Genomic DNA, 69,816 nt, shown 5'->3' with positions numbered 1-69,816 from the left:
TTAATTATAAGTTGAAATTGTTGACCATATTAATATTTAATATGGCATTTTCTTTAGACTGTATGTTTACGATTAAGTTTATAAAATTTATTTTATTTCACTTATTATTACAAATTAAAGGACGACTTAACAATTAATGTTTATTTAATTAAGCTTGGGTTCAAGTCGTGTCAACTGCATTTTTTAATATAGGAGTTGTGCTACATATCTTTGTGTATTGACACGTATCGGCCTGTATCGGTTGATATGATGCGATACGCACTGATATAGCACCATATCATATCGATACGCATGACTGACACAGTACAATGCTAGTTGTAGAATATCCAGTATCGTCCACTACCGATATCAATACAGTACGCCTTGTATCAGACGTATCGTATCGATATTTTAATCCTTGGCTATCCATTCGTATTTTCCTCAAAAAAATTCATTCATATCATAGAACTAATAATCAATCGATCGATATTCATGAATCAAAATTCACAGGGATTGTGATTGGCAAGGCCTAAAAAATGGCATTAACCTGAATGATTGAACCATTCAACTTAGAAACCAATCATGTTTCCTAGTTCCAGTTATGCCTTGTGCCCGCTTTTTTGAAAAAGAAAAAAAGGCAAATTATTGATTCCCCCACCTCACAAATTTGTCACTATTTATATAAGTGACAAGTGGAGGAATCTAACACAAGTTAAGAGTAGGTGAGTGATAAGTGAGGGTTTTGCAAAATAAAAAATAAATAAATAATTGTGAGGTGGGGTAAAATATAATTTTCACAAAAAAAAAAACATCCAACTGGTCAAAGAATGCTACTATGGATTTTTTAACTGTTTGATCCTAGTAGTGGTAGTGGTTAGCATGTCACGTTTAAGATTAATAAAAATTAATTTAAAACAAAAATAAAAGACTCACAATACCAATCCATTTCGATGGTTTTCGATCTTTCTTTTCCTTACTGAGTCTTTTTTTCTTGAGGGAGAAGAGTTATTCATTGACTTAGGACTCAAACAACAACCCAAGGGCTAGGGCTTGCAATGGCGGCTTAGGGCTTGTAGCGGTGACCACCAACTCCCCCATTTCCTCCATTTCTTATGCCAATAACCACCATTTGTAACAACAACTAGGGGTGCGACTTAGGCGGGCCCAAACCGACCTAGCCTGCAATTTTACACGGGATAGGCTTGGTTTTTGGTTCTTAGGCTGGGTTTGGGCCCAAAAGTTCAGGCCTTTTAATTTTTCAAGTTGGGCTCGGGCTTATCTAGCCCTCAAGTAACTCGGAATCTAGCCTAACCTTATCCTAACCTAAGTCCAACCCGATTATATACATGTATATATGCATATATAGACACATATTTGCACAACTTTTTGTAATAAACCATGTTTGTATATATATACATGTCTATATGCATATAGACATACATGTATATCAATTTTTAGTGTGGGCTAATTGGCCAACTCGAGCCTGACCTAAGCTCAAGCTCAACCTGAGTAAATCAAATTTTAGTATGCAGGCTAGGCTTGGGTTGGATAATTTAGGCTTGACCTCGAGTTCAGTCAGGCTCGAGCTTTAGGTCCAATTCTTAGGGTTGGGCTTGGGTTGAGCTAAAACCCATTCCAATTCTATGCCTTGCATCCCTACCAGCAACTCAAGGCTTGCAATGACAACTACCAACTCTCTCAATACCTCTCATGCTTAACAACTACCATTTGCAGCGTCACCTAGGGCTTGCAACAACACCCAACCATCAACTACCTTAGTCCCCCTACCTCTTGCTTAGCAATTGCATTTGCAATGGCAACCTAGGCCTTGCAACAGAGTTGGGATCTCCCACCAACAAAACATGTTCCAATACCCTACCAAGTACCAACTTGATCTGACACTACACATCTTAGATGTGCATGTGTAGTGTCAGGTGTCAAATGATGTTGATAGGGTGTTGGAACAACTATAATATGTGCAAATGGTTCATCTATTTTATCATCATCATCATCACCATTTCATCCAGACAATTGAACCACTAACCCAAAAACCAAAGGTTAAAGCAGATCCGTTTTTGGATCAATTTATAATGTTCTTTCAACATCATAGATATTGCCACAATTTTAAGTGCCTCTTTTTTTGGGCCAACACGATGAACAAGAATAACTTATAGTTGTTTATTAAAAGTGCAAATTAGGTATCCAACTGAAGAATTCACACAGCATTGGTCCCCCGTCGTGGGGCCAAACCCACTCAAATTTGGCATATGGTCAACCCAAGCCTACCCAAGTTGCAACTTACTCAAAATGACCACTCGCACCCTTTAAACCAATCACTTTGTGAGCTGATGGTTGAACCGACAATTAGTACAGATGATCCAATCCCTAGAATCAAACCTGATTGAGCCAATGAATCAAGATAGTCAGGGGTTGCTTGGAAAAAAAAAGGAGGCATGGGATCAAATCCATGAAACAACAGATTCTCCATGGTATGGGCCTCAAATGCATCCACCCTAGACTCCCTGTAAAGTATGTTGGTTTCTCTGTTGAGTAAAATACAAGGACTCTAAGGGGTTGGTAAGCCTTCTTTTTCTATGATTTAAGGCCTCTTTGGCATTCACTGTGCATGGGCCTTCTTCAAAAAAGTGCATGCAACTGAGCATGAGAAAGAAGTTGCTAACATGTTGTATCTTTTGGAGCACATTGTATTAGATTAGATGATTTTTGTGGTTTTGTTAAATCCCTTTCAGTGTGACATAATGTAATGCCACCACTGCCCCACAAATTCTTAGGCTTCCAATAAAACAGGGATATGATCCTTGATAGTGTATTCTACCTAATTGAGTCAGCCTGTCAAAAGGGGAATGCACCTTTACTCATTTTGGGAATTGGGGTAGTGCATAATTTTCACTTAAGTATTGTTATATTGGGCCATCCTTTGTATGTTTTTGATAATTGAGTAGATTTTCTAAGGAGTCGGGGTTCTTCCAGCAAACAATCATCAATTAGAATCAAATCTTCTTCCATTTATAGTTGTATGAATCTTTTGATCCTTGGTGTTTTATGACTTCCCAACCATACAACAATTTAAATGATTTTTACTAAGAGGATGGATGAGTGATCCATCTAATCATTTCAACCTCTGTTGCCCTTTGGTTTTCCTGTAGTTAGGGGTGGATATGAATCAAGTTTTTTTATGAATTATCTAAGCTCAACTTGTGAAAAGCTTGACTCACTTTGGTCTAAATTTAGCTCAAGCCCAATGAAATTTGGCTTGTGAAGCTTGCAAGCCTATCAAACTTGAACTAAGCTGACCTTGAACATATGAACTTTTAAATTGAACCAAATTTGAGCTCAGGTTTCAAACTCAAATTGAACCTTGACTCAAATACACCCCTACCTATAGTGTATGCCAAGGCTGTATTCTATAACTACAATCAAGGTTCAAAGTATTGATATGTATTATATATGATATCATATATATATACCACATGAAAACATGAAAAACAATGAATATCGATGTTTTTTCCTTCTTTTTTTGCCTCAATACATGAAAAAACAGTATCAACCGAATTGATACTTTGAATTGAACCATGACTACAATAGGGGCCTTTTTCTTAGGGTGGGTTTTCATGCCACCACTGTTGGTTTTAAGGTGTCAGAAGCTATTGGTTAACTATTAGAGGGATTCATTGCCGGATCCCCAAATAAGAATCCACGTTTGAGTGTGTACATACAAACTACATAATCAAACGACAGTTTATGCTTACACCCTCAAGGATAACTTCCAAACAAGGGATCTCGCTCATAGTCATAGGTAACCTGCACCAGTCCCAAGTGGGCTTTAGTCTTTTAGAAGGTAAGGCTCTCCTTAAAAAGCCTATAAGCAATTCTTGGTAAAAGATCTTGAGATCCACATTTAGTCATGGTACAACCACTTAAGCAATTCTTCAAACAAGCAAACCTCCTCTTGTAGCTTCTTTAGTCATGGATCCCATGTAGGCCAGTAAGGGTACAAGTTGGATACCCGATTTTAGGATTTTACACTACATCATGCTCGGTTTTTCAATTCAAATTTGACAATATTCTAACTTGAACCCACCCAAATTGCACACCTAACTCCATGTATGTTCAAAGTGAAATGTTTCATTTGCTCTCGTGGCTGTAGGGTTGTTGGTGTACAAAAATGAGATTGCATGGGCTAAAGACAAAATCATGCACAGCAAGCTGGGCAATCTAATTGTTCTGAGTGGACATGCCAGTGCTCTATATGCATGGGGCGCACACCTTATGCATACTAAATACTGACGTGTTTATTCATGATAAATTGCCTAACTTGCTTATGATTTTGAGGGTGTTTGGTTTTGTTTACGTCATTTATTGAGTAAATGTTGTATTTGTGTGATTGTAAAACCAAGAAAAGCAATTAATGAAGGCATTTATGACCCATAGGCGTCATTAGTAACTACATCAGCAAAGTGCCAATAAACGTTTATCCACTTCAGGAAGCTCCAAAATGAAGCTTCCTGAAACGAGAGAGGCGCACAAAAATCAAGCAAACATCGATACGTACGGATGTGCATAATGAGGATTTTGTTGATAGGGCACCTATGTGGTAGCGTTTACTCAATAAGCATAAACGACACCAAATACATACTTTGTCTCTAACCATTACGGATTCCACAAAAACTATTACTTTGTGAGACAAGTTTCTTCGTGTTCATGCGCCTCCCTACGATCCATTGTCCATATAAATGCACACATGAACAAGGCAAAGAGGTGAAAAGAGGAAGAGACCCGGGCTTGAGGGTTGTAGCTGGGGTTACTATAATTATTAAGTCTGTAACAGTTCTCTAATCGATCTACGAAGGGGAGGTGCATTAATTTTGTAAAATAGATGTGTGCAGAGTTTTGGAAATGTGGAAATGAGGCTGATTATTTCAGGCAGAAAGAGTAGTATTAGTTAGTGATTAAGCTTTAAAAGCCTAATTAAGATGGTGTTTGGTTTCGTGGCTATTTATTTGAAAAACAATGCTATGTCATCATCATGTAGGGGAAACACCATTTTTAATGTTTCTCCTAACATCCAACTGTTTATTTACTGTTGAACTTATATGATGCCTAATGTCCCCTATCTATCAAACAACACTAAATGAAAAAGTATAAAACATTTATCACCCACTCTCTTGTTTTTCAAAATAAAAATGTACTAACATTTATTAAAGGGATTTTTACTGTTCAGTCCACCCCAACAAATTTTAGCTCCACCATATAGTTAGGGTAGGTGTGAGATCGAAATTGGTACCAATACACAGGCGGGTTTAGTGTTATAGATGAAATTGTTTGGAATATTAAATTATTATAGATTTGCAATGAAATTCAGAATTCTGAAATGGAGCACCATACTAAAGAACCCGTAAATATGAAATTAATAACAATGAACAAATTATCCAGCTTAGCAAGTAAAAGTCTAAAAGAGGGTCAGGTTCAGCTAAGTAGCCAAACCTATTACAAAAGAAAAGGCAAAGGCCCAAGAAAGGAAAATCAAAATTAAAGTGGCATATATTCAAATAGAATGTTCATAACAAAATTTCATTTATTTAATTCAACTGAGCCAATTTAAAATGCGAAGAACCTCCGTGGTTTGCATCGTTACATTCGAGAAGGGTCAGAGGACACAAGTAATTAATGAAACAAAAATTTTCAGACAAATATGGTCACAGATAAAGGGACTGACAGAAAGAAGAATCATGTAATTAACCTTTTGAACATGGTCTTTATCTTTTGAATTTTTGACCTATTACAAAATACAGATTTGCACTGTATATATTTATATTTGTACTCTTTCCCAACTGGTTTTTAAAAAAAGTTATATAATATATATATAATTATGGATCGAATAAACATTTTTTAATAAGATTGATACCCAAGGCAAGTATTCACTATAGATAGATAGAGTTATATTAGAACAAATAAACAGTCTCACTTTGACTACCTTTGGATCACTTTCAATTCTTATTTTAATCCGTGAGTGAGAGATTGGTTTGAGAAAATTCTAAGTAGACCTATAAGAGAAGTGCTTAAAGGTTTTCTTTGATCTCTTGCACTTGGTTATTAGGTATGCTCAGACTACCACCTTTTCTTTTCTTTTTTTTTATTAATACCCGTTTGGGTGGGTTCAAACTCAATGGATTCTTGCTTTTCAAGGTGGGTCTCACACGGACAACCTATAAGTTATGTTGGGTGAAAAATATAGAGAACCCAAATCAGCTGTCAGTCAATTATTTGAAGGGATGTCGGCTTCGACCTTTTTGAGTCAGGAGCACTTCAAAGAATCTGAACCAATTTCTGAAGTGGATCCTACATGAACAATCCATAAATTATGTTTTGTGAAAAATCTGAAGAGCCCAAATCAGGCTAATCAGTTGTCAGTCAGTCAATTGATGGATTATCCGCTTTTAACTTCTTTGAATAATTTAAAGTTTATCTAGAACGCTTCAAAGCAATTGAACCAGCTTAACTGAATTTTCAGTCCGGTCCTCTCAAACAGGCTCTTAAGGATAAATAGCTTGATAGGGATCTGGGGCCACATGACCAAAAAAAAAAGCATTCTAGGCCCTAAATTTTGCCTTGTGCCTCATCCGAACCCACCCTTCTTTTTGGTATCTCATAACAGTCGGTGGTCAAAAGGTCATAGAGGTTGACAAGGGCTCAGGGATGGAGACAGAGCAGAATGCACAAGAGGCCCACAGTGAGAGCGAGTTGAGTGACTATTTCAACCATCAGGTTAGATCAGGCCCCACCATTTAAATGAATCTCACTATATAGATAATAGATTTACTAGGCAGAAGTCAGTTCTGAAAATAGGTTGCAGCCTGTGAAGTCAGAAGAATAAATTTGTAAACGGGTAGAGGTTAGCTAATCCATCATTGGCCAGCAAGTTTCAGGTTCAAGACAAAGACATAGGAACGACTTCATAAGTTGTGCCAAAACAGGGGTTGTTCCTACTTCCTTCGTCGCAACTCGGCAGCGCCTATGTGCTCAGCCTGGCCTGGTCCAGTTGGTATAGGATCTGCTGCAAATACAAATGTGCAAACCTATGTGACCAATCATGAATGAACATGCCAGTGTTAAGCACCAACCGGGCTATGCAATCCATTTTTTCTTGAAGGGTTATACAACTGGGGGAGGGGGGCATCCCCCAATCCATAACCCCATCAACCCAGGTAGAGGCGGGATTAGATTCCAAATCTCCACTACGATCAGTAGGAGAAGTGCTATGAATTACCAACCAGCTGATTGGCACCTTGCAATCCATTTATTAATCAGAACACTCACTCCCCTTCTTATGTGCAATGAATTATCCCATTTGAAGAGGAACTTAGGAAAGGAGTCTTCTCTCTATCAGAAAGCAAGTGACATCCCATTTAAAGAAGTGGGAAACCATCTCTTTACTGCCCATTTAAATTGGGTTCAACAATAAGCCCATTAAATGTTTAATGAGTTGCTGGGGATTCGGGGACAATTAATATATATATATCAAGGTTCAAAGTATCAGAAAGGTAATTTTAAGAGATGTATTGAGATACGTTTTGAAAATGTATAAATATAGACGAAAAATCAAGATACGCATGTATACACTAGAAAATCCAAAAAAAATCCTTAAAAATATGAACAATAGTAAAAGTGAGTTTTATGTGAATATAACTAATTTATTTAAACATAAAAACCATTCTTTAATGATTTATATAAAGTATCAGGATATAATTAGTAACCACTGGAAAATAATAGAAGAACAAAAATGTTTGTATATATACTAATATTTATTAGTTAATATTTTTTTTGAAATCATTTATTAGTTAATATTTATTATGTATACAAGTTAATATATACCTTAATTTTTAATAAATCAATATAACTTGTATTCATCTTATTATTATAATAAATATTAATAATCAAATTTATAGCATTTGTTGGGAAACATCCACCAAGGCAAGAAATATTACTTTAAGTATAAAAAGACATGTCATTGTAATAAGTAATTAATGTTGGCATAACGGTTAATTAATTATTGTTATAAACAAATGACTTGGGTTTGAAACTTGTTACATTTGGTTTGTGATTTTTAACAAGTTATTTCACTTAAATAACATTTAATGACATTATTAAATGTTGTAATCAAAGGTAACTTAAATGAGCATTTAATTAAATTATATTAGCATTTAGTGACGTCCATTGGTCGTATATCAGAATTCTTTCGAAGCGATACGTATCGGCTGTGTCTCTCTTACCTTCTCCTTCATTTGCTGAAGTCTAACATTTGAAAATTATCAAATATCCATTTTAACTCTATATATTAGAGTTTTTGTTTGTTTTCTTGGAGGTATTATTAGAAAACAAAAAGTTGTATGATTGCACTTTTAAGAGATAAAAAATAAGAGGAAACGAACAAATATTTTTTTCTTAAAGTTAAAAGATTCCTTTTAAGAAATAAGAGTTAAGAGAAAATGAACAGGCCCTTAATTGCGAAAAAGAAGAATATAAACTATGCCTCTCTTCGAAATTAGGTTAAATGAAAACTTTAGGGCAGTGTGAATAGTGCCTTGCCAGCGTGCCTTTATATTTAATTTTGGAAGAATGACTGATCAGTTCAAGGTCAGAATTTTGTAACCCCACCATACAAGAAGAATAAATCCTGACCGTGAATTGATGCCAAATTGACAAATAGCATGCGATTCACAGTGAGCTACTAGTAGACTATGGGGATGTCATTCAGAATTCTGCATTGGGGGGCTGTCATTCAGAATTCTGCATTGGGGGGCTGTCATTCAGAATTCTGCATTGGGGGGCTGATTACTTAATTCTTTAGTTTTTTACAATTTTGCCATTGAATAAGACAGACGAAATGATAACCTATTCCCCCTCTTTCATATTTCTCCGTAATCATCTACATAATTACAACAACGCCATTGTTAAATTCCTGCCTCTGTCGTTCTTTTTCTATTCGTTCTATCGTTTACACCAATATTTTAAATCTCTTTTTGTCCTTTTACATCTCTTTTCATATTTCTCAATAATCATCTACTTAATTACAACGCCACTATTAAATTTCTGCCCCTCTCATTTTATCCACTCAGTCGTTTTATGGTTCTTTTCCTAATTCACATCTGAGTCTCACAAAGGGGGCGCCCCACAACATTTTATAACACATCCCAACTGTGTATTGAGAACATCTTCCAATGATAGTATTAGAAATGGTGATGTTATCATCAGAAAATGTTCCCAATATACGACATTGATTCCAAACCCACACAGTCCCAATGCTCCAATTACACGTGTGCTTGATCCCAAACCCGCACGAACTCAACACTTGTTTCATTTACACGTGTACTCGTTGACTAGACTTCCCCACATTGGTTCCAGTGAATTTATGACCCACCATCAATGCAGTGACTGTTCCAATCGGACTAAATCCGGGGATCTGATTTTACTATTCCATTTTGTCGCCAATATTTGCATTTGTTATTCTTCTCCTCTTGCTATTGCTTTTTTCTTTTCTTACTTATTACTCTCTTAATGTGTGCTGATGTGCATTATGGTGAGTACTTCTTGTAATTGCACATCTAATGTTTACTGGTTCAGCCGTGCCAAATTACTTCAAGCTAATAACCTTCTCATTTAATAAAAAAAAGCGGCAATTGGCTTCAAATAGTTTTAAATACAAAATACTGCCAACTCCATTAGAATACTTATCAGTTTACTAAAACCCCACTTTTTAAACCACACATTATTTATTTAAGTTACATTAAGTCGTTTATTTACTGTACTAGATTTATTTGTTTATTAAATTAAATTCAATAGGTTATTATTTGACTATTTACGGTTATAGTACTTTATAAAATAAAAATATGTTGCCAGAAGTCATTTCCCCTCTTTCACTCTCTTTAAATAAATAAATATTTATTTATTTAATTATTTATTTGCTGTTTTATTTTATTAGATTAAATATATTATTACCCATAAATTTCTATTTATTTTAAGTAATTTTTTTTTTCAAAATACTTTCACTCAAAAAATTACCTTTTCAACTTCTTTTTTTCTATACAATAATTTAGCTTCTCCAAGCCCTACAACGCAGGGGCGATCTGCTAGTATTCTTTTAAACTAATTTAGGGGCCTACTACCCAATTAAGTGGGTAGAGATGCATATGCATAGAAGATCCAAGATACTTGTTCTCATAAATAAATAAATAAATAAATATATATATATATATATATATATATATATATATATATATATAATTAACACTTGGTAAAATCTTTGACACCGGAAAGACATGATAAAATAAGAGTTTTGACTAATTAAAGCACCCGTAAATTTTGATGAATAGCACCTAGTTGGTCACCTCTTTTATGATAGCAGTTGATTGGCTGCGACCTTTTCTGGTATCATAGTTGAAAAGAAACGGTAATAATGCAACTCACCAATTGACAAAACAAGTTCATATTCAAAACCGGAGTCGGCAATGGGATATTGAGGCCCTTGAATGCATTGCCTCAGTTATCTTGGATGCATAGGTGTTGTAATTTGTTGATTGAAATAAATGCTTTATCTTTTTATCTTCAAAAGAAAAAAATGAAAAGGCCATTATACCCAACCTTCAGCATTTTTCTTTGCACAATGTGGCTGCTCTTTGACTTGAACCAGTATTCTCACACTTATGCAATGCTCCCTATTTGAATAGTTGATTTTTTTAATGTTTTGACCATTGTTCATGCGTATTGGGTGTTTCAAAGGACATTCTCCACTTTTTACAGTTTTCTTCCCCATAAATCAATTTTCTTTTTTTTTCAGGTTTCAAAGACACGCTCCCCTTATTTTATGTGGCTGCTCGTTGTGATTTGAAGCCATGAAATCACACTGCGGAGACTTGGGGTCAAATCCCGTCTGCACCTGGCTTGGGGGATGAGCTATGCAATATGATATGATACTTCTGAACCTTGCTATGCAGTTATCCTGTGTAAACCTTCTTTAGTGCTTAAGCTGAAGGTCATGCTTCATGCTTGTCAAAGGTGCTTGACTGCTTGGTGCTATACCTAAATCAAGTGTAGCAGATTATGTGCTTGTAATTTGTAGGGTTTTATGTGGTGTGTGGAAGTTGTACAACTCAATCTAACAAGTTAATGCCTCCCTTCTGGGCTCTGGCTTGCCATTAGACCATAGGTACTAGTCTATTGTGCCTTGGTCAGTAATGAGGTATCCTCAGCAACCATTTAGTGTTGCAATGGCTTCCCAATACCTCCTGAACCTTGTAATTTTCTTCTTAATAGATTTTGCCAATAGGCCCATGGTCCATCCTTAGATGCTGGCTATTCTCGATAGGAGCAAAATTGTAACTAGCATTGCACCTGCATTAGTGTGCATTATGACCATGTGTTGATTCAGATTCCAAAGATGAAGACGCTATATATGGCATTGGTATGGAATCTTGGGCACGAACCCATTCAAACAACCAGCTTTGATACCTAACCTGCTCATGAAGTTATTTTTAAAGAAAGTGAATGATGCTTAGCACATTTGTAACAACATCCCAGAAGCATGCTATGTTGCTGTATCCCATTTTTGTTCTTTAATCAGGACAAAGCAACTCTTCCCTTCAAAGAAATCTGCCAAATTTCAAACCATATAGGTCATGCATATTGTCCATAAGTTTGGAGATTAGTAGTCGTGTACAGTAGTAATATATTAGTAGTAGTTTTCGACACCACAATACTAGTGCCATTGTTATAAGGTACAACCTACGTTCTTTCCAATGCAGCATAAAGATGATGCATCCGAGGCCTAATCTACCATGATACAGCTGAAAACCAGATCCCAATCAAGGAAACTGACATTACAGTCATCCAAAGAACTAGGTGTAGGCAATTGAAGTGAAAGAAAGATGGTAAAGAGGAAATATACTCAGCAGCTGACTGGTGAGGGTTCAGGAGGCTGCTGTGCACCAACTCGTCCAATTTGATTGACCTCCTGAGTCTTGGTCTCACCATCCTCACCATCACGGCAGCCATTCTCAATCAGAGGCCCCTCCAATTTCTTACCATTCTCTTCCACCTGTGAACTATGCTGTTCATTGTTTTCATGCTCTGAGTGTTTCTCCTTGATTTCTCCAATGAATTCCGATGAAGTTTTGTTTTGCTTTTCTTTCTCCCTTGCCTCTTCTTTGTGTTTCACTTCATTAACAACCATCTCTGGCTTCCCTTCACCACTATTTGGACCCTCATTTTTGCTAGTCTCTATTTTTGGTTGCTCTACCATTTCTGGAACCTTCACTTCCTCGGCTTTCACTTCTTTTTCTGTCTCATCTTCCTTGTTAACTGCTGCATCTTCTTGAATTTGAATTTCCTTTTCCTCCTTGGCTTTGTCAGCATGGGATTTCTCTGCAGCAGCTTCTCCCACTTCAGTATCATCCTTGGTTATCTCTGTATCTTCTTGTTTTTTGTTCTCAATTTCACCTTGATTTTCTAAGTTTATAGCTTTCTCTTTCTTTGTTTCAGCACTATCTTTCTCAGTTTCCACTGCATCTTGCATCTGAACTTCTTTGTTCCCATCAGTCCCTTCAGGAGGGGCTTCTGTTTCTTTAGTATCCTTCTTTGATCCTGATGACTTCCTGCTTCTCTTCTTTGGTGGCTCAGGTTCTGGTGGTGGAGCTGTTTTTGCCTTCTCACTGATCCTTGCTGATCTACGTGGTGTCTCACCAGTGCCCCAATCAAACTCAGATATTGCAGGACCACCAGGGTGTGATTTAAGGTATTGTTCCAGCTGTTTTCGATTACTGATCTCTTCCCCAGTTGGAGCAATGAAAATGATCTCATTCTTCTTGGGTGTCCCTCCTTTCTTGGGCATGAACTGCAAAAGAACATCAGGAGCAAAGACATACAGTTGAAATTACCAAATAGAACAAAGTTGCTAAAAAAATAAATAACCGCAAGGCAAATTGATTCACAAATTGAAAGTAGTTCCAACTCTTGACAAATGTCCTCAAGCACTTAATCTTCTGTTGTCAATATGTCCCAAGCTTACCTAAAGCATTTTATGAATTTCAAAAACTCATAATGAGATTACACATAAATGGGTAGATCATTCAAGACAACCTAATTAAGGAAGATAATTGAACATCAAAAAAAAAAAAAAAACAGAAGAAAAGGATAAGGAATTTAGAAAGCTCAAATGAAGTCCTGGACATTTTGATACTTGCCTTCATCAATATTTCAAGTGAGAACATGTGACCATTGACCAGATCAGAAATAATTATGGTACTGTAAGAATTGCCATGGATTTAACTGTCTATGAACGATCACATGCTTCTTCAAAAGAATTCAAGCTTTTAACATTTACAGAAAAAAAAGGGAAAAGATTAGCCTTATCCAAACCACTTCCCACCAAAAAAAGATGAAAAAATAAAATAGATAAATATAAAGAGAAAACACAACCATCCCAAAAGAAGATGAAGAGGATAGCCTGAAAAAGTTATATAAAGAAAAGAAAATATAAAGATAATAAACATACAATGCTTATGTAACAAGGATATAATGTACTCTCAGCAATAAAATAACTTTAGAAAACCCAAAGTTCAAATATCATTACTCATTACTCATTTCCCTTTTATCTTCTGTTGTTTTCCATCCTGTCCCTGCAATTTTCTGATAAGACATTAAGACCATCACAAAACTTCCGCTTTTTTTTTTCTTTTTTCTCCCCTTTATTATCCACACTAATAAATACTTCCCCAATACTTGAATTCTATTATTGTTCAAAGTCATGCTCCATCTATAAATCCTTACTCATTTGAGGTTTTCCTTCAAGAACTCATTCAAGACATTATAGTTGCTAGCTTTACCAACCATTAGAATGTATAAAAATGGCCATTGCCCAATGTTGGCCCCAGCTATCTGGGGTCTTACCCAGCCAATAAAAAGCTATCTGGGGTCTTGGGAGGAGTAGACTCAGTATGGTCCTAACCACCTTTGGCATTTTTTTTTTTTTTGGCACGAAGTGGCTGCCCTCAGACTTGAGTTCTCTCTCACACTTGCTTGAGATTTTACCATTACACTAAGCAATGGGCCCCTTTCCATTCTATGATGCTAAGAAAAAAATAAAAATAAAATAAATCCCTACAAGAAAAACCACTTTTACTAAGTGTTTAACCTTTGAGTATTACCATAATCCCCACAAGTATCAACTATTTCAGTTCCTTTGAAAATTCAACCAGTCCTCAAACTATTGATTCAAACCCTAGCTCAAAAGGGAAAAGATCAACAGCCTTACATGTAGGTAGGCAGTGAGAAGGATATAACTTGGGAAGCTTTTGAAGGCCACAGAGTTGTGGCACTAAATAGAGAGATGCCTACCCGGTAACCGGGGCTCCTAAACTTCCTAGAAAAACAGATTTTAAGCTTGTTTTGGATAAAAATGAACATTAGCATTCAGAGTAGGGTAGCACCCAGTTAGTTGTCTATTTACAATTATTACAATAATAGATACCAAATAAAACTGAAAGAAAAAACTTAAAACACAAGTGTATTGACACAGAAATTCCCATATAAATAGGCTGGATATGTACCCAAAAAGTATTGATAAAAATAAATTGTACCCTAAAAGTGGGGTGGCCTGAGTTATGGGTTTTGAGACCCACATGATACTTTACCTTTTTGTAGTGTATCCTAAGGTGATATTTGAAAAAGAAAATGCTGCATAAACAGAATAGTTGTGTGGATATGAACACTGAAATTGCTATCTGATGCATACTAGGGAGTCTGACTCAGAAAGCTGGAAAACATGGATTCAAACAGAAGACCCTTCTTCCAATGTTGTTTTAATTACACAACCAGGGGTAGCCCATACTGACAAACCCTGGTGAAGGTGGGATTTGATCCCAAGTCTCTGCTACAACCAAAATGGCATATTAAGTCTTCCTCCAAGTAGAGATCCAGGTCTGCTGTATGCAATTTCATGATCGGCAATGCTATTTATCTCATGACTACATTAGTCCTCTTCAAACTTTGATACTTGTTTGGTTATCTTCGTATCATGATACCTATATTATGTTTCATGGCAAGGTTATTTCTTTGTTTTTCAGAGAGGTATTTCCAAGGAAGGTATAATGCTCTCTTAAATCCAAGTCTCCCTAACAGAGAATATTGTTTCATGTCCTTGTTAAAGGAAAAAAACAGACCAGGACATATGATCGTATGGCGAATTTAGCTTTTCCTATTCTTTTTCCAGATGCAGTTCTCTTGGACCACTAGTAAATGGGTAAGTAAATAGTACAATGCATTAGTTACTAGGATTCCGTAAGACTAGTGTCTGGGCATGCTAAAAACCATTCCAACCCTTATAATATCTCAATGCTGCTCCAAGCTGAAGTCAGCAAAAACAGCTCAGCATCTACAACTCCTAAACAAGATATCCCAAGAAAAAACACATCCAATAAAAAGTCATCACTTAATTTTATTATTATAAAGAGTTCATACTTTGGTTTTCAATTTTTTTTAACATTATTACTCTACTATATATTCAAATTAACTATACAATTAAATGTTTAATTATAAGTTATAACATGCCCCTCCTAATGTAATTTTTGAAGGTTGACATGTCCCGACACCTGTGAACATTGAATGCTTTGCACCCATGCCATGTGCCAAGGCAGCATTAGGAAGTACAAACTACATACCTATAAAACCTGTATAAAGGTGCCACATTGTGTTGGAAACTTAAAATTTTAGTGTACATTTCAGATTCAACACCTTGTCCAGGTATTTCCTCATCAGTCTGCCTCTAATCTCCACTACTGGAACATAAAATTTTCATGACAGCCTATTGCCTATATTGTTACTAATTTTTTTTTTTTTTTTGGGGTGGGGGGGTGGGGGGGGGGGGGGGGGGTTGTTCAATTGACAAGCCCACTTGAATGAAAATCCATTTCTTTTCTTGCTGTAAAAACCTTTTGAAAACTTATCAAATCAAGAATTCTTAGGACTTATTTGTAAATATTATTTTGTATAAATAATAATGCATATCTCAGCTGTAAAATTGATAGATGAAGACTTTTCTTGGCCTTTTCAACTCCTTTGATTTGTTTGAAGAGGACTCCTACAGTGGAGAAGCTTCAACAACTTCTGGACTAGGGTTGCTTTTCTTCTTCGCACCTACCTTCCTCTTTCTATTTCTTTGTGAGCTTTGTCAAAGTAGCTGCAGCTTTCATCTTAAATTAGAAACCTCCTTCCTCTTTTTGTTGAACTGCAGCAACACGCCAACACCTGAATATATGACCTATTCCTGAAGTTAAGTCACAAAGCCTAACTCTTCTTCTATGGAAACACCATCAACAACTTCGTCTCTTCTTAACTAGCACCTTACTGTCTGATTTTGAGAAATTTTATATATGACGAAACAGACAGAGCTTGAAAGACCTTGTTAAATTCCACCATATTGTTATCAAATATTCTCATTGAAATCAACCTTGACATCAATCATGCATGTTGGTGAGGCAAAAATACCAGAAGTAGATGGAAAAGAAAATCAGTCATGCTATCAGTAACTGACCATGGATTTTTTAACAAAGAATCAAGTAGAACTACGACTACGAGGCACTGTGTAGACCCATACCAAAAAGGGCAAGAAACAGAGGAAAGGAAAAGAAAACAAAACCACCAACTTTGCTGCTCACCTTATTTTTTGTATGACCCCCAATACAAGTCCTGATTTTTTGTATATTCTATAGTAAGGGAATCAGCTGGGGGAGGGGGGGGGGGGGTGAATTGGGTTTCTCAGTTTCTAAGTTGGAATACCTGAAGTTGATTCAATCTTTGATTTACAGCTACAGCACAACACATTAAATCATTAAACAATGCATGCAATCGTATTCAGTAATCAATTCAAGCACATGAAACCCTATTCGGCCTAGGCTATTTGCAAGAGCTCAGCAACACATTCGAGATTAATTAACTTATGCAAGAGATTATCTAAACATTCAAGCATTCATAAATTGATTATGCAAATTAAAAGTTTAGTTGAGCTCATCAAACCTCATTTGCAAGCCTGAACTGAATTGCTTGGAGAATGTAAGAGACAAGACATAAAGAAGAACAGCGAGGAGATATCTCAATTTATATAGGCATGGCTCTTCCCAAGCCTACATCCTGTCCCCAAGGTCACCACCTTGAGAGTTTCATCCACCAACTAGTTGGGCTTAACTGCGCCAACTAAACCATGTACATCACAGTACATGGATAGCCTTCAAGGGTCCTATCCAAACCATTACACCACGCCTTTGTCTTCCCTCCAAGAGGGCTCGATGCCATGCCTCCACCTTTACACATTGAAGACTCAATGCACCTTGGATAGCCTTCACAGGTCCTATCCTAACCCTCCATGAATAGCCTTCACAGGTCCTATCCAAACCCTTCACAAACCAACAACAAGAACACCCTTGTTCTTGTTTTTCTCTAACACTTCTTCCTTTGATAGATGTTTACAGTTGAAGCACATGAGACACAGCTTCCTTACAACATTGAAGCACAAATATAGCTCAAACTATTCAAGCTTGACTTGGGAAATAGAGCTGCCTTACTCTAGTGGGTGGGGATGTCTCTATTGGTTTGGGTATGCCAAGTAGAGAAGAGATGAAGCTATGAGATAACCATTATCCCATCCCAACTAATTCTCTGAAGTCAAAGCCTTTTATACCCACATCCTCTAACATTCAAGAGAGAGATCTCTATCTCTCTAACATTCCAAATATTTGGAATACACACCACTTGCCAATTCGAGTATGGTTTAGATAAGAATGAAAAACTTGTCCTTTCTAGACTTTATACTAAGTAGGAAAACTTTATGCTTTTGAAAGCACTTTCTCTTTTTCACAAGAATGGCAAGAAGCTTGTATTCCACACGTTATCTTTTGTGGGATGATTACTTTTTGTCTCTTAAAAGATAATGCTACTTATTTATACAAGACAAAAAGCTTTGATTACATTCAAATTATATTTTTTTTTATCAATATACATTCAAATTATAATTAATGAGGGATGTGTTGTTGTCTCCCAAAGACAACTTTGTCTTTATTGCACGTGTAAGACAAAATATGATTGCTTCCTTGGACTTTCACAAATATGGAAAGTTAGCTTTTTTCTTTTTGAAAATCTTATCTACAAATGCTTATGAAAGAGAAAATCCTTGCTTTTTCCAAATAGAGATTTCTTCTTTTACATGCAATGCAATGACCCCATTTTCAAATATTTTACCATATTGGAAAATTTCTCAAACCAAGAGAACAATTAATGTCCATTTGAACTTTGGAATCATTGCAAGACCATATGAACAACTTGAGTACAAGAGGCACCTCTATGTCTCTATGTGTTGTCTCCTGAGTTTGACAGATTTTCCAATTATTTACTCTACTAGCCTAATTGCAGGGGTTATCTCATGACCAGTCAGGGGATGTCCCTTGGGCTAAAAATGACTTAGACCAATTTCAGTTATTTAACTATTTCAGTTCAGTGGGTAGGTTTCCTATGGTAAACCACCTAAGGTTCAATCTAGCAAACCAAGTAGGTCCTTCCACTTGAGCCAATTATATAATGATCCTATGACTGACACTGGACTCACTACTTTGGCTTGACTTGATCTGGCCTTGATCAACCTGCTTTCTTCTTGATCTTATCAAATTGATTCTTGATTCTTCATTGATTGCTTCTGAATATTGCAATCATAGCTAATATGATCAGTACCTGTAACTTACTAAAAGACATGAAACAAGGGTTAGAGCATTCATAGCTTTATCTATATTGCTATCATCAAAACATATTCCAACATGCAGACCTTAGGACCCATTAGGATGAGGCATCCAAACTAATAGCCAATGATCTTGCTTCTCTTATTTGATAATAATACTGCCAATAGGCTCCCCAAGTTTCTCATTCACCAAATGATTTTTTTTTTGAAGCCATTCACTCAATGGTGACTTGTTGGTCTCCTTCCACCTCATATAACCCAAAGAAACTCCCAATAAATCTTGCAAGAGGGATAGTTCTTCTCTAGTGGTGCCATTCACCCCAACAGAACTTGCATGCACCAAAATATTGCCTTGGCAGTCTCTAAAAGGACCACCTATTCCTAAAATTCCTGGATATCAAAGTTCTACTTTATAACATCAAACGATGGTGGTATCCAATCATGAATTCTTACTAGTCTTCTAGAAGATGAAATCCGCCAACACCTTAATATATCATCCATGCTAGACAATTCAAGTTCAGCCATTTTCTGTAACTAGTGTAGTTACACAGATGGACATCAACTTGATTATGACCTCTTGGAATTGCTTGTCTTTTTTTTTTTTTTTTATATGCACTATATATCCTCTAAGACCATCCATGACATGACATTTCCCCTTCCCTTTGTAGGGGAGAAAAGAGATGTCTAAAAAGACAATCGATGTCCCGTGGTGCTGTCCATTTGAAACCAAGCAGGGAAAGGAAGTATTCCCAAATTCCATCTACAAAAGGTTAGGAGATTAGAAAATGATAAGCTCACAACTTGCCTCACTCCTCCCCCCAAGAAAAAAAGAAAAGAAAAACATACAAGGCGAAAGGCACCAAAGAGGCCATCTGTTCTGTTTCTGTTCTACATGACCTCACAAGTGTTATTTTTAAGTGGATCACCCCCAAATTGCAAGTTGCTTCCACTAGGAGCTAACTTCATAGTAGCAATGTTTTAAAAATCGACCCAGAAACAGAACGATTTTTGTCTCCATTTCTGGGTCAGTGGTTCAACCATTTGGATTGAATGGGTTGACCCGTTACCCTAGGTCCTTTGAATGTTGATTTTATATAATCTGACCACAGTCACCATACAACCCCCCAGAGATGCATTCCAATTTACAATGTTGGGTCCCACTAGGTTAGAGGCTGAAATTGGAATGGTTGAAAAAGTACAGGGCTATGGACTCTTAGAGGTAGAGAGGTGATAGAAGACAGATAGACAGTAGAGGTTTCTTTCAACATTAGTAGAGGTCTGTTATGTGAAAGGAGAGAGAGAGAGAGAGATGAGAGTCAGTTTTTTTTATCAAATACATGAGAGTCAGTTTACCAAATTTCAAAAAGTGAAATTTTAAAAAGATTAAATGATTCATTGATTTCAACCTGCGAAACATTGCCTGGGTCAAATAGTTTAATGGTTCAACCCTCCAAGTCAGCAGTTCTTTGGTCAAATCAATGTTCTTTAGTCTAAAATGGGTTGGGTGATAAATGGAACTGGTAATATGACCGGTTCGTGGGTCAAACGGTTCAACCGCCCAGGTCAACAATGTTTTTAAAACCTTGCCTAGGAGGATAGGGACAAGAGAAAAGAACATTGAAGAACAGTGCACATGAGAAGTTTTCATTGGATTTAGCCGAGACCTAACAATCAACACTAAAGAAGAGATCTATGAAAACCCATTCTAGTAAAGATAAAAGTTTACGATAATCATCCAATCCATAATCCCTTAACCAAGGTTCAAAATTTTTTCATGTATATATTTTCATGGGTGGAGATTTGAATTTTGCTGGCAGGAATGGGCAATCTGATCAGGCCTCCAAAGCTGATTTCATTGAAAATTTCTGGAATTTCCTTGATTTATAGTCTTGTAATGCTTTGTTTTAAAGCTTTGAGAATGTATTTGTGTCATCTAGACAACCAAGGGTGATATGATGTAATCTTTTTCTTTTAATGAAAATTTTGCTTGATTCTTCAAAAAACAAATAAATAAATAAAATTCTGAACCAAAAAACTTAAACAAATAGGAAGTGTGTTGGTCAAACCCCTGATATGAACGTTCCAATGTATTGGGTGTATCAATATTTTGAACCTTGCCCTCTGTTAGAGTTCACAGAACAGGGGTATTTTGGTCTTTAGGTTTATCTATTTGAGAGTGAAAGGTCTGTTTTATTCAAGTTTAAGTTATGTGTCCCATCACTTGTAAGGGACAATATTGTCTTTCTTGTAACTTAGTTTATTTGTTATAAATACAAGTGTGTCGACTAGTGAGGTAACTTTTCCTCTAATGGTCGAGCCCTTCTTCTCCTTCTTCTTCCTCTTCTCTTCTTCTTCTTCTTCCTCTTCTTCTTCTCTACTTTAAACATAGAACTGAACAGGGTTGTTCACGTGGTATCAGAGCAATAAAACACCAGTTTTCTTTTCTTTTTTTTTTTCTTCTTTTCTCATCGCCCTTTCTTCTTCCTGGGTTTGCCGCCAGCCATATCAGGTTTCTTCATTTTTCTCCTAGACTGATTGGAAGCTCGGAAAGAGGCCAAAAAGGAGTGGTCATTTTCTGTTTTTGGAGGTAAGTATGCTTCCGGTTGCTGTGGTGGTGGTCGTTGAAGTGGTGTACTAGATGCCCTCTATTCTGTGATACGAAGAGGGCTGTTTGTGGACAGGTATGAACAGTTTTTTTTTTCCGCCCAAGTAGTGGACTGCGGCTGCTGTGTTTTGGTCTAGAATATATTTCTGTGGTGGTGTGAAGTGATTAGTATGCATATCAGTCCCTTTTTCTTCTGTTTATACCTGGGTATGTGCGTTGAAAGTAGGGTTTTCAGTTGCTGAATTCATGACAGCAGTAGTGTGGTGATGTTTATACTTTTCTGAGTAGTGTGTGGTTTGATTCTGAATAGTTGAAGGTAAATACCTTGTCTATAACAGTGATTCCTTTGTGAAGTGAGGAGATTTAGTTGAAAATGACGTCAACCAGAGATGCGAGTGACAATAAAACAAGTGTTATGATCTCTCCAAATTACTTAAATGTTCAAATGACATCTATTAAGTTGAATGGTGAGAACTGTGCCGTGGGCCAAGTCAGTGGAGGTGTTCTTAAAGGCCAAGAAAAAGGTAAAGCATGTAAGAGAGGAAAAACCTTCCTCTGATTCTTTAGGGTTCAGTGATTGGGAGGGGAGTAGGAGGATGCTCAAATTATGACATGGTTCCTAGATACAACTAAAGAAATCCGGGACCATGCTAAGAAACTTTATTCCGGACAAGACAATACAACTAGGGTATATCAGTTGTACCAAGAGTACTTTAATCTGAAGCAAGGCAACCAAAGCTTGGAGGAATACTATGCAAGCATGAGAAATATCCAAAATGAGCTTAATGTATATCATCCTCTGACACCAGATGTTCAGGTGGGTCCAAAGGCTGAATATGAGCCTGTTCGAGCACAAATACTGGGAGGGTCTGCTCTTCCCTCACTTGAAGAAGTGTTTGCTCGTCTTAGGAGGACATCTATTGAGTCTACAGAGTATTCTCCCTCAAACAGATCTGGTTTTGTGGTGACTAGAGGGGGAGGTCGTGGAAATAGAGGAGGTGGAGGTGGTGGTCGTGGACTTCCAGGAAACCGAGGTGGTCCTATGTTTAACCGTGCTGGTGGTCGGAGTGGAGGTCGAGACTCAAGGGCAAGTCGTGGTAAAGTAAGGAGTAATGTACCTAGGAAGTGTACATACTATGGATTAGAGGGGCACACTGTTAATTTTTGCTATAATTTACATGGTCCACCCAACACTTGGGCTAACCATGTTGTGACTAGGGGCAGTGGTACAGTTAGTGAAAATCAGCAAACTAATCAGACTCCCACCACATCTACTAGTGCTTCTAGGAAGGAGATGGTGAGTGTACCACGTGCGGAATATGAGCAATTCCTTCAGACATCCTCTCAACAAAGCACATGTACTCTTGCCCATTCAGGTATGGCTTGTTTGGCTTCCAAACCTTCACACTAGATCATTGACTCTGGAGCCTCGGATCATATGTTTGGGACTCCAAACGTATTTTCTTCACTTTCTCCATCCTCTACATCTCAAACAGTTACTCTTGCTAATGGTTCTACATCTCCCATTTGTAGTGTTGGTGATGTTGATCTTTCCTCCTTATCTTTATCATTTGTTTTATATATTCCCAAGTTCCCTTTTATAACCTTATGTCTTTTAGTAGATTAACCAAGCCACTTAATTGTTCTATAACCTTTTATCCCTCCTCTTGTGTGTTTCAGGATCTCAAGACAGGGATGAAGATTGGTGAAGGGCAGGTGGATTGTATTACCTTGATGGTGGTGGCCCGCCAGTAGCATTTCAATCATCTCTTACTCCTCTTCAATGGCACTACAGACTTGGTCATCCATCTCTCAAGGCTCTGAAGTTGCTGGTTCCGTCCTTAAGTTATCTTTCATCGTTGGATTGTGAGTCGTGTCAGCATGGGAAACATCATAGTCTCTTTTAGTCCAAGAGTTGATAGTCGTGTCCTGAGTCATTTTTCTTTAGTTCATTCTGATGTTTGGGGTCCAAATAAAGTAATATCATACAATGGTTATAAGTATTTTGTAATTTTTGTTGATGACTTTTCAAGGATGACATGGCTCTATCTTATGAAAGATTGCAGTGAATTGGTCTCTATTTTTCAAAAATTTTATGCTGAAATACATACCCAGTTTGGTGTTCATATTAAAATTCTTCGCTGCGGTAATGCAAAAGAGTACACCTCAACACCATTTCAGCAATACATAGAGCACCATGGGATAATTCATCAAACTTCTTGTTCCTACACCCTACAACAGAACGATGTAGCTAAATGGAAAAATCGACACCTACTTGAAACTGCTTGGTCTATGATGCTTAATATGAATGTCCCAAAGCATTTTTAGAGTGATGCTGTCCTCACATCATGTTTTCTCATCAATTAGATGCCCATGTCCATCCTTGGAAGTCAATTCCCTTTCTCAATTTTGTTTCCTACTTTGTTTCCGTTTCCTCTCACCCCGAGAGTCTTTGGGTGTTTTTGTTTTGTTCAAAATTTGGGGCCTAGTTTAGACAAGTTAAACACACAAGCTACTAAATGCATCTTCCTTGGATACTCCAGGACTCAAAAAGGGTATAAGTGCAATAACCCTAACTCTCATAAGTCATTTGTGTGTTCCCATGTCACTTTCTTTGAATCGGTCCCATTTTTCTCGGACACTTAGGTTCCTTCTCCTTCCCCCGTAGTTCCACTTCCTGTCCCAGTTGAGGACCCCCTTCCTGTAGTTCCTATTCCAGTTGCAGATACATCTCCCGTGCCAGTTACTACTAAGAGGCCACCAATCCGACAAGTGTATACTCACAGAAGAGCACTGGCCCCTCCAATTCGGTCCCCATCGACAGATCCTATGGTTGCACCTTCTCCCTCGAACCTTGATCTTCCTATTGCACTGCGGAAAGGTATACATACTTGTAAATCTCACCCTATTTCACATTATTTTTCAGTTGCTCACCTTTCTGCTTCCCATCGCCACTTTATATCCTTGCTATCCTCTGTTTCCATTCCCAAAACTGTCTAGGAAGCCCTTACCTCCCCCTAGGGTGGCAGCAAGCAATGGAAGAGGAATTGTCTGCTCTACAACACAATCACACGTGGGAACTTACTACTCTTCCTCCTGGTAAGCATGTTGTTGGGTGTAAGTGGGTCTACACAGTGAAGTATCTTCTAGATGGCAGTGTGGAATGATTGAAGGCCAGGTTAGTGGCCAAGGGATATTCTCAGTTGTATGATGTGGACTATATGGAGACATTTTCTCCTATGACTAAAATTGGCTTAGTTCGGGTATTGATTTCATTAGCAGCTATGTATGATTGGCCTCTCTTGCAGCTTGACATAAAAAATTCCTTCCTGCATGGTGATATCGTTGAGGAGGTATATATGGAGCAACCACTAGGTTTGTTGCTCAAGGGGAGGATGGTAAGGTTTGTAGACTTAAAAAGGCAATTTATGGACTGAAACAATCTCCACGCGCGTGATTTAGCAAATTCAGTGAAGTAGTGAAGAACTTTGGGATGAAACAGTGTCAGGTAGATCATTCTGTGTTCAGCCATGACTCAAAAGATGGGAAAATCTTGCTAGTGGTGTATGTGGACAATATTATCATAACTGGGAGTGATAGTAATGGGATTGACAAGTTGAAGAAATTCCTATGGGACCACTTCAATACGAAAGATTTGGGTAAACTGAAGTACTTCCTGGGAATAGAAGTTGCAAGGTCAAGGCATGGAATTAACTTATGTCAAAGAAAATATGTTCTTGACCTAGTTGAAGAAACAGGACTGTTAGGTGCTAAACCAGCCGAGACACCTATGGAACTGAATGTTAAGTTGAGTGTTGATGCAGGTGAAGAGTTCAATGATCCTGGAAGGTACAGGAGGTTGGTGGGAAAGTTGAACTATCTAACTATTACTCGGCTAGATAAATCATTTGCTGTGAGTATGGTGAATCAGTTTATACAACATCCTCGGATTCCTCATTGGGAAGTAGTTCTAAGGATTGTTAGGTATCTGAAGGGTGCTCCAGGTCGTGGTTTGCTATACAAAAGTGGAGGAACTCTTGAGATAGTAGGGTATACAGATGCTGATTGGGTTGGTTCTGTATCAAACAGGAGATCAACTATAGGGTATGTACCTTCCTTGGTGGCAATCTTGTAACTTGGAAGAATAAGAAACAAACATTGGTGGCAAGGAGTAGTGCAGAAGCTGAGTACAGGGCTATGGCTCATACCACATGTGAATTAATATGGTTGAAGAACTTGCTATAGGAGATGGGATTCTCAGTTGACAAACCCATGAGACTATACTATGATAATCAAGCAGTTGTACATATCTCTTCTAATCCAGTCTTCCATGAGAGAACAAAGCATATTGAGGTCAATTGTCACTTTGTAAGAGAGAAAGTGATCAGTGGAGTGATAACTACATCTCATGTGAGCTCAGAAAACTAGTGGGCAGATCTCTTTACAAAGGGGCTGTCTCGGGGCAGAGTAGATTATATTTGTGACAAGCTGAGACTATATGACATATACTCTCCAGCTTGAGGGGGAGTGTTAGATTTCAAAAAACAGGGGTATTTTGGTCTTTTAGGTTTATCTATTTGAGAGTGAAAGGTCTGTTTTATTCAAGTTTAAGTTATGTGTTCCATCACTTGTAAGGGGCAATATTGTCTTTCTTGTAACTTAGTTTATTTGATATAAATACAAGTGGGTCAACTAGTGAGGTAACTTTTCCTCTACTAGCCGAACCCTTCTTCTCCTTCTTCTTTCTCTTCTCTTCTTCTTCTTCCTCTTCTTCTTCTCTACTTTAAACCTAGAACTGAATAGGGTTGTTCACACCCTCAACCCAAGGTCTCATGAATGAGCAAAGAAAAGATAGACACACAAAAAAGAGAAAATGATATATTTATCCAAAAAAAGAGAAAATGATATTTATAATGGGAGATGGAACACATCTAGGGTATTTAATGTATAATGGAATATCCCCACCCCGAAAGACCCTCCAAAACCTAATCTTATATTCCTTCCAATGATCATATCTGATGAACTTGGAAAACAAATCAAAGATAAATACAATGGCCTTCCAACAAGAAGCCAGGTTTGTGTCCCAACCAGCTTTTAGCCTGTTTAAAGTCTGCCATTCAATGCCACAATTCATTGGAAGTTTGGAACTGAAGGGGAACCTCCACAACTGCTTTTGTAATAGCATTGTGTATAATCTTCCAAAACCAAGATCATTTTCCTTCATACACGTTCTCTCCTGGTTTATAAGATGATCCTTATTAGTCTCCTTGTACCTAAAGAAAGTTGTGCACAACTTTTTATAGTCTTTTATGGACCGTCATGGGGACTTTAAATATAGAAAAAAGAAGTAAATTGGAAAGGTTAGTGAAGGTTGATTTTATTAGGGTAATCCTATTTCCAGAGAGATGTGATTTCTCTTCCAAGTTGCAACTTTTTTCATGGAATTTATTAACAAGACTTCAAAATGACAAGGATCTAGGATTGTCTCATAAAGAAAGCCCAAGGTAAGAAGTAGGCCAATCAGAAGCTGAGCATCCAAGAATAATAATAGTATATTTCAAGCACACTCTCTTCTAAATTCTGCTTGCTAACCAATTTTTGCTCTGATTTATTCTAAGGTTGAAAGTCCTCTCAAAAGTTAGCACAATTAATAAATGCTAACAGTTTTCTAATCCCTTCTAAACCCTCATCCTCACAAAATATGGCAGTATCATCAATTAATTGCAAATGTGTCTCAGGTACCTGGTCCAAACCCATTGCAAATGTGTCACAAAATATCATCAATTAATTGCAAATAGGACTGGGTTTTAAGATTTAGGGAAGGCTTGGAACATTCCCAAGAAAAAAGTTGTCCCTAGGGATGGGGGTATGCAATCACCCCTGATAGAGAACTTCAGTATCAACCATATGGTAGCGTTCACATAGGTTAAGGATAACTTTAGGTCTGTAAAAAAAGGCAGGAGAAATAGCAATTTTGGGGTGTTGGATGAGTTTAACATGATACTTATTGACCTACAGGATAAAATCATTTATCCTAGGGATAAAAGAGTGTCTCCTTTTCCCTTTATGATCAACTTTTTAAGAGCCAAACAGAAGCAAAAGCCAACAGATACTGTACCAAAATAGGTTTCAGCAAGCACAAATTTCATGGAAGAATAGTTTTCTAACAACAATTTCAAAAAAGATACAAAGAGGTTCACAGGATGCAAGGAATCAAGAAAATCCAGCAAGAATGCAAGGAATCAAGAAAAGAACCAAGAAGTAAACTAGATCAATCAAAAACATTCCAATATTCAAAGGATACAAAGAAATACAAAAACAAGCAAGAAGATTTAGATCTTAACTAAGAACAAGAATACCTTCAAGAACACCAATTCTTGAATCTGAAAATTCAACCTTATTGCATAAATCAATCACTCTTTTTTTTTGTTCTCACTTCTCACTTAAAAAGACTTGTAGAAGGGAGGGTTTTCCAGCCCTCAAAAGACACTTTTCCTATTATTACAACTCTAAAAAAATAAAAAGGTTTAATTCTCGTTACCAACACACTCTATCAGTGAAATACCATACCTATCTCAAAACATGTCAGATTTATAAGATTTTGGTCTTTTTTATTTTTGAAAAGAGGTAAAGTATTCTATTAATAACAAAAAAAATTACACCCTTGCACCTAGACAGCAAGGAGCTGTGCCAATTCAACCTCCACCTATACAAAAAAGTATCAATTAATCATTACACAAAAGCAAATCACAACTTTCAAAAAAGAGCTGCATGGTATATCTGTAAAACATCTGTGCACTGCAACCCAAGAATGAATTCTACCCAAAATATTGTATCGATTAATCAATACAAAAAGTATCGATTAATCTTGGTCTTGTCAGATAACTCAATTGCCTACCTAATGACACCAAAATCATGCAAAATGAATAAGTTTTGATCTTTGGATAATAGGCTGAAAGAAAAGTAACAAACCTACAACTTTAGTAAACTCCATCTTAAGCAGACTTGACATAATAAACAACATAAGAAAAAAATCTTTTATAAATGAGAGAGAGAGAGAGAGAGAGATTTAAGACATTTCTCAGATGATTGATTTTTTTCTCTATTAATTGCATCATCTAACATGTCCAGGCATGTCCTACAGGAAGGCTGAGGTAGCTAGCCCATCCAGACATTGTGGGAACTGGGAACCTCTGGCTGGTAGTCGCCAATTTTTCTTCTATGAATGCGAATGAAGCCTAAACACATTTTCAGACCCTTTCTTCCTTCCTTTCAAATCTATTAGCATCTTATTCAGCTTTTAAAGAGGCTCAAACTGATCAAGACAAGCACACGATGCGACATCACCAAAGGTATCTGCTTTAAGAATCAGGTAACTAAACACATTGACCATTACTGTGAAGTCATGAACAAGAGGGAATAGAGGGGTTCCCCCCCCCCAAGCAGAGTCTCGACAAAGAAGGAAAGAAGACTCTTGCAAACCAAATCAGATAATGTTCTGAGGAAACCAGTCATCATGCTGGCAAGATATAAAGCGCATTGAGAAACTGAAGCTAGAAACAAGGCTACACTATAATGAATTCACTGCTCAAAAAATGGAAAAAAAAAAAAAAAAAACTCATGCTAGTAGATAATCAAAACTGGTTAATAAGATACATAATTTTCCTTCACACCCTAGGGCTAACCCTTTGACAATAACAGATCATCAAAGAAGTAGTTGATGATCAATGCTTTCAATGAAAGGGAAACTTGGTATTTCCAAAATCAAAACCACGTATAGCCTTGAAATTTAGAAGGAAAGAAAGCAATGAGAAACTGTACAAAACATAAACAAAAAGACCTCAAAAAAAAGGCCGCCTTCAAAAAATTACAGTCAGTTGTATCTTCTTTAAAACCTGTATGTAAAGATAACCAGCTCCTAAGAAGCTGAATAGTCTTGCTAATGACCTCAGCTTCAGTAGAGGCTTTGTGATCAAAAGTCCTGCTGTTCCTTTCAGTCCATACTGCCCACAAAATAGCCAGAGGTTAAAGAGGACCAGCACAACTTCCCCTTCTTTTTTTGATCAATAACAGAAAGCTTTATTAATGAATAATATTTGTGAAATTTAATTACAGAATAGGGGAGGTAAACTATCTTAATTCCCCAACAACAAAAGGACAAAGAAGAAACTAAAAATTAGCCCAAAACAAAGAATCCTTAGCCACCCCTTGCTTAGCTAACCCATCAGCCATTGAGTTAGCACTTCTCTTCACCCAGCTGTATTTCACCTCTAAATCCTTACTCAGCCATTTAAATTTTTTCTTCTCATTGCTGTAGCTCCACAAACCACTGTTGTCTCCTTTCAGCCACCTAATCACCACCTCCGAGTCCCCCTCAATAACTAAGCATCTGATGCTTAATTCTCTTGCTCTTTGGATTCCTTCAAGAACTGCTAGAATTTCAGCCCTAAGAGAGTCACCCTCTCCAATTGGCCCAGAGAACATGGCAATAATATACCCCTCCTCATTCTTGAACACACCCCCAATCCCAGAAGGCCCTAGATTCCTTAAGCTACATCCATCAAAATTCAGTTTTATGAATCCAGCGGGAGGGGGGGTCCAAGAGGGTCTATAGGTCCTCTTACAAAGAGCAGCAGTAGCTACCTCTTTCCACTTTCTCAACAAGTCAGCCATAGAAAATTCAGAGAATATCTCCATTGATTTCAGCCAATGAGCTACCCTTAAGTGTATCAAGTCTATTAGGTTTTCTGTGGTTCTTTCCTTGTCTGAAAAAATTCATGAGTTTCTTTCTTCCCATATTGACCAGCACACTGCAGCCCTAATGCTTCTCCACATAACCTTCCCCCTTTTCTTAGGCCATCTAAAGAACGAGGGAGAGAACAAGCATTGCACATTCACGGGGGGATTCCAATTACACCCAAAAAGAAAAAAACACCCACTCCCAAACAGTCTTAGTAACTGGACAAGTAACCATAATGTGGTAACCCGTTTCCCCATCAGCTTTGCAAAGAATACACCTATTGGGAAGTAAACAACAATTGGGCCTCTTTCTTTGGAGCAAGTCATTTGTGTTAATTCTTTCCAGGAAAATTTCCCAACAAAAACTACCAACCCGATGAGGAATGGGTTTGGTCCAAATCTCTTTAACAGGGAATGACAACCCAAGAGGAATAGTAGGTTGAACTAATGTCTCAAAAAACGAAGCACAAGAGAAGGAGCCAGAGGAGGAAGGGGTCCAGATTCTGGTGTCTTCTTTACTGGGGTTCAAGAAAACATTTTTGTTAACAGGTGTAATATATGTACTGTTCACAGACTTTGTACCCGCAAGGGTATTTTTGTAATTTTGTAGACATATTGTTATGTACAGCCAGAATAGTATAAATGCAAAGCTTCACTCGACTGAAGCTAAGTTTTTGAGGCCTTAACTCTGTAGCCTATTCTTCTTCTTCTTCCTTCTTCTTCCCTTCTTCTTCTCCTCCTTCTACTCAACATGGTATCAGAGCAGGACTGTCCAGGCCTAGAAAACAACCAGCTGAGGTCTCTCTCCACTGCTGCGTAGAAGCTATAGTCCTGATGCTCGAAGACAAGGAGAGGAAGCATTCTCTAGTGCTGTGGATTGTCTCCACTGTCGAGTTGCTGACTGTTCAACTTCCTAGCGCAGAAAAAAGGGGTTCTGCTACTAACTGTTCAACTTCCAGCCTTAGGTGCTGGTAGCTGGTGTTGCTCAGCTTAGAAGTCTATGGAAATCCGTCCCAGATGTTTGAAGGAAGGTTTTGTCGTGAAGAGAAGTTCGAATCCATGACTGTTCTACCTATTCACAGTTCGGGTGACATAGGGACTGAAACTTTTTTTTTTCCTGTTTATGGCTCTCTTCTTGCACGACTGTTAATGTCCCAAAATCTGTGTAGGGACTGTTCCCCTTCCTCCGAGTGTATGTTGCTCTATTCAACTCTCCAAGGAACTGTGGTTGAACCCTAGACCCTAAGTGACTGTTCAGCTGTCCTGGAAAGTGGATATCAGCCGACTAGGTGTGGTGCGCCACCACTTGTATTGCTGTTTCTACTGTTTTTTTTTTCCTCTCTTGGTTGAGAAACTGTATTGAAGTTGCAAAACTATAGATCATTCAAACCTGGTTACACTGCAAGAGCAGTTCGTCTATTGTTCTGTGGACTCCTACACAGTGTAGTTCATACATCCTAGTACTGCAGCTGCAGTGTTTGTGTTTGGTTCTCTGTGAAACTGAAAATCAGCAAGTGCCTAGTTGTGGACTATAACAGCTCTGTAAGGCAGTGTACCTGTGTTTTTTGAGTACTTCTAAACCTAGAATCATGAATAAGGAAAGATTGTGGTGCACTAATTGTCAGAGGCCCCGACACACCAAAGATACTTGTTGGGATCTCCATGGGAAACCAAAGTGGGTTCAGGATTTACCTAAGAAGCAAGGCTCAGATGTAATTAGAAGACCCGGGCAACAAGGTACCAAGAAACACCACATGACAAATATGGTTTCTCAGAAGAATCAGCCCTCCACTTCTATTGTGCCTCAAACACCACATAGCCAACACAGCTACTCTGGATCAGACCCAAGGGAGGATATTGTAAACTCCACCACCTCTTTTGCATCCATATCAGGTAATTCTGCCACTGCTTTCCATGCTGCCTCACACAACCTTGACTCTCTATGGATCATCGATTCTGGAGCGTCAAAACACATGACTGGTATGGTATGTCCTCTTACTTTCAAACTTATCACCCTCTTTCCAGAAGAGATAAAGTAAGACTAGCTGATGAATCATACACTTCCATAGCTGGTCAAGGAACTCTCTCTCTTCCCCTCGGCCTTACTCTTTCTGATGTTCTTCATGTTCCAAAATTCCCGATGAATTTGTTCTCAGTCAGTAGTATTACAAATTCCTTGAACTGTTCTGTGACTTTTTTCCCTACCTATTGTGTGATTCAGGATCTGGCCTCGAGGAGGACGATTGGTAGGGGTCGTATGGTTGATGGACTCTACATGCTAGAGAATACGACTGGCCTTCATGTTACAGAGTCTATGAGTCAGTTCAAAAAGAGTAAAATGTATTTGTGGCATTGTCGTCTGGGTCATTTGTCTTTTGAAACCTTGAAATTGGTTTTCCCAGAACTGTGTAAGTCAATGTCTGTTTCTAATTTTTCCTGTCAAACGTGTCAGTTAAGCAAGCATTGTAGAACTCAATTCCCTCAAAGAAATAGTAAATCTGAGTTTCCTTTTCACATTGTGCATTCTGATGTGTGGGGCACTGTTACTTTACCTTCTGAGAGTGGCTACAAGTACTTCATTACCTTCATTGACGATTATTCCAAATACACTTGGGTATATCCAATGCGAACCCGTGAGGAAGTACCAAAAATTATCCAAGATTTTCAGCGGATGGTCTTCACCCAATTTCAGACCGAGATTCAAATATTCCAGTCAGACAATGCAAAAGAGTTTTTTCATAGTGACCTCACGGAGTTCTTTGCTTCACATGGCTCTCTTCATCGGAGCTCTTGTGCCCGTACGCCACAACAAAATGGTGTGGCTGAACAGAAGAACCGACACCTCCGTGAAGTGGCACGGGGTTTACTACTCCACATGAATGTTCCCAAACGATTTTGGCTTGAGGTTGTCCTTTGTTCTACATACCTCATTAACCGAATGCCCTCTCATTGGTTAGAGTACAAAGCCCCACATCAGCTTCACTTTCCTAAAGCCCCTCTTCTTTCTATCCCTCCTCGTGTTTTTGGTTGTCGGTGCTTTGTCCAAAACCTATCTCCCACCCGGGGAATTGGACTCTCGTGCTATCCCGTGTATATTTCTTGGCTACTCATTCTCTCGGAAAGGGTATCATTTCTTTGATCCTGTTTCTCGGAGATTCTATGTCTCCATGGATGTTACCTTCTTTGAAGATGAGCCCTTCTTTCCTGTTTCTCCTCAGGGGGAGTGTAGGCATGAGGAGAAACTGGTTCAGCTTCCTCCTCTTCCTAATCCTTCTCCTTCTCCCTCTTTTCTTCCTGATCCTCCACCTTTCCGTGTTTTTTCTCGTCGTCATAAAGGCCAACCAAGTTCAAGAGCTGTGGAGAATCTAGAAGTTGTACCTCAAGTGCCATCAAACTCCTTGGGGGAAGATCATACCCTCTCAGGTAACTTGACTCCCAATGATAGTCCTGACCTCCCTGTTGCTAATGATCTTGACCTTCCTATTGCTCACAGGAAAGGTGTTAGGTTGTGCACCACAAAACACCCCATTTCCAACTTTGTCTCCTATGAGAACATCTCACCTTCATTTCGTGCCTTCCTTACCTCCATTGACAGTATCCCTATTCCCAAGAATGTGGCAGAAGCTCTCTCAATACCAAAATGGACAAATGTCATGAAGGAAGAAATTGATGCTCTTCATAAGAATGGCACGTGGGAACTTGTTGATCTCCCTAAGGGTAAGGTTCCAGTTGGATGTAAATGGGTGTTCATTGTTAAGCATGGGGCTGATGGAACTGTACAGAGGTATAAAGCTCGTTTAGTGGCAAAGGGTTTTACTCAAGTATATGGAGTTGATTATGCAGAAACCTTTGCCCCTGTTGCCAAAATGAACTCTATTAGAGTACTTTTCTCTCTTGCTGCCAATCTGAATTGAGATCTACATCAGCTCGACATCAAGAATGCCTTCTTGAATGGTGACCTTGAAGAGGAAGTTTATATGGCTCAACCCCCCAGTTTTTTGGCTCAAGTGAACAGAAAGTGTGCAAGTTAAAGAAGTCTTTATATGGGCTGAAGCAATCACCAAGAGCTTGGTTTAGCAGATTTCATACTGCAGTTCATCAAAGGGGATACAAGCAATGTCAGTCAGATCACACACTATTTGTAAAAAGGGTAGAAGGTAAAATGGCTGCCCTGATAGTATATGTGGATGACATAATTGTTACTGGTGACTGGGAGGATGAAATTCAAAGTTTGAAGGGCTTCCTTGCCACTCATTTCGAAGTGAAAGATCTAGGACTTGCCAAATACTTCTTTGGAATTGAGGTTGCCCGATCAAAAAAGGGTATCTTCATCTCCCAAAGGAAATATGTCATAAACTTGCTTAAGGACACTGGAAAGATTGGGGTTAAACCAGCTGACTCTCCCATTGACCCCAACCATAAGTTAAGTGACAGCCAAGGTGAACCTCTTAAGGATGTGAAGCAATTTCAGAGGCTTGTAGGAAAATTGTTGTACCTCTCTATGACTCGTCCAGACATAGCATATGCTGTTGGTGTCCTCAGCCAGTTCATGCATGCACCTAGGTCCACCCATCTTGAAGCAGTAGAGAGAGTACTTCGGTATCTTAAGAAGTTCCCGGGTGCTGGTTTATTATTCCAGAAACATGGACACTTGAGGGTTGAAATTTACACAGATGCGGATTGGGCTGGATCCCAAAGTGATAGAAGGTCTATTAGTGGTTACTGCACCTTTGTAGGAGGGAACCTTGTTACTTGGAGGAGTAAGAAGCAAACCGTGGTAGCTAGATCCAGTGCTGAAGCTGAGTACCGTGCAATGGCACACGGAGTAGCCGAAGGTATGTGGATAAAGAATCTATTGGGAGAGTTGGGTTTTCCAGTTGGTAAACCCATGACTCTACTCTATGACAACAAGGCAGCTATTAGTATCGCTGCCAACCCGGTACTACATGATAGAACAAAGCACATTGAAGTTGACAAGCATTTTATCAGAGAGAAAATCATCATAGGCGAAGTATGCACTCCATACATCAGCTCTGAAGACCAACTAGCAAACTTATTTACAAAAGGGCTAAACCATTCCAGACATCAAGGTCTCTGTGACAAGTTGAGCATGATTGATATCTATGCCCCAACTTGAGGGGGAGTGTTAACAGGTGTAATATATGTACTGTTCACAGACTTAGTACCCGCAGGGGTATTTTTGTAATTCTGTAGACATATTGTTATGTACGGCCAGAATAGTATAAATGCAAAGCTTCACTTGACTGAAGCTAAGTTTTTGAGGCCTTAACTCTATAACCTCTTCTTCTTCTTCTTCTTCTTCTTCTTCTTCTTCTTCTTCCTTCTTCTTCCCTTCTTCTCCTTCTCCTTCTGCTCAACAATTTTCAAGGATGGATAGCAGAGATGAAATACACCCCAAATCTGTATCCCTAATTGCCCTTCTTAGGCCCAGATTCCACCCAAAACCAGAAGAAGAATTAGAAGGAACTAAGAAAGAGGAGATGGGTTCATTTTTCAAACCTGACAAAGCAAACAAGGAGGGAAATTGGTCTCTCAGGGGTAAGTACCCAACCCAAATTTGCTCCTAGAATTTTATTTGATTACCAGAGTTCAGATCGTACCTAATCCAAGGGGAGAAAACTAGAAGTAGATCATGAATGGCTTTCCACGGGGAAGCGGCAGTAGCCCTTACCAAAATTCCTGGATCCCAGTCGTTCTCATCCAACCCATGTATGCTAGCCACAATCTTCGTCCACAATTTGTCCCTTTCCAAAGGAAACCTCCACAACCATTTCCCCAACAATGCCATGTTTCTTTTCCTGATATTCCCAATCCCAAGCCCCCCTAGCTTCTTGCTCCTAGTTACCACTTCCCAACTCACCCTATGGTCTTTCTTCTCCACTCCTGGTTCCCATAAGAAGTCCCTCATTAATTTTTCCACCCTATTGGAGACCTTTATGGGAATCTTAAACACTGACATGAAGTAAGCAGGAAAATTAGATAAGAGAAAGATAATTTTTCCTTCAAAAAGCAAGCCTTTTCTCAAATCTCTCTCTACTACCGGGTTCCAAAAGCTTTTATTCCTAGGGTTATCTCCTAGGGGGAGGCCCAAGTAAATGATAGGCCAATCTGAGATTGCACACCCTAATACACCTACACAATCACTTACTTCCCTCTCCTCCAAATTCATTCCCACCACACAACTCTTATTGAAGTTCACTTTAAGATTAGACATCTGCTCAAAGAGTTGTATTGTCAATTTTAAGTTTCTGATCCAATTTAGATCCCCACCTTCACAAAACATGATTGTGTCATCTGCAAACTGCAAGTGTGTAAGTGGTACTTCCCCCCTTCCAACTCTCCATCATCTTATTAAGTTTCTAGAATCAGCTCTATGGATCAATCTCCCCAGGACATCTGCAATCAGAGTGAAAAGAAAGGGGGAGAGTGGATCACCTTGTCTTATTCCTCTCACGGCCGAAAAGAAATCCACTGCAGTTCCATTCACCAAGATCGAATAATGGCAACTCCTATTACAACCCCAGATCCATCTACACCATCTGTCTCCAAAGCCAAAACTTCTCATCACCCCCATCAAGAAGGACCAGTCAACTAGGTCATAAGCCTTCTCTAAGTCTAGTTTGCATACCACTCCCTTTTTCTTGGATTTCCTAAATCTCTCCAAACTCTCATTGGCAATCAGAATTTGATCAGTGATTTGCCTTCCCTTCACAAAAGCTCCTTGGTTGGGTGTAATAATGGTTGGAAGAACTTTCTTGATCCTTAGAGACAACACTTTTGCAATTATCTTGTATAGACTATTCACCAAACTAATCGGTCTGAAATCCCTTGGTTGTGATGCCTCTTTCCTCTTTGGGACCAATGCAATGAATGTGGAATTTAAACCCCGATTAATAACTTCCCCTTCTTTGTCGTCCCTGGTATGTGCCAAGCCTCCAAGCATTCTTTAACCGAGGTAGGCATACTCCAACTGACCTTTAAGCACTTTAGAAAATAGTCCCATATCTCTACTACAAACTTGCAATGTAAAAACCAATGTTTATAAGTGACCCAGAGGCCGAACCGTTTTTGCCTCCAGGTCGCAGGTCACTGGTTTGACCAGCCGGGTTGAACGGTTCAGACCATGACACATCACCACATATATACATACTATTTAGCTAATTGTCAAAATGTACCTTTACTGTTTATAAATTGTCTTGGAGCACCCTTGCTGTTTCTAACGATTGTCACAAACTTCCCCTATCATCAACTATCTATCATGGGCCGTTGACATGTGACATCACGTGATGGGTATATTATTCAAAAATTCCTGGATTACCCTTTACCAATCTAAAATGCACCTTTTCGGTTTGGGCATTTTCAGTTTAGCCCATTTCGGTTTGGTCCCTTTCGGTTTTGTCACGACCATCCTCTTTGAGCCACTTGCATCACACAAATATCAACACGACAAGGACAAAGGTATTGTCTTCGGTTTGTTTGGGTAATACAATCATCCTTTGTGAGTGGAGGAAGGTATTGTCTCAGGTTTGTTTGGAGTCATGATCATCACCTGTGTTATATTACAGCCACAAGACGGTTCTGGTGTCATTGGTAATAATCGGCATAGCTTCAAGTACAACTGGTGATGATCATGACAAGGATGAAGGTATTGTCACGACCATCCTCTTTGAGCCACTTGCATCACACAAACATCAACACGACAAGGCCGAAGGTATTGTCTTCGGTTTGTTTGGGTAATACGATCATCCTTTGTGAGTGGAGGAAGGTATTGTCTCAGGTTTGTTTGGAGTCATGATCATCACCTGTGTTATATTACAGCCACAAGACGGTTCTGGTGTCGCTGGTAATAATCGGCGTAGCTTCAAGTACAACTGGTCTGCTGGAAGGTGAGCTCTATCAACTGACTATGAGTAGGTAAAACCATCACCAAATGAAAGAGTGATGCAATGGTGGAAGCTTAGGGACGATGTAAACACAGCTTTTCGTTGTGAATGGAGCATTTCGCAACGATTATGAAAAAATACAGATTTTCAGTGCCATTTGTTCGAAGAAATTCCTGAAAGTCCCCCCTTACACACCCAGCCCTCTGCCCGCTCGCATACTCGCACGACTAGCCCCTAGCCCTCCCACCTCACCTGCTCGCACACTCGCATGCCCAGCCCCCAACCCCTCGCCCGCCTCGCCATCTCATATGCCCACCCCTACAGCTCGCTTGCCTCGCCCGCTCACACGCCCACCCACCTCATCCACATGGGTCCCAAACATGACACAAACATTCGAGGCACTATTGAACCTCAAATCTCTATAAATGGTCCCTGACCAAGATTGACTTGGGACCTTGAATCTCTATAAATGGTCCCCCCAGAAGCAGAACTTTTTTCACAGTGAAATGTCTAAAAAGATGAACTCACTGCAAAAAAGCCTTGGTGATGGAAGATTCTGGGCAAACCAGTCAATAAAAAAACTTTTTGTACAACAGAACTCGCTAGAAAAAAGACATAAAATATTGACAATACAACCATATAAGACGAAAGGATTAGGGTTTAAAAACAATGACGTTTTCTTCTATAGATCCGAGGTTTAAAAACCATAAAACTCATATATGTCATGTTAAACATCATTTTCTTCTATCTTACATATAGACAAAAGTTTACGGTCACTGGCCGGAAGTTGCAGCGGTAATGGAGTGCTTGGAACGAACAACGAAGGGTTTAGCTTTCATGAATGAAGCTAATAGGATCGCCCACCCGCCTAATAGTTAACCATTGAGGGTTAATACAGTAATTTTCTTTTCGAGCGAATTCTGGTCCAACTTAACAGAAGGGCATAAATGACATTTCAATAAAATCATTACAATTTAACTATGGTGACAATTGTCAAAAATAGTAAGGGTGCTCCAAGACAATTTATAAGCAATAAGGGTATAGCTTGACAATTAGCTAAACAATAGGGGTAGTTTAAGAAATTTGCCCTATAACAATATATATGTGTGTGTGTGTGTGAATAAATATATATTTTAGCAATAAATAATGTATAAATATGTTTTAGATATGTTATATGTCCTTGGACGCATAGATCTCGAAAAGTTACCCAAAATAAAAAAAAACATCCCAATCGGACATCAGAGTGCAAAGTTATGGCCTCCGAAAGTTTTGCATGCATTGAGTGTGCAACCCATGACCCGGTCATCGGGTCAAACGGGTCAACAGTCGAACCGGTCAAGTTGAACGGTTCTTGACCAAGTCAACGGTTTTTGACTGTCTGAAGGGTCTTGACTGAACTGGACCCGGAATCCTAGCCGGTGACGGTTTGACTGGCCGGGTAAACGGCAAGTTGAGTACATTGGTAAAAACAAATGGTTAACTGATTCCATCTCCCCACTGCACAGGCTGCAGCTCAAGTCATTGCATTGAAAACCTTTCTTCAACAGCATCTCTTTTGTTAGGCATTTCTCTAAAACTGCCACCCAAGCAAAAAATTTAACTCGTGGGTGCTAGTGTGCCACTGTCCCCCAAATGACCCGGCTAGGAAAATGTGTACCATTTCCATCTACTAAATATCTGTAGAAGGATTTAACTGAGAATACTCCTGATTTCTCCCATTTCCACACTCTTGAATCCTGGCTTTGCAACTTCAAAGTCTCATCTTGAAGCAAAGCTAGAAGATCCCCTATCTGTTGAATCTCCCAATCATTAAAGTCCCTTCTGAAGGATGGGTTCCAGAAAATGCTTTCTCCCCTCTGAACAAAAGAATCGGCTACCAGCACCTCTTTGTCAGCTGCCAGGTAGAATAAAGTAGGAAACAACTCTTCAAGGGACCTCTCCCCAGTCCAAGGTCGAGCCAAAATCTGATCCTTCTGCCATCTCCTATTTTGAACCTGATACCCTGTCTGAACTTGGTGTTAGCTCTACATTTCCACACTCTTGAATCCTGGCTTTGCAACTTCAAAGTCTCATCTTGAAGCAAAGCTAGAAGATCCCCCATCTGTTGAATCTCCCAACCATTAAAGTCCCTTCTAAAGGATGGGTTCCAGAAAATGTTTTCTCCCCTCTGAACAAAAGAATCGGCTACCAGCACCTCTTTGTCAGCTGCCAGGTTGAATAAAGTAGGAAACAACTCTTCAAGGGACCTCTCCCCAGTCCAACGTCGAGCCAAAATCTGATCCTTCTGCCATCTCCTATTTTGAACCTGATACCCTGTCTGAACTTGGTGTTAGCTCTACAAATTCCTTTCCAAAGGCAGCGGCCATAAGTTGAAGGAGGGGGACCGCACTCCCAACCATTACTGTCCAGCCCAAATTTCTAAGCCATTACCTTCGTCCAGAGGTTATTCAGTTCTGCATTAAACCTCCAGTGCCAGCTGCCTAATAATGCTAAGTTGAAGGGTTTTAGATCTCTTATCCCCAAGCCCCCTTGTGAGTGGGATTTGCATATTTGCCCCCACTTCACTAGATGATACTAATGCGAGTCTTTCCAACCCATCCACAGAAAATCTCTCATCTTTTTTTCTAATGCCTTCACCACCTTCGAAGGGATTGGATAAAGAGACAAAAAATAGGTAGGCAGGCTGGCCAGAACACTCTTTATCAGAGTTACCTTCCCTCCTTTGGAAAGATACCTAGCCTTCCAGTGGGCAGTTTTTTATCCATTCTATCCAAAATTGGGTTTCAAATGGATTTTGATGTGCACTTGGCACCCAGAGATAGCCCCAAGTAACTTGTGGGTAGAAATCCTACTTTGCAGCTCAATAGATCAGCCAAATTCTGAATGTTAGAAACTTCCCCCACTGCTGTCATTTCACTTTTTGCTAAGTTCACCTTTAACCCGGAAACAAATTCCACTGTAACTACTTCTTGCCAATGGATACTTGAAACTGGTCAATAAGATTTACAATTTATTCTTCACAATCCAGGGATTTGCCTTTCTAAAGGTAATGGACCATCAAAGATCTAAACTCAACTTAATTCACTAGTGGATCTGGATCTGAATTTTGAATTAATGCCATTATTATTGAACATTTAAAAATACAACATCCTCTAAACAATGCTTAATTTTATTAACTTCATAATACCTCAATTGGATGTTTGAACCTTATGCCATGCAAATAGATACATATGTATTTGTAATCAAGTCTTGAAGAAATGAAGCAGAAAAGAGTAGAACAACCACACAATAGCAATATGATATTGAGGAAAAAAGAAGATTCTCATTACTAAAGCAGTAAACTCTGAACAGAATGAGTATACTAGCGCAATATATATATAACAATCCTAATCTTAATAAAAGTAAGGCACTAAAATAAAAGATACAAAACCTGTGCACTCGAGCTTAACAGCTTAACAGACTTTTATTGACCTTCTAACACTACAAATTAGAAAGTTACTAGAATTAAGAAACTACCCAATTCTAAATTCAACAAAGCATTGACCTTAACTCACGAACTACTGGCTTAATTAACACTAAATTTAAATCCTAAGTTCCATAGGCTGTGGTGAGCCTATATGTGGAACCCACTGGTTAAACAGTTGACTTTAACTTTGACCTCATCCTGCAGGTAAAAAAGTCAGCTCCGAATATGCCTCTTAAAACATACCTTCAAGGAAGCCTTTTGCCATGGAATCTGGTGAGCTACTAGTACCTTAGGAGTACTTCAATATACTAAAATTAGGTGAGAAGCAACTACTTTAGCTAAGCTTAATAAGCCAGTCGAAGTTGATCATTTAGTCAACCTAGGCAGGAATCTATTTGGCCTTTAATCATCTTCTTCATTTTCTTCTAGGCTGACTTTGATAAGGCCTTCTTATGCCCACCTACATCACGATACCTAATATTGATCTGATTATCCATGGTCTTGAGAGGATGGACTGGATCCTAAACTCTGGATTTTTTTTTCTGAATAAAATGGCCAATTCCTAGACTTGGACCTTCATTCTCATACTTGTCAGCTCAAGATTTTACCATTGCACCAAGCAATGACCCCCTACTTTACCAAATGTAATCTGAAGAGCTATACTCGAAGTAGCAAGGAATAGAAGAGAACCACAGAAAAGAAGAGAATGTCGAACTGTACTAGCCAGTCAACCAGTTCTTTATTTATAGATGAATATAGTACAAGGTACAAGAAATTACTGGGATGCCCCTGATTAGTGATGGGACACCCAGATGACTTAAATCATTAAATAGGATTAGGCCCATTAACACAAGCCCAGTTACAAGATAAGTTAAACATAAGAATGGGCTAATAAGAACTCTTATCAGCCGAACATCACTCTAACATTCTAACACTCCCCCTCAAGCTAAGCATAGATATCAATCATGTTTAGCTTGCCAAGTATGTCCCTGAACTTCGTTGATGCGCCCTTTAGTTAATACATCTGCAATCTGCATCTCTGATGGAGTATAAGGCACACAGAGTTCTCCTGAAATAATTCTCTCTCTAACAAAGTGTCGATCAATTTCAATATGTTTTGTCCTATCATGCTGCACAGGATTGTTGGCAATGTTGATAGCAGCTTTATTATCACAATACAGCTTGAGAGGACCCTCAGTCTTGATACCAAGCTCATTAAGGAAAGTCCTGAGCCATAAGAGTTCAGCAATCCCGTGTGCCATGGCCCGGTATTCTACTTCTGCACTTGATCTAGCCACAACATTCTGCTTCTTACTACGCCATGTGACTAGGTTTCCTCCCAAGAATGTACAGTAACCTGAGGTTGATTTTCTGTCTCCAATAGACCCAGCCCAATCAGCATCAGTGTAGGCTTCAATTTCAAGTCTGTTGTTTTTTCTGAATAAAATTCCTTTCCCTGGGCAAGTCTTCAAGTATCTGAGGATTCTTTCCACTGCTCTCATATGAGGGGTCTTTGGTGAGTGCATGAATTGACTGACAACATGCACTGCATAGGCAATGTCTGGCCGAGTAAGGGATAAGTATATCAGTTTTCCTACCAACTTTTGGTACCTTTCCTTATCACAGTATTCCTCACCCATTGATTCTTGTAATCCATGGCTTGGTTCTATTGGAGTGTCTGCTGGCCTGCACCCCATCATGCTTGTTTCCTCTAGGAGATCTAGCACATACTTTCTTTGACATATGTAGATTCCTTCTCTTGATCTAGCAACTTCAATTCCAAAAAAGTATCTCAGATTTCCCAGGTCTTTGATCTCAAATTCTGAAGCTAAGAACTCTTTCAGCCTCTTCATCTCTCTCACATCATTTCCAGTAATCACCATATCATCCACATACACAATGAGTGTTGTAAGTTTGTCATCCTGTCTCCTTGTAAACAATGTATGATCTGCACTGCTCTGAGTGTACCCTACTTTCTTCATGGCCAAACAAAGTCTCTCAAACCATGCCCGGGGAGATTGCTTCAAACCATATAATGCTTTCCTTAGTTTACATACCTTCTTTCCAACATCATATCCAGGTGGGGGTTCCATGAATACCTCTTCATGAAGATCACCATTTAGGAAGGCATTCTTCACATCCAGCAGATGAAGTTCCCAAGAGAATTTTGCTACTAGTGACAGTAGAACCCTGATTGTGTTGAGCTTTGCTACTGGGGCAAAGGTTTCCTTGTAGTCAATTCCTTCCTTTTGTGTAAATCCCTTTGCCACGAGCCTGGCCTTGTACCTCTCAATTGACCCATCTTCCCTGTGCTTTACTGTGAATACCCACTTGCACCCAACAGTGCCTTTCCCTTCTGGCAGGTCCACCAATTCCCATGTCCTTGCTTTCATTAGGGCTTTCATCTCCTCATTCATGGCTTCTTTCCACCTTGGATCAGATGCCGCCTCTGAATACCTGGAAGGGACACATACAGAGGAAAGAGCAAACACAAAGGAATGATAGGCAGGAGACAAGTGTGAGTAAAAACATAATCGGCTATGGGATGCCGAGTGGTACAAAAACGAACAGGCTTACGGAGAGCAATAGGAAGATCCAAATCTGAATTGAGCGAATCAGAATTACCTTGGATTGCAGAGACAGATTGATCTGAGTTCAACTGGTTGCAATCATGAGGTTGAGGGGCCTTCTTCCTTCTACTGTATGTAAGTATCTCTTTCTCTTGTTTACTGGAACCTTCAGAAGTATCAGTTGAATCTGGAGAAGCAACTGGCACAGTGGAAGTCTCACTAGGTTGACCCAGAATGTTACAGCTAGTAGTAGTGGAAGGTGCTGAAATGGGAACAAAAAAAGAAGGGAGAATGAGAATCCTCTTCCAACCCACTACTCTCCCCCTGAAGAGGATTCTGAGAAGACTCGAAATAGAGTTGAAACTCAAAAAAGACTACATCCCTGGTGACATATTTTTTCTTGGAGACAGGATCATAACACTTATACCCCTTCTGCGTAGGAGAGTACCCCAAAAATATTCCCTTTGTAGCCTTAGGATCCAGTTTGGTCTTCTTTGGATCTTTCACATGTATGAAGCATGTACAACCAAAAACCCGCGGGGGAAGAGGAAATTCTGGAAGAGTGGGACACAAAACAGAGAAAGGGGTCTTCATACCCAGTACCTTAGATGGCATCCGATTTATCAGGTATGATGCAGTGAGAACAGCTTGAGACCAATATTGCTTGGGCACATTGTGCTGGAAAAGAAGGGCTCGAGCTGTCTCCAATAGATGCCTGTTCTTGCGCTCAGCGACCCCATTTTGCTGAGGGGTGTAAGCACATGATGATTGATGTAACATGCATGCATCTTCCATGAATGAGTTCAGGGATCTTTCAAAGTATTCAGCTGCATTGTCTGAACAGAATTGCTTGATCTTTTTATCAAATTGTGTTTCAACCATCTTGCAAAACATCATAGTTATCCAGGGAACTTCTTCACGTCCTTTCAACAGATAAATCCAAGTGCACCGAGAATAATGGTCAATAAAACTGATGAAGTAACGGAAACCATCAATGGAAACAATGGGTGAAGGACCCCAAACATCAGAATGAACCAAGTCAAAGGGGGCTTGAATTTCATTACTAGAAATTGGATACATTGATCTACATTGTTTTGACATTTGACACACATCACAAATTAAACTCTGACTCGAAATGCCCTTACATAATTCGGGAAACAACATTGCTAAGGAAGAAAAGGACAAATGACCTAGCCTAGCATGCCACAAGTGCAACCTAGCTATTGACTCCACACTTTCCGGACTAGTAGTAGAAGCTTGCATGGCTGAGCTGACATCTTCATCAAAATAGTAGAGGCCCCCATACTCATGATTACTCCCAATCGTTCTCCTCGTCAATCTGTCCTGGAAGACACAATGAGAAGGAAAGAAAGTTATACTGCAGTTCAAGTTTTTTGTAAGCTTTGAAACAGACAACAGATTTGAGGTAAGACTAGGAACATGTAGGACTGATTTAAGAGAGAGATCCTTGCTTAGGTCAACCACCCCCTTTCTAGAGATGGTGGAGAGGGACCCATCAGCTACTCTCATCTTATCCTGGCCAGACAACAAATGATATGCGGAGAATAAGGAGGACATATGTGTCATATGGTCAGTGGCTCCGGAATCAATCACCCAAGAGGTAGAATTAATGGAACTAGATGCACTAAATGCAGAGGCTGTACCTGATTTGGCAAGAGAGGTGGAAGCTAAAGAATTGTTCTTCAGACGGGCTAATGCTCGACTGAGAACCTCTACCTCACTAGCTGTGAAGCCCAAAGTACTTGGTCCAGAGGAGTCGGCAGCCTGCCTTGCGGTGGAAGATGACACTGTCTGAATACTCTGTGAGTTGTCACTACTGTTGTTGGTGGCAAGATTCCCACTTGCTATGTGGCCCTTATGTTGCCTTTTGTCCTTTCTCAGAGCAGCTGGCTTCAGATGAGGGTACAGGACCCAACATTTCTCCTTTGTGTGTTTCTCACCACCAGCTGGCTTCAGATGAGGGTACCCAGCTGGCTTCAGATGTGTACACTTGAGGGTCTTCTTGTCTGAAAATCTATTCCCCTTAGTGGAGACTAAGGCTGAATGTTCTCCAGGTTGTTCTGTTGACTGTGTCTGGGAGTCAACTTGCATCTCCTTTCTCCTTACTTCTTCATTCCTCATCAGGTAGTAGACATGGTGAAGCTCAGGTAATTCATCTCTCCCTAGAATCTGTGACCTTATACCTTCATATACAGGGTCAAGACCCGCCAGAAACTTGAAGGCTCTACCCTCCTCAATCTGCTTATCATGCCTCCCCTTATCATTAGCATTTTCCCAATCCAAAATCAAATGGTGGTCAAGCTCTTCCCAGAGGCCTTCCAGTGTTGCAAAGTAGGTTGCCACGGACATGTCTCCTTGCCTTAGGGCTGCAATGTCTTGGTTCAGCCTGTAGATTCTAGCATTGTTCTTTTTCTGGCCATATGTCTTAGATACTTTCTCCCAAATTTTAGCAGCTGTGGGGAAGTGATGAACAGTTCTGGCCACCCTAGGAGTCATAGAGGCCAGCAACCAAGACATGACTGTGGCATTTTCCTTACGCCACACGATGTATTCAAGACTGCCAATTTCTGGTTGTTTCTTGTCTCCATCCAAATAGCCTGTGAGGTCACGAGAGGTAATGAACAACATTGCTGAGACAGACCACTCTCTGAAGTTATACTCATCTAGCAGCACACTTGTAATCTGCAAGCTGTGCAGATTAGGGTTTTCCAAGTTTGAGGACCTTGTAACAGGTCTATTATCTCTAGAGGAAACTTCACCGAATAGTGAGGACATCTTGACTTCAGTCCAAGAGTTGTTCACAGTGCTGTAGGTGGTTCTGTTTAGGACTGGCCGAAGTGGTCACAGTGTTCATAGTGCTGGTAGAAATGTTCACAGTTCGGGTACTGTGCAGTGCTGTTTAGGACTGGCCGAAGTAGCAAGTACAGGGCTGTAACTGAACCAGTTCACAGTGCTAGTAACTGAAGTTCACAAAGTAGGACTGATAACCGACCTGAAGAGAATCTATAACTGAAGTTACCACAGTTCTGCCCAAGTCTTGCTGGGGCACGAAGCTGCAACTATAGAGAAGGCTAAGTCTTTACCACTTGTTCTGCGCAAGTCTTGCTGGAGCACGAAGCTGCAACTGTAGAGGAAGCTCTCCCCCTTTCAGCTAGTGCTAGGACCGCTGAAATCAGTCCTCAACTAGGTCTGTCCTATACAGACCTCTCTTAGTAGCCCAATAGCTACTATTTGCTGGAGATAATCTAGTAGGACATCTACTTCTGGGTCTTACTTCCCTTGAGTCCTACAACCAAGAGAAACCCTAGGTTCGAACTTGCTTTACTCTCTTACACTCCTAGGTCTTCACTGCTGCAACCCAGAAAAGGAAGAGAGAAGATGAAAAGACAGCAAGAGAAGAGAGTGCGCCTACTGAAACAAGGAAGGAGCTAATGCTCTGATACCATGTAATCTGAAGAGCTATACTCGAAGTAGCAAGGATTAGGCCAGTCAACCAGTTCGATACCATGTCGAACTGTACTAGCCAGTCAATCAGTTCTTTATTTATAGATGAATATAGTACAAGGTACAAGAAATTATTGGGATGCCCCTGATTAGTGATGGGACACCCAGATGACTTAAATCATTAAACAGGATTAGGCCCATTAACACAAGCCCAGTTACAAGATAAGTTAAACATAAGAATGGGCTAATAAGAACTCTTATCAGTCGAACATCACTCTAACATTCTAACACCAAATAATAAAACTATTAATTTCAATAACCTTGCATGATATTGTGTGCAATCAGGGACAGAGGAGTCACACTTAGGATGACTGTTAAGACTTCCATACCTGATATTTGAAGCTTGACCTGTTAGAATTCAAAAATTGTTCTTGTAGTATAAGATCCTTATCTAACAACTATTACTTTTTAAAATAACAAAGCACTAGTATTTCAAAACATCAACCTCCAATAAAGAAGAGTAATACAAAATATAGCAAAAGTTAATATAGACATTATGGAAAAAATGGCCATGGAAGATTAGGAGCATCATAAAGGAATTGAAGTGTATGACTAGAGAATTGCAAACAATCTTCAGGTGGGTGTATAGATCAGCTAATTACTTGGATGACTCATTGGTAAAACAAGGGGCAAGTCTTCTGGGGTCAAATCTAATGTAATGACCAAAAAAATGAGTTGGGGGCAAACTGCCAGCCTAAATTGAGGGTTTTGATTGGCTGTTTACTGTATATAACTCATTCTTTACTCATTTAATTCAATAAAACCTTCAACATTGCTAATAAAAAAATTATGACCTAAAATTCAATTAAGCTTATAAACAGAACTTAACTACACACATAAATGCATATGTAATTAACAACAACAATATGGTAGATGCTACCTAATAGAACACTGAATTCCCCAAACTGAACCAAACTTTGTGCAGCTAAGCTTGAGCCGTAAACTTCAGGCTCAGCTAATTCAAGTTTACGATGATTTCAGATTTGGTTCTCAAAAATCTGTTAGGCTTAAGCTTAGTTTATCTTAATCAAGTCCAGTTCCAATAGCAGTTCATTAATTCCTGAAACTTGCATGACTGTAGGTTCCTATATGGAAAGGCCCCAGTCCACAGTAGTTAAAAAAGAAACCTGATAACAACATTAAATCATTTAAATTCATTGTAATCAATTAAATAATTGTATGGATTACAATCATTTAAATTCATGGAGATGGGCCTATATAGCTATTATTTTCATTTGTGCATGTTTAAATTATATCAATATATTGAACACTATTAAACCTAGATTTGTTTCTCTGATGTTTGTTCAAGACACACCTGTTACCCTATTAATACTCATTGCATTCTTCATAAAATACTGAGGCGAAATTTCTTTGGGTTCCTACCATTTGATAGTTTTGATATTGAAATTTCTCTAAAACATCCAATACAAGCACCAACCATCCAATACAAAAAGATTAACCATTATCAATCGCATTCTCTAAAACATCCAATACAAGCACCAACCATCAACCTTTTATATTTCACAAGACATTCTTAAGCGTGTTTTCTAGGAAGCAAATATCAAATTTCAAACCCAAGAAGCAAAATCTTGAATTCCACCAAAGTTGACTCTAAATTGTGAGAACTTGCAATTAATTGTATAACCTCCCCTTTGGATGCTCAACTCAAGTCAACCCTGCCAAACCTTAGGCTTCCTCAACTACCTACCAAGAAAGGTCCAAAAGTCCACTTTCAAGAAAAATCCCAATCCTTAAAAAAGTGTAAGTTTTGTAGAAAATTTCTCCAAGGTGCATAACTTTTCAGTTTGGGGAAAGCATTAAGGATGGTTAAACCTTTTATATATAACTCTATAAAATGTTAAAAACATATTAAAAACTAAAATATTAACGAGTATGGAAGTCTTACATATTAAACTACTCATTAATAATGACCAATAATAGGATATATCAAAATAAAAAATAATATCCATAAAATTGTGGTATTGTTCAAAATAGCTCTCATCTCTACACAATTCAGTAATATTCTAATGTAAATCCTCAGCTCTGTTATTAATTTTTCTATGATGCATCCCAAATTATTAACATATGGAACATTTTAGCAGAAAATAACACATATATATTGTTGAATTGAAACTATGTAACCCTGGGGATCTCTTTGATAGATATTTGCATACAAACTTAAAAGGGGAATTTTATGGAAAATATTGACAAATTTGAAGGAAATTGCAAATCAAGCCATCAGACCATCAAAAGTAAGTTTTTAATCAATTTTCTTGAGGGTTCATCATGGTGGTAGTGCTGTGTGGCCTAAAAGTTGCTTCTACCTTATTACCAAAATTTTCCCACTCCAAAATGTATTAATGCCAAGTGAATTCTTGGAAACTAATTCACATGAACTAATGAGATGCTAAGTGTTGAAAATTGAACCATATTACCGATAAAGTGACAGTGCAATTTCAAGGAGAACCCATGTATACCTCCAGAGGGGAAATCACTTACAAAGTTGTCCACTTTTTTTTTTTTTAATGTTTCCCATACAGGTATACAGATTCAGGAATCCAGTCCACTAAAAATACAGTTTCCACTTCAGTTGCTAAAGGGCATAATCATATATTTTATTTTCTGAAGATACATATGACATGTCCACACATTTTTGCATACCATACTAACACAAGTTAGCCTGTGGGAGAGGACTGAAACAACAAAATAATACTATCAACAAAATTAGATTGATAGAAATGGATCTCAAAGATGTGCCCACACAATCACATTCAGACAGCCCTAAAGAAAACCAACAAAACAAAAGTAATTATACAAACCCCATTTTTGTATCACTTATGCAGTAGATCCCCAGATAGCTAATGTGATATAAGTAAGCAGCACAGTTAAAACAATCAAAGACATAAACAAGCATCCCTTAAATGAAGGCCAAAGGTGTGTAATATACTCTAAAACCACACATAAAAAATCATGCAAAATTCACATAATAACTCAGCACCAGAACTACAAAAGTTTGAAGTAGATGAACTGAGAAGGTAAAGCATGACTATTGTTGTTAAAATCATAAAATAAGCAGCAAATGTTAAAAGGAAAAGCAGACTTGCAACTAGAGAAACTAAAGTTGAATCTTTTTATATAACATAACAATCATAACCATCCTAATTCAAGAAATTTGTACCAGGAGAGTGGAAGATGCGCATAACCAAGAAAATAGAAAAGAAACTAAGAATTAATCACTTCAGAAACTATAATTAGTTCCCTTCAACATGGTAAATTTGACTCTAAGACCAACTCCAGAAACCATAATTCTCCCAATTCTTCACCACAGTTCACATTTCAAACAGAGCCCCTTTTACTCAAACCAAGCAAAAAAAAGGGGGACCAACTCAGCAAATAGAGGAGATAATTAGCTGGAAACAAGAAGACAACAAAGTTTCACAGAGATCCAACTTCCTCTCAGAAAGTTGAGACAATTGCAGAAACCCTAACGGCCAAACAATTACCATTCGAGTATTTCCATAATACATTTAATCAAAATAACCAGAAAAATCTGGAAACACAAAAAATTGAAGAGCAAAAGTTCTAAAAGGGTTATAAACAAGAAAAGAATTCTTCAATATGCCCTAACTAGAAATTACAACTACTTAGCGCAAGTTCAACAAAAACACGGAAAAGTTAAAGAAGTCAAAAGACGCATACATAATATAATCTTAATGGAACAAAACACAAATTAAAGCACAAGAATAAAGTAATTCGAGCAGAACTGAAGTTGCAAAGCCTTGTAAGAGTAGAGAGAAAACGAGAGAAGGACCTTTTTCTTCCAATCCGGAGGTGCTGGGAGTTCTACCGAAACAACCTCTTCTTTTGCTCCGGCCTGTGTCTCTTTCTCAACTGTTGTGCTCGCCATTTCCACCTAACAGCAAGAATTTAACCCCCAGAATACAAAGAAAAAACGAGTGCAAGTGACAACAAAAAGAAAGTAGCTCTCCCTCGCTCTCTCGTGCTCTTATCCTCTGTGAATTTCTTCTTTTTATGCTAATTTTTTCTGTTTTCTGAGAAGAGAAGATATGACAAGTACTTACCCAGAGCGACAGACAGACACGTTACTTCTCTATTTGTTCTTCGTCTTCAGTTCTCCTCTCACGACGCACGAACGTCGTCCAACTCCTACTCCAAGTCCACTTTCTGGCCACTAGACTCTCTCTCTCTCTCTCCGTACTTTCTCTCTCCTGCGTCGCAAGCCGCAACGCAACGGTAATTTGGTTTATGAGGGACACCTGGCCCATTTTGGGAACGGTTTGGATCACGTTACCCAACCGGCTCAATTAACTGAATTAGAATGTCGGTTTCGTGTCCGGATCAGCTCAAACACATATCCCCACTCACTCACCCCAAACGCCAAACCACACCGACGTCATCCCCCCCCCCCCTCTCTCTCTCTCTCTCGTCAGTCGTCAGCCACCGCCCCGCCCTAAACGGCCGTCGCCCCGCCACCGGTCTGATCGTCTCTAGGTTTTTTACATGCGTTTCTGGAGACTTCAGAAGAGCTGCAGAAGACCAGCTATAGAAGTTCTGGGTGAAGATCAAAATCATTCTTCAGGGCCATGGAGGGTCAGCTGATGAGCCAAGAGTGGCGTCATGATCATGGAAGTTGCTGTATATCCTTTTTCTTAATGGGGGAGCTTTGGAATCAGTGTCAACCACTCAATTCTGCTCCTTTTTCTTTCTTTCTTTGTTTTTTCTGATTTTTGGTAGGATTTTATCACTTAGGTTCATCAGAAATAAGATCAGTTTTGGGCTTTTCTCCGAAAGCCAAAAAAAAAAAAACAGAACTGGTTCTGTGGAACTGATCCATTCTTTCTTTTTGAGGTAGTCAAGGTTGTTGATTTTATGGATAGTTGGATACCAGAAGGGGAAGGGTGGGGCCAGCTTTAGCCCATGGTGTAGGACCTGCATTGCTTGTAAAAGGGAACTCTTGTTTTTATCACAGCCCCAAACCGTTTTTTTTTTATTGCCTTATTGGGTCAGGCTAGACCATTCAACTCATTCAAAATAAGCTTAAATCAGGAAATATGGGCTGAAGAAACTAGTCTATAGTCTATACCAAAATGAGAACTAGTCCAATAGACCAGTTCCTGAGAGAACCACATGTTTAATGCATTGACTATCACAATATTAGGGTTGATTCAATGTATTTTGGATTTTAGTTCCAATGAATCCATATCGGGAAATCCCAACTTGATGTTTGGAAGTTAGGAACCTTGTCAGGCTAGCCATAAAAAACACTTCATCAATTGTTTTATTCTAGGTGTATGTTACTTCATTAGGTACTTGGCTAGTTGGCTTGGCTGGTAGCTAAATGGAGACGCAATAACTGAAGCTTCCCTTAGTTTCTTTCTTTAGTTGATACTTGAGAGAAGGGGAAACTGAACAAGGATGATTGCAGGAACTTTTCTTGAAACAGATTGTTGGCATTCTCAGATTGATAACATCAGGGTTTAGTCCTTGTGATCTTAAATTCTCAAATTTCTGTCTTTGCTGTTTTGGTAGGAACATGTTTTCTGTTCTGAGTCCTGCTACTGTGTTATGAGTATATAAAAATCTGTTACTGTGGTCTGTGGTCCATGGAATGAGACCACGCTCAGCAGTTTTATAGTTACTCTATGATAATGACATGGTAAGTTTATTTTGTCCTTTTACACTTAATGTTTTTTTGGATCATCATCATCATCTAAGCCTTGTCCCAACTATATGGGGTTGGCTACATGAGTCCTGTTTCGCCATTCTGTTCTCTTTAGTGTCATTGCCCATTGTTGGATTAGATCACTCTTATCATTTCTTACTACTTCAACCCATGTTCTTTTTGGTCTGTCCTTAGCCCTTCAACTTGCAACAAATTGAATTTATTTGGCAATTTTTCATTTTTCTCTTGATATAATCAGCCATTAGCCTAGATCTTTCTCTTCAGTGAAGATCCTCTGCTTCAAAGATGGTCCTTCTAATACAGATTCAATTTATGTCCATATGCCAAAGTTGTCTTCATCATACCCTGCTTTCATTGGCTATGACAGGATGTGACATTTTTGCTCACAAGCAAATAAGAAAGCCATCACCATCTGACTTCCTCCCATTATTGATAAATGTGGCACATGTTGATTGGATATCTAGTAAATGGAGCATTTCTATGTTCTCACCTCCTAAGCTCCAACTAGGTGGTTTATGACTGAGGCAGACGACCCTTTGATTAGGTAGACTTTATGACTGATTCATTGATTAGAACCACTCAACATAGATCATTTCTTAAAATTCCAAAAATCTACAGAAGATTTTTTTCTCATTGAGACAGATGGGAAAATCTTTGATGTTAACTTTCTTCTTTCTCAAAACCACAAAACATCCAAATGTACAATTGATTTATACAAACAAACCATCCTCAGCTTTATCTGATGACGATGATGGTGCCAAGCAAAAGTGGAACTCAATTTGCAACCGTTGATGGAGGGATACACTTGAAACTGTCCCCTTCTTCTCATCCATCTCCAATTCCTTCAAAGGAATAGCAGCAAGGAATCTCTTAATGAACTCCCTACAACACTCCTTACCACTGCAAATGAGCTCATGGGCATCTTCCCCATTGTTGCTGCCATTGCAACTTTTATCAACATCTACCTTTTTGTCTACCATTTCCTTGTGTTTGTCTGTTGCTTCCTTTGACAACTGATACATTGAAGTGGTGTGATCAAACTTCAATATGTAGGCCTGGTTGCATCCCTCAAATAACCGCTCTCCCAAAGTGTCAATGATATAATAAGCATTGGCCTCCACCTTCAAAATGAAGAAATGGTCATTCCAGCTTACTATATAAACATGAGTCTCACCATCTCTAGTGCTACTACTAACCCTGTCCCATATACAATCAAAAGACATAGCTTCCTTCAAGGACTCAAAGTTCTCAGGGCTGAAGAATCCAATGAAGGATTTGTCTTGCATAACTGAAAGAGGCCTAAGTTCTGCTTGTAACACAGTCTCGATATCGAAATGCTTATCAGGGAAGCAAAGCATGTAGTCCTTGTTTTTGCAGAGCTTTCTCCACTCTGAGGAACCTTCTGTTATCAAATTGTCAAATTCGAATCTTGTTGGCAAGATGTCTCTGTTTGATTGAAGCCAATGTGCAATAACTGCAACAAGGGCAGTGCAGGCACTCTCCCCAGCAGCCTTTTCACTTCTTTGGTCAATTGTAGCAAAGTATACATTAGCTTTGAGCTTTACTTGCCCATCTCTGCTGATAAATTCCCTCTCTTCCCATTCTCCAACAGTTAAAACTTCATCGCTAAACTCAGACTCGGCAGATGCATTAACTATTGATTCTTCATTGGTTTCCTGCAAGATAGAAGCCAGCAAATTAGAGTTGGAGACTTAGACTGAACACTACAAGAATGAAAGAAGGTTTTAAAAGTTAGGATTCAAACACAACTAGGTTAACTTTAAAAGTATAGGAACCTGTCCAAATCCAAATTGAAGCATAGACAGGCCCATTGATTCTCGTCCAGCTAATCAAAATACCCATAAAGGATAATAAAGCAAGGCATATTGGTTGGAAGGGCAAAGGCAAAAGGTCTTAGTTTTGTTACTGTCTTGCGGTAAGAGGGGTTGTTTGCCATGTGGAGAGATGATGTGGCAAATTTCAATGATTCCTTTTTCATAAAGCCAATAATTAAGGATTTGCAATAGTTGGTCTTCTCTGATCTTCCTTTAATGGCCCAAAATTCTTCAACAAGCATCTCAGTTTGGTAGTCCAAGAGGGCCCCACAAGTTGGTCTCTATTCAGAGCAAGTTTCAACCCAGAAAAACTTGCCACGTGTCCATAATAAGCTTTTATTTCTGAGCATAAAATGACAAACATTGAATACAAAGTGAGGTGGAAGGCTGATTAGGACTGGAGGATTGAATGCTTGGGTCCCATGTGGTGTTAGAATTTCCAACAACAAATCAAATATATAGGATATAGCTATTCAGTCAAAAATCCTAATTACATCACGCGAGTTTGGTCACCAAGTAACCAGTGTAGGACGCGTTGACTTTTCAGTCTTTACCTAGACTTTCAGAAAAGTCCTCTGAAGTAGTCAACGTTTTCTAAGGTGACTTCCGTCATTTACATTTTCATTTCGTGTTCCGTACTTCCAACGTATCATACACAAGAGGCTATGACGCGTTTCATTAATCATTTATCCAAAGCAAACAAAGGGTATTTTTGTCTTGTAAAATGTTAAACTGTGCATACCTCTCCCACGGTACCCGAGTCATCATCCATCGAAGAACCAACAGACTGACGACGATTACGATCCAACTTATCATCAATCAACGGCTCATCTTTTCTCTTCGGTACAGAGTCCAAGCGAGTCTCTGCACTCGGAGACGATCCCAACCGAGTCACAGAACTTCCTTTCATCAAATTGTCGTCGCTATTGAAAGCCAACGACTCATCTCTTGTTGCAGAAGCCATGGAGGCGGGGTCCAGAGACTCCTGTTGGATCGGAACCGAATCATTCTCCGGCGATCTGTCTGAGTCGATTGCAGCCGTCTCATCGTCCTCTTGACTCTTCTTCTTCTTCTTCTGTGAGACGTAACTCGTTACTCTCCTCAAGAACCCGTCTTCTTTGTCAACCACGCACACGTCATGGACGATTCCCAACGATTCCTGTGAGTGGGAACTCCTGATCTCAATGAAGCTCAATGATATCTGCAAATCCAATTCAAACCCAGATGGGTCCTTGTTATTTTTATAAATGACTGAAATTTCCACGTTGTTGGTCGAATAATATTATATTAAATGCAAAACGTACCGAAAGGGTAGCTTCGCTGGAAACACCGGCGACCTGTAAAGCGATCGGAAACGCTCTTTCCACCTGAGATTCCATGCGAGAAGCCAGTTCGGCGATGTTTAGCAAAAACGTTCCGATCACTTCGAGCTTGTTCCCTCTTTGCCCCTGCACCATGGACGATGAGAACACGTGAAACAGATTCACATTTTCTAAATAGCTGATGGGAATGATTAAGAAAACAGGAACTCACATATAGAAGATTGAAGGAAACGTCCCAAGGATTGAATGATGAATTGTCTTTACAGAACATCGAGAAGCTGCAGACATTTTCAAATTCATCGTCCCATTCGATAACTTCACCTCTCCTTACAGATCTCTCGGTGGAAACATGTCGTCGGCGGTGCTTCGACGACGACAGTCGAGGCAAGGGGACTAATCCTGCCTTGGGCGTTTTCCATCTTATCTTAACGGCCACCACTTTCTCCCCTTTCATCTCCTCCTCATCGTGGGCGTTGAAGCCTTCGAGCTTCATGGACTTTACCTTCACCTGAAACTTCTTCGACGCCGACGACATCCATGGCGCCCACTTCACCATATTTGAACTTTGAGTAGAAGGTAGAAGGAAGGAAGGAAGGAAGCAAGTTGAATTGAAATCAATCCTTCGTGAGGTCTGAAATAAGGTGTTATGTCGTTTCCGCGTTCATAGACCGAAAACCAGTTGGCACGTGGACTACGCGTAACTCCATTGATCAGAGACAAAGACTGAATCATATAACGTATATTACGAAATTTAGACGGGAAGAAGCCGAGTCACAGCCTCAGACTCACAGATTATAAAACCCGAAGAAAGGATCAACTTGCCATCTATTGTTTGATGCTTTTTGAAAACTAGTCAGCGTAAAAGCAAACAGGACCAGGTCGTATTCGTATATTGATCTTTTATTGGGCGAAGGTGATGGACTGATGGCTCACTCCAGACACTAGAGCCAGCGGTGTCGATTGATGTGACATACCTGAATTCGAATTAACTGAACGCTTTCGCGTATCGGTGACCCACCGACGAAATTTTGAACCTTGTGGTGATGGTCTTAATCTCCTCAACTGATCGATTCAGCAATCTTCAGGAACTTACGATCCTCTCTTATTCCTCCTCTTCATTTGCATGGTCATCCTCATTCAGATGAGCATGGACAGTAACACTCATTTGCTTATCAAAGGATTTTTGCAAGTTCCTGTCATTGGGTAGAAGTTGTGTCCACTCCAATCACCGTGTCAAGGAAGAATTTCCTGCTAAAGTGAACCCCATAAAACCCATATTTACGAGCTCTCTGAGTTGAGCAATATTGTTCCCCTCCCTTGGAACATGGGTTACAGTACAATAATCAAAACAACCGATTGTCCATTTAATGTCTTCCATCTTCATCGACCCATCCATTATACTTTACTATACTGGATGAGTCGATGAAGATGAAGGTTACATGAATACCAGAAGTGCAAGACCACCATAATGCCTAAAGAACTACCCACCCTTCAGCCTGTTCTAAGCTATGAACAATGCATTGTTGACCTACTGCTTCCTTTCGCAACGCCTACTGAAAACTCTCTCTGGTTTCTCTTGTCTTCTCTATCTGTTTTCCCTCTTCTTTCTTCTTAATTGCTTATGTGTTTTCCGTGTTTTAATCGTTTCTCTTGTAGTGAAGAAATGGCATCCAGGTGGATGGAAAATCTAATGGTTGTTGGAGAAGCCAAATGGCGTTTCCAACAAATATAGGAAGCGAATTCCGGTAAGACAAGGGTATTCCAACATTTCTAGCAGCTCTTATAAGAGAAATATCAGTCACATAGATCACATGTGAATGGAGTGTGATGGAAAATTAACAAAAAGGGAGGTTTTAGACAATTGTTAGAAAATTTAAAGGTACTTTAAGACAATATGAAAATAATAACAGCAGATTTAGGTCCGTTTGGCGCATCCTTCCTTATAGTCTTTCGGCTGTTTACAAGTCGGGTAGACCACGTCGCGATCTTTTTCCATTTGGCTCGTAACGGATCTAGTCGCCAAAAGTCAATGCGTCGAAAAGACACAAGAAGCCCATTTTGGGTTGATTTTGGGAAGCTCCAAATGGAGCTTTTCATGTCTCTCTCTTTATTCTCATGCGGAAAAAAATGAAAAGACGCATGGTAGCCAAACTAGCTTCGGGCTCCTCAGATCTTTATGAAAAAGCTGAATGTATCTTTTGATTGTTAGAGCTACCAGAAGATCTTCCCAAAAAGTATTGCCAAACAGCCCCTTAGTCAATTTCCTAAATCAAAAGGGGTACTTTAAGTAATTTCCTCTAAAACAAATTTAAGGGAGACTAAACTCTAAAAAGGCCTAAAATATATGGAATCCATACTGAGAGGTTAGGTTAAATGATTGTGGGCTCATGTATTTTATGACTGCCGTGGAGTATTATTATTGGTTCAATTAAAGAGCTTAGTTAATACTATCTAGACATACCTGGCCTCGATTAATATGGTCCAGTTGAACGACATGGTGTTGGGTCCAACTCTGGACAATTGGTCTTCCACATGGGGCCCATGCCCCATGGGCCATGGTTTATAAAATGGTTTTTGGGATGTTAAGGATAGTGATAGCTATTTCTACCTTATATCCCCTCTGATGGGGTGGGTTTTCTTTGCTTGAAGGATGGGTTTTGGGGCGGGGATGGATTTTAGGATTATACAACGCATGGCATAGATAAGGTATGTGGTATTAGCCTAAACCTGACCCTCCTTGACCTATTAGTGTTGGAAATCACATAAACTTTTATGTATTAGATGTTGAGTTTAATAATATTTTGAATTTTATATAGAGGATAATTGATAGTTTATATGCTTTTTCATATGTTTTAATCAAATAATTAGAAAATTTGTTGTTTGTTTATGTTATTTACTTATTTATTACTTATATATAACAAGAAATAATAGAAAATTAGATGCGGCTTTTAAACCCAACCCACTCTACCATTGAATGCAAGGAGTGTTTGGATTCTTTTAAAATCTAAGCCACTATGGGTTGGGAGGTTTAGGGAGGTGAGAAGGGCTTAGAATTTACAAAACTCCCCACGAACCGGCCTTGTTGCCATTTAGTTAGGAATGTTGATTTTGTGGTCGTTTGGAAGGTCTTTCATGCTAGGGCTTCTGGTTTTGTGAGGTGGGTGAGGCCTACATGTAAAGTTTATAAACAATGTTTTTGTAAAAATTCTGCCGAGGCCTCTTTTAGTAGGAGGCTTCTTATTGAAAGCAACTACTTACGAGCCAAGATAAATCTAAGGGCTCATTTTGAAAACAAGATGAAGATTAAGCTAAGGTTGTTTAGTTGCTTTGAAGTGCTCCAAATAAGCTATTTAAAGAGACTAAAGTGGACAACCTTCAAATGAATTGACTGGCAGCCAACATGGAATCTCCCGATTTTTTCTCCAAGCAAAGCTTATAGCATGTTTTCAACTCACAGTTGACTAAAACCCACAATTTGACCTGGATGGTCGAACTATCACATGGTCATGATTCCGGTTCTAGTTTGGCTAAAACCCAAGATTTGGTCAAAGCCTGTTGACTTAGTAAAAAATTGTCCAATTCGAGTGATTGAACCATTGACCCGTTCGACCTAGGGGTGATCATGGGCCGGGCCGGGCCTGGGCCGAGCTTTGCACTTATGATAAGGGCTATAGCTTAGGCTCGGGCCTGGCTCGGCCTGGGGTTCTGGACCTGAAGCATAAGCCCAAGCCCAGGTCTACACGGGCGTGGGTGGGGGGGCCAGGCTTGATTCTGGGCCAATGTCTTTCATATATAAAACATTACATATCTATAATATTTTATATTAAATGACATAACATGCATATAATATATAATATAATGTAAAATAACATGTATACATATGTATACATTATACACAAAATGTGTAAATTTAAATATATGTGGGCCAGCTCGGGCCCGGACCGGGCTTGAAGTATTAAGCTCAAGCCTGGCCCTAAAATTTGTGGGCCTAAGTTGGGCCCAGGACAGGCCGGAACACAAAACCTAAGCCCAAGCACAGAATTTCTGGGCCGGGCTGAAATGATCACCCCTTGTTCGACCCGGTCATCGGGCCATGAGTTGCACACTCAATGTATGTGCAAACTTCCGAAGGTCATAACTTGGAACTTTGATGTCTAACTGGGGTGATCTTTTTTATTTTATTTTATTTTGGGTAACTTTTCATGATCTATGTGTCCCAAGGTGTCCTGCTATTTTTGCCCACTAAACTTTTTTTTTGCTTCAAATTGCACTTAGTTAGCATTTTTTACAAATAAAAAAATTAAAACTGAATTAAAAAGTTTAATTAAATATAAAATAATGCATATGTTACATGTAGAATTTAATTATATATTATTTATTGATAAAATGTGTTTATATCTATATGTGTGTGTATTTGCTAATGCAACATGGTGCTAACCCATTTGATCTGGACAATTGAACTAATGACTCATGACCTAGAGACAAAAATGGTTCAGCCTCTAGGTCGGTTTTTAAAACATTGACTTATAGGCTATTTGTGTGGAGCCCACCAAAAAAAGATAGAAGTTGCAACACTTCAACCCTCCCAAACGAGGATGGAGCTAAGTGCTCCCAAATGGGCCTTTTTAAGGTTAACCCAAAGAAATTGAGATTTGATCTGCTCCTCATAAAGCGCTTCTCACACCCACTTCATAGCACATTGCAGCCACACAACAGAAATGCCACATGTCCACCTCAAAGGGATATCTAGTAAAATTACCTCACCTTGAAGGGTAGACTAGTAATTTCATTAAACGACCTAAATGCGATATCGGAAAAACAATTTTAAGAGACATATCAGGATACACTTTGGATATACATGAATATAGACAAAAAAATTAAAATACACATGAATACAGTAGGAAACTCAAGTAATTCCTAAAAAAATATATCACTAACAATAAGTACAAGTTTCATGTGACTATAAATAAGTTATTTAAATATAAAAAAACAGGACTTTAATGGTTTATACAAGTGTGAGATATTGAGACGCAATTGTTAACCATTAAAAAGTGATGGAAGAACTAAAATATGTATGTATATAACTTAATTTTCAAAAATCAATATCATTTATTTTAATAATTATGAATATATAAATTTTAATAATCAATTTTACCATTTATTAAGAGACTTCAACTAAGAAGAGAAATTTTACTTTAGAATAAAATACATATAATTATAACAATTAAATTTAATAGGGTGTAGTGATGCATTTATGGTCATTACAAATTATGTCTAGGGTTCAAATCTTCTTATAAGAGGATGGCATCACAAAAGTACATAGATTTGTGGTCATTACCAATTGTTTGACGCAAGACTAAACCCGGGTCAAACAAATCCACTTAATGCATACATCTAAGAACATTCTAAATGAAGAATAAATGTGATTTAAATAAGCAAAGAATATTCTAGAACAATAGGGTAAACATGAAAATGGTAATTAACAAGAGAATTCTAGAAAGGATTTAATCACACGTTTTAAGGCCCTGTTTGGTTTGCAGGAATAGGGGTCTGGAATTGGAATCGGAATAGGCTATTCTGATTCTATCTGTTTGGTTAGGTGGAATTGGAATCCCATTCCCATTCTTGCTGTAATGGCATCCCCCCATTTGAGGGAATGGCCACTCCCAGCCCCTCCCTTGGAATGAAATCCCATTCCTACTAATTTTAATGTTCATTTCCATTCCTATCTGAACCAAACAGACTATGGGAATAGACCATTGTAATTCCGATTCCAAAGGATTTTGATTCCGATTTCGATTCCAACTATGAACCAAACGGACCCTAAATGTGTAAAAAAATTCCAAAATGTGAGGGTAAAATGGGAATGTGCAACAACTCAGAAAACTTTTGAAATGTGTGCCCAAAAACTAAATGGGTGCTTCCTGCAGGTGTAAATGTGGCCTGTGCAAAGTGCGGGTCGTGCTTCCCTCCCTTGGGATAGTTTTGGGGATCAGCCCGGCACAGCCCATGGCCAGAGCCCATTTTGGCTCTCACCGGGCCATGCCATGGGCTTGAGCCGAACCAGGCCAAACTGTTTTTTTGTTTTTTTTACATTTTGTTTTTTATTTTTTTGCTAAGTAAACACTAAAACTAAAATACTTCACTTTCTTTAATTCCTTTGAGCTTTGGGAACAAATTGGAAAAATAAAAAGCTAGCAAAGAAATGAAAAAAATACTTAAATACTTAACAAAATACAAAATGGACAACGAATTAGGGAAAAATAGCAATTTTATTTCTTAAATTTGAACAATACAATGGTCAATGGATGAATGAAATATAGAAAATGGAATAAAATATGAAAAAATATAATATAATTATAAATTGAAAATAAAAAATAACAACTAACTTAAATAAAATTGAAAAATTACAATATTTGAAATATTGAGTATACAAAAAAAAATAAAAAATATTGACTTCATCATTTTTCTTCAAGTTCCACCTCCACTTGCATCTTCATCTAATCATCTCCTTGATTTTCATCATCTTCTTTAGGTGAAACATCAAGTGTAATATCATGACCTCCTTTGTCTTGTAATCTATCCTCGGCATCCAACCAATCTTTAAGGTAGATGCACATTTCCCAACTTTCATCATTCATGTAGCTTGCATCCTAGTACTTGCACTAAAACAAGACTTCGATGGAATTGTAAGCACCGGAGTGGTTAGTAGATCACGTGCCATAGCGGCAAGGATTAGATAGTTTTTTTTCATTATAAAATCAGTTATCACTTGACCTAAATACCCCCCCTAAACTAGCTGTTATATAGTTGTTTGGGGGCATTATTGTCTTTTTATCTCCTCCAAAGCCAAAAAATACATAAATAGCCCCCCATATAGCTAATTGTTTATAACTACTGGGGGGGTCTCCAATAGCTAGTTCTTCGGGTGGTCTGCTGACCTATAGGTCGAGTTGAGCTAGCACGCGGACTACGGGTGGCACAACACGACAATGCTGGCCATGTCAACCTGGACCACGGACCTGATACCCCAAATCCGACACAGTCCATACTATCGTGCCGTGCCACGGTACGACTTGTAAATAATCGGGCTGGGCCGAGCCAAGCTAGCACAAAATCTTGTTAGGCCATGTCGGATCGTGGGCGGCACAACCCGATTTACACCTCTAGTGCTTCCCATCCATTTCAAAGGACTTTTGGGAGCCCATCATTTACACCCCTAAATCACCATTGCTCTCCTTCCTCCCTTCTTTCCCATCTCGGCCATTCCTCATCTCCCATGCACCTATCTGCCAAACTGCTACCCTTCTCCTCCATTGCTGGAATTCCAACTCCAGTGAAGTACATTAGCTTGATACCTTGCCGAAGGGTATATAGGCAGCCCCTTCAAGGGGTACAACCACTTGTCCTTCCTCTCTTCCTTTTCCCTTTCCAGTTCATTAACTTGAGCCAACTCCTTAGATTTCAAGGTTAGACATAACCGTCGCCCTTACACTTCATATTACCTACTTCTAAGTTTCTATACCCAAAACTGTGTCAAATTTAAATTAGGTGCTAGAATGGCTTGCCAAATTTGAATTTCAAAACTTTGCTTAAATGTATGAGTGGTTTATATTAGAGTGGGAGAGAAAGGGAGTAATAAATGAGAAAGAAAGAGTTAGGAAATTTGATATAGGAGTTATTAGAGTGAGGGAGTGGGGTTAGGGGTTATGAATACCTATCAAATCCATATCAACCAATATAGACCTGAAATAAGCGGATACATGCGGGTGTCAGTCTAATAATACAAATGAAAAGTAACGATTAATACATAGGAATTCCATGTGTTCCTTGTATTTGACCAATGATACATATCCACTGAAACCTTGCATGGATTGACCTAACGACTGATCATGTAAGCTCATCTAAAGAGTTAATAGGTGAAGAAATATTGAACTGGAGAGCCCGTATGGGATTCATTATTCCCACATCTAACTATATTCAAACACTCCCTCTCTCATTTTGGAACACCTATATGTATTGGGATTGGCTTCTCGATCACATATATATAGCACGCCCTCACCGCCCATCCCCTATGTGCATTGGGAATATCTACCCATCACAAGACACTGTAACCATACATTACATTGAAAACATCTCCTCTTTCATGGAAGACATTCCCGATGGAAGCGACAATGTCTTGTACATGGGAGCTCTTCTAAATGATCCAGCCCAAATACATGAATAGGCTAAAGATGAGAGTCACTGGATCCAAGGAAGGAAATTGCCTACCGAATAGAATTTAGACTTTAGAGTCCCAAAAGTGTTCACAGATAATTAGGGTTGCCTATTGGCCCAACCCACATGTTTTACTTTGGGCTTGGTCCTAAAGGTTCCAGCCAACTTACACTTGGTAGGAATCAAAGAACATAACACCAAAGATGTGATTAAGGGAAAAGGCGCACTTCTAGTTCTAGGCTTCTAGCTAGGCGTTTCTCCAAACTCCAAAGCCAACAAATGGACTCATCATCAAAATGGGCCTCTGTCAAGGAAATACTACTTTGTCATTGTAGAGCTGTCAATGGGTAGGGTCTATCCGATATATATATATATATATATTCAAACCGATCAAATCGGTGGTTTGTTACTTATTAACAATTGGGTTAGGCTCAGTTTTTTCTGTTCTCAACCAGTTAAATAGTTAAAATATATAAGTTTTTTTTCTGATTTTATTGTAATTTTTTGTTATATTTTGTTTAAAAGGTAAATTTTATAGATAGTAAAAATAGTTGTTTTATCAACATATAAACAGTTTACTATATTAGGGTTTATTTGGTCTGCACTTGGAATTGGAATTGAAATCCTTTGGAATCAGAGTTGGGATAATCTATTCAGCTGGCTTGTTTGGTTCAGGCTGAAACTGGAATCAGAATCAGAATTGGCTGGGATGGATTCTCATTCCCATGAGAGGGGGAGGGAATGACCATTCCCACAAATGGGGGAATACCATCCCACCAAGAATGGGAACAGGATTCCAATTCCACCTCCACCCAACCAAATGGTTGGAATTGGAATGGTCTAATTTTGGTTCTAATTACAGACCCCTATTCCCATGAACCAAATGGACCCTTACTCATTTTTATCGAGGTTATATTATAAAGAATGAAGTTCTAAATTGTTATTATCATAGCTAATAACTAAACTATAGATGTAAAGCCTAATTGGGTAAAACATGATTATCCTGATTAATTATTGGTAGGGATGGCAACAGGGTGGGTTTGGGGAGAGTTTTGTAAATTTTAGACCCTACCCACCTCCTTAAATCTCCCAACCCATACCCGTCCCAAGACCCGTAGTGAGTTGGATTTTGAGAATCCAAACCCTCCCTGACCCTACCCTCCCCACATTCAAGGATAGGAGCGGGTTGGGTTTAAAACCCACATCTAATTTCCTATTATTTCTTGTCATATATAAGCAATAAATAAGTAAAATAACACAAATAAACATTAAGATTTCTAATTATTTGATTAAGACATGTAAAAAATACATAAACTACCAAATATCCTTCACATAAAATTTAAAATATTATTAAATTCAACACATAGTACATAAATTTTATATGCTTTCCAACAATATTGTGTGAATCGGGGAGGGTCGGTTTAGGCTAATACCATACCCTACCCATACCCGTATGGGTTGTAGAATCCCAAAACCCGTCATTTAAGCATAAAAATCCACCCCATCAGGGAGGCTAAGGACGGATACCCACCGGGTAGGATAGAAATTGCCATCCGTAATTATTGGTTCGGTTATGAGTCCATTTTATAGAATCGATTAACAGTCAATTAAGGGCCTGATCCACTCTGTGCCTGAACCAGATCCAATCCATTGGCAAGTCTATGTTATTGGGCCAATATTTCAACTAATACTAGTTGCAGCCCAGGTGGTTCCAAGTGAATCAAATCCAATGCTCAGCCCACATAACGTGGGTTGGCTCCGACATAAGGTCCATTCACAAATGGGAATCTGGAGATAACTTGAAGGCCAATCAGCACTCCACCTATAGAAGTATTATTAACCAAAGATAAATCGACCTCATGGAATACTAAAAGATAATAGATCAAACCAAGGACTAAACCAAGTCATGTTTCTGAAAAGAGATTTCATGATTCAAGTTTTCTTTTGGCAAGGCATGGCCCAAGTTTATGCAACTCTAAGCATTCAATTGAAAAGCACTTCAAAATTGCAATAAAAAGTAGGGCTGCAAATGGTGTCTGATTGTCTCAATTTCAATTCAAATTCGAGCAGGTTGCAACTTGGGCAGGTTTTAAGTTGAGCATTTATTGCAATTTGAATCCCCCCTTTTTCAAAAGCTGTATAAAGTCTTCAAATCGAATGCCAAACTTGCACTCCTATTTATAATTGGATGTAACATAGATCCACCCCTATGATGATGATGACCGAACCTTGTTTGAACTATATGGGATTTTGGTTATATGAATTTATCGATAAATTATACAACTCGGGATCTTCTACCCACAAATCCATACCCACATAGCACCACCCCCATGTATTGGGAATATCTCCCTTTGAATGACAAAGGAGATATTTCTAATGTGTAGTTGTCATGTCTCGTAAGTAAAGATGTGAAAACATTTCATGAATAACAAACTCGAACTGAAATTATAAACACTTAAATCATTTCGTATTACTTTCACCTAAATCCTTTTCTTTTTATCATAACTCTTCTAATCCTTCAATTTGTGATAGATCACTTTTCCTAATAATGTTATATGCGGTCTGCATTCTATGACTGTGACCACCCTTATCCAATGTGATTATCTGATTCGATTATATTTAAATATATTAATAAACTTGGTCTAACTATTATATCATATGTTTATTAAGGAATCGTGAGTTAAGTCCAATCCAAGTTCTTTTTCCTAACACACAAAAATAAAAAAATAAAAATAAAACTTTTAATTTATTTTATTCATGAAACAGAACCATGTGGTTTCTATGAAAAGCTAGCCAATGTTCCAGAACTGCAAGTAAGCTTGTGAAAGATCATGATACGTCAAGTCAGACAAACTTTATGGATAAGCAAATATCTCTCCAATTTCATTTCAAATTACAATCACAAATTCATATATGTAGTAATCCCACGTGTAGGTGTCATTCTGTCTGTTTGTATTGGTAAATTTGATGCAGTTCTGGTATTTGTCTTTATTTAAATGAAGAGTCGTTGCATGCTTTGTCAGGATGTGGGCTAATGCAGACAAAAGGCCCAGTATCATATATAGAGAGAGTAGAAGTGTCCCATCCAAAACTTCATGTACAGAGATGCAATTCATGTACAAAGCAAGGTTGTATATATAAATGTAGACCCAGAACAAATTTGTTTCATTTGAGCCCTTACAAAGTATCCAAATTGAATATTAACATGGTGAATCCAATCAAACTGTGTTAGGAGAATTGTGAATGATGTTCCTGATATGCAGCTAGGACGTGCTGTGTGACCGAGGTTGGTGTGAGGAGGAGCACATCCAGACTCGTGTTAGCATTTGGTTCAAAGTTCAAACCCATTACCAACCTTGGTCAATTACAGAAGATCCCTTCCATTGAGGGTGATCAAAGCATTTGGCCACTCCATTGCCATCAATAAATTTGTATTCTAAAGAATGTAATTCTTTTTAAGTATCTCTTATAAGCTTGCAATCATCATTATTATTATCATCATCTAAAATCAGATATATGAATTCTATTTTTAATTATTCCTTGTCTTGGATGCCATATTGTCCATTTGACATCGCATTTGGATTAAGGTATAGTGCATTGCTTTCAAGAATGTCCCAACATGAACACCAAAACAATAATTTGGAATTCATGATCACAAGAATTTGGTAAAAGTTTTAAATGCTGGCTGCCAACCTGATACAACCCTTCTCCTTTATTTGGAATTGGGACCGGCAGTGTAAAATAACTTACACGAATTCACATCTGCCCCCCACAGAAGGCACTTCAAAAACACCCCGCATGCACATTTCAGCATGCATTGATTTGTCATTGGGAGATGTGGGATGTGCTGTCAAACGTTTTTGAGGCGTGCTCTGTGGGGAGAAGATGTGAACTCAACTTACTCCGGCAAGTTGGGATGGCAGATCCAAATCAGCTTTCTTAGAGGGTATCTTTACACTACTGACATGCCCTCAAGGCTCCAGCTTTGTCTAAGCTAGATTTGAAACCATGCTTGAGTTGATTACAACTTTGCCTAACCAATGCTGTACAATATTTCAAAATCAGCTGCATGACATGTTTGTCAGATATGAACTGGTTTGAAATATGCCAAGGTGGTCTTTGTGTGCACGCTACATTTTTATTTGGATGGGGGAGGAGCTTTGATGGGGTTGATGTGGGGCATTAAGACTGCACCAGAAGGACTGTTGTCCCCTATGAACAGAGCTACATAATTGCTTTAATATCAGAGATTTGTCATACCATTCCTTCATATTCACACTAAAGAGTCCCAATGCTCCACAGAAAGTAAAATCCTAGATAATTCTTGTACAGAGTTCAGAGTTTATATACTTTGGATCTTGTAAAAAATAGTTTATAGTGGGGAAATAAAACCTTGATATATAAAAAGGTTCAAGTCTCAGAAAAAATTCATTGGTTTTCATTTTCCCATTTGAGAAAAAGAAGAAAGGAGAGAAAGCAACTTTGTAGCTAAAGCAATACTTTCCCTCTATCATGATTGATCAGCATTCAAAGTTCTTCCAATCTCTGATGTTGAACCAGACCTTTTTAAGTGATCCAGCTCTGAATCATGAATAAGGCTGAAGAGCTGGACCAGATGGAGCTGTAGGAAAACTGGCTGCTGGATGGGTATGGAGTAAAAGGAGAGGATATTGGAATAGTGTGGAATTGTCACTCAGAAGGGAAAAAGCAGTAACATGTTGGGAGGGTTTTCACATTGCTGCTTTTGGGTTTGACAGGTGAAGACCACCCCAAAAGGCTATAAACAATGTTTGGTGAAAAATCCAGAGGGCCCAAACTGCAATACTGCAATTCTTCCCCCCCACAAATTTGGGATTTCACTTGGGCTTTGCCCAATACGACCAATGCTTTAGGTTGAGTGAGGCTGACTGCTGACATACAATGATACAATCTTGGTTGTTTTATGAATTTTAAGTTTTAAGGTTTAAATTGATTTTGTTGAATTCAAAGAATAAGTAAAATTTGGGTTTTTATTGTTATTAATATTCTTACCTCTTTTAACAAGTTTTACTTTTCTTTTCATGTACAAGAAGTTTTAACAGTTTTGGCAATAAAGCTTGTCACCAAAAGTGTTTAACGTTTTGCTTTTTTAGGGCATCTAGCTAGGACCATTTGTTT

General features: G+C 38.7%; 2 protein-coding genes across 2 annotated transcripts; both read right to left on the bottom strand.

The window, feature by feature from the left end:
* Positions 1 to 11,698: 11,698 nt before the first annotated feature.
* LOC104595408 (uncharacterized) lies at positions 11,699 to 51,832 on the bottom strand. The gene is made up of 3 exons (XM_010256135.3): positions 51,664 to 51,832; positions 51,393 to 51,494; positions 11,699 to 12,886 (listed from the first exon to the last, which is right to left on the bottom strand). Exons 2-3 carry the CDS (start codon positions 51,486 to 51,488, stop codon positions 11,942 to 11,944), a joined length of 1,041 nt encoding a protein of 346 aa, XP_010254437.2. The 5' UTR covers positions 51,489 to 51,494; positions 51,664 to 51,832; the 3' UTR covers positions 11,699 to 11,941.
* Positions 51,833 to 53,574: 1,742 nt separating this feature from the next.
* Positions 53,575 to 57,089, bottom strand: LOC104595407 (uncharacterized). Its single transcript, XM_010256133.3, has 4 exons — positions 56,654 to 57,089; positions 56,425 to 56,568; positions 55,863 to 56,321; positions 53,575 to 54,961 (listed from the first exon to the last, which is right to left on the bottom strand). Exons 1-4 carry the CDS (start codon positions 56,996 to 56,998, stop codon positions 53,996 to 53,998), a joined length of 1,914 nt encoding a protein of 637 aa, XP_010254435.1. The 5' UTR covers positions 56,999 to 57,089; the 3' UTR covers positions 53,575 to 53,995.
* Positions 57,090 to 69,816: the final 12,727 nt, after the last annotated feature.

This window comes from Nelumbo nucifera, chromosome 2 (assembly GCF_055504915.1).
Source record: "Nelumbo nucifera cultivar China Antique chromosome 2, China Antique-T2T, whole genome shotgun sequence".
NCBI classification, from domain to species: domain Eukaryota; kingdom Viridiplantae; phylum Streptophyta; class Magnoliopsida; order Proteales; family Nelumbonaceae; genus Nelumbo; species Nelumbo nucifera.
The sequence above is the reverse complement of the archived record's forward strand: the minus strand, read 5'-3'. Positions and strand labels throughout refer to the sequence as shown.

What these genes read in the sequence shown, in the direction of transcription:
- LOC104595408 (XM_010256135.3), bottom strand. Translation starts at nt 51,488, where the DNA reads ATGGCGAGCACAACAGTTGAGAAAGAGACACAGGCCGGAGCAAAAGAA. An exon ending in CTCCGGATTGGAAGAAAAAG is followed by an intron (nt 12,887 to 51,392) that starts GTCCTTCTCTCG and finishes GTTCTTTTGCAG; the next exon opens with TTCATGCCCAAGAAAGGAGG.
- LOC104595407 (XM_010256133.3), bottom strand. Translation starts at nt 56,998, where the DNA reads ATGGTGAAGTGGGCGCCATGGATGTCGTCGGCGTCGAAGAAGTTTCAG. An exon ending in TTTCCTTCAATCTTCTATAT is followed by an intron (nt 56,569 to 56,653) that starts GTGAGTTCCTGT and finishes TCCATGGTGCAG; the next exon opens with GGGCAAAGAGGGAACAAGCT. An exon ending in ACTCGGGTACCGTGGGAGAG is followed by an intron (nt 54,962 to 55,862) that starts GTATGCACAGTT and finishes TCTATCTTGCAG; the next exon opens with GAAACCAATGAAGAATCAAT.